At 31.4% G+C, this 70,939-nt stretch overlaps 6 protein-coding genes across 63 annotated transcripts; 2 read left to right on the top strand and 4 right to left on the bottom strand.

The window, feature by feature from the left end:
• Window positions 1–11,241: 11,241 nt before the first annotated feature.
• On the bottom strand, window positions 11,242–13,438 carry LOC146949822 (NAC transcription factor 56-like). The gene is made up of 3 exons (XM_085745849.1): window positions 13,115–13,438; window positions 12,534–12,841; window positions 11,242–12,356 (listed from the first exon to the last, which is right to left on the bottom strand). Exons 1-3 carry the CDS (start codon window positions 13,296–13,298, stop codon window positions 11,784–11,786), a joined length of 1,065 nt encoding a protein of 354 aa, XP_085601975.1. The 5' UTR covers window positions 13,299–13,438; the 3' UTR covers window positions 11,242–11,783.
• A 15,348-nt stretch (window positions 13,439–28,786) lies between these two features.
• LOC146949821 (G2/mitotic-specific cyclin S13-6-like) lies at window positions 28,787–35,674 on the bottom strand. 45 transcript variants are annotated; one of them, XM_085745798.1, is made up of 19 exons: window positions 35,448–35,674; window positions 35,210–35,274; window positions 35,091–35,132; window positions 34,907–35,005; window positions 34,744–34,812; window positions 34,391–34,467; window positions 33,885–34,011; window positions 33,740–33,785; window positions 33,422–33,625; window positions 32,978–33,328; window positions 32,792–32,903; window positions 32,545–32,673; window positions 32,379–32,450; window positions 32,121–32,226; window positions 31,235–31,306; window positions 31,038–31,103; window positions 30,638–30,706; window positions 29,845–30,029; window positions 28,787–29,246 (listed from the first exon to the last, which is right to left on the bottom strand). In XM_085745798.1, exons 7-10 carry the CDS (start codon window positions 33,989–33,991, stop codon window positions 33,104–33,106), a joined length of 582 nt encoding a protein of 193 aa, XP_085601924.1. In that variant the 5' UTR covers window positions 33,992–34,011; window positions 34,391–34,467; window positions 34,744–34,812; window positions 34,907–35,005; window positions 35,091–35,132; window positions 35,210–35,274; window positions 35,448–35,674; the 3' UTR covers window positions 28,787–29,246; window positions 29,845–30,029; window positions 30,638–30,706; window positions 31,038–31,103; window positions 31,235–31,306; window positions 32,121–32,226; window positions 32,379–32,450; window positions 32,545–32,673; window positions 32,792–32,903; window positions 32,978–33,103. The 45 variants fall into 45 exon arrangements, with proteins under 45 accessions (XP_085601924.1, XP_085601927.1, XP_085601944.1 ...); XM_085745801.1 differs by having other exon boundaries at window positions 28,787–29,207; XM_085745818.1 differs by having other exon boundaries at window positions 29,845–29,977.
• Window positions 35,675–38,763: 3,089 nt separating this feature from the next.
• On the bottom strand, window positions 38,764–41,856 carry LOC146949820 (uncharacterized). Of its 5 annotated transcripts, XR_015027384.1 has the most exons (4): window positions 41,228–41,856; window positions 40,986–41,046; window positions 40,486–40,571; window positions 38,764–40,082 (listed from the first exon to the last, which is right to left on the bottom strand). XR_015027384.1 is itself a non-coding variant. In XM_085745791.1 (3 exons), the coding sequence occupies exons 1-3, from the start codon at window positions 41,327–41,329 to the stop codon at window positions 39,201–39,203; spliced, it is 330 nt and encodes a 109-aa protein (XP_085601917.1). In that variant the 5' UTR covers window positions 41,330–41,856; the 3' UTR covers window positions 38,764–39,200. The 5 variants fall into 5 exon arrangements, 1 of the variants encoding a protein (XP_085601917.1); XR_015027383.1 differs by having other exon boundaries at window positions 40,986–41,856; XR_015027386.1 differs by having other exon boundaries at window positions 40,507–40,571; window positions 40,986–41,856.
• Window positions 41,857–41,935: 79 nt separating this feature from the next.
• LOC146949819 (transcription factor MYB1R1-like) lies at window positions 41,936–46,586 on the top strand. 7 transcript variants are annotated; one of them, XM_085745846.1, is made up of 9 exons: window positions 41,938–42,359; window positions 42,465–42,567; window positions 42,701–42,833; window positions 42,918–42,971; window positions 43,535–43,739; window positions 44,149–44,255; window positions 44,480–44,688; window positions 45,987–46,050; window positions 46,317–46,586. In XM_085745846.1, the coding sequence occupies exons 6-9, from the start codon at window positions 44,219–44,221 to the stop codon at window positions 46,361–46,363; spliced, it is 357 nt and encodes a 118-aa protein (XP_085601972.1). In that variant the 5' UTR covers window positions 41,938–42,359; window positions 42,465–42,567; window positions 42,701–42,833; window positions 42,918–42,971; window positions 43,535–43,739; window positions 44,149–44,218; the 3' UTR covers window positions 46,364–46,586. The 7 variants fall into 7 exon arrangements, 6 of the variants coding, with proteins under 6 accessions (XP_085601974.1, XP_085601969.1, XP_085601970.1 ...); XM_085745843.1 differs by having other exon boundaries at window positions 41,937–42,567; XM_085745844.1 differs by having other exon boundaries at window positions 41,937–42,567; window positions 42,918–42,982.
• A 12,229-nt stretch (window positions 46,587–58,815) lies between these two features.
• On the top strand, window positions 58,816–63,606 carry LOC146949818 (uncharacterized). Of its 4 annotated transcripts, none has more exons than XM_085745842.1 (12): window positions 58,816–59,088; window positions 59,564–59,597; window positions 59,683–59,839; window positions 59,927–60,027; window positions 60,300–60,435; window positions 60,534–60,586; window positions 60,890–60,927; window positions 61,033–61,348; window positions 61,583–61,755; window positions 61,864–61,968; window positions 62,141–62,252; window positions 62,576–63,606. In XM_085745842.1, the coding sequence occupies exons 8-12, from the start codon at window positions 61,336–61,338 to the stop codon at window positions 63,007–63,009; spliced, it is 837 nt and encodes a 278-aa protein (XP_085601968.1). In that variant the 5' UTR covers window positions 58,816–59,088; window positions 59,564–59,597; window positions 59,683–59,839; window positions 59,927–60,027; window positions 60,300–60,435; window positions 60,534–60,586; window positions 60,890–60,927; window positions 61,033–61,335; the 3' UTR covers window positions 63,010–63,606. The 4 variants fall into 4 exon arrangements, with proteins under 4 accessions (XP_085601968.1, XP_085601966.1, XP_085601967.1 ...); XM_085745840.1 differs by having other exon boundaries at window positions 60,534–60,596; XM_085745841.1 differs by having other exon boundaries at window positions 60,271–60,435.
• A 4,714-nt stretch (window positions 63,607–68,320) lies between these two features.
• Window positions 68,321–70,721, bottom strand: LOC146949817 (NAC domain-containing protein 72-like). Its single transcript, XM_085745838.1, has 3 exons — window positions 70,393–70,721; window positions 69,974–70,242; window positions 68,321–69,420 (listed from the first exon to the last, which is right to left on the bottom strand). Exons 1-3 carry the CDS (start codon window positions 70,577–70,579, stop codon window positions 68,794–68,796), a joined length of 1,083 nt encoding a protein of 360 aa, XP_085601964.1. The 5' UTR covers window positions 70,580–70,721; the 3' UTR covers window positions 68,321–68,793.
• Window positions 70,722–70,939: the final 218 nt, after the last annotated feature.

Raw genomic sequence — 70,939 nt, 5'->3', positions numbered from 1 at the left:
AAGGTTCTTGATCGTCACTCCTTAAGAGAATTCCGTCAAATTTCCCATCTTGGGAGTTTAAATAACTTGGTTGTCAAAGTTATTGTCAGTCGTTTAACACCAATGATGGAATCTATTATTTCAACAAACCATTCAACTTTTATCAAAGGAAGATATCTCATGGATGTGTTGTTGGTCGTTAATGAAGTGATGGACTTGGCAAAGAGATCAAAGAAAGATTATTTGATTATCAAGGTTAACTATGAAAAGACATATGACTCAATATGATTGTAAGCTTTGGTTTTGCTTCAAAATGCATGATTGGTTGAAAGCTTGTGTGTTCTTATATATCCTAGTGAAGCTTGTGTAGTACATATCAAGTGGACATTCGAAAAGCCTAAAACAATGTGATCCTTCAAATTCTATCTTATTCCTTTTGGTTGTACAGGGGTTAGTGGATCTCATGAAAAAGACGATCTCAATAAGGTATTTTGAATGTTACAAGGTGGGTAGGGTAGAAATGTGCAAAAAACTTCAATTTATCAGGGAGGTATGTGCCAAAAACTTGTGGCATATGAAGGAAATACTAAGATGGTTTGAACTAATATGTGGGCTAAAGGTCAATGTTTATCCTCCCTTCATTGTAAGAGTGTCTAGGTTCCTCTCAAAAGTAAATTGTTTGGTATTAATATTTACCATGCCTTCATTGTAACAATGTCTAAGCTCCTTAAATACAAAGATGAAAGTCTCTCATTTATTTATCCTGGTGTGTCGGTGGGAGCTGATCTGAGGAGTCTCTCTTTGTGGAAACCAATTGTCTATGTTTTAGAGAAGAGGTTCAATGATTTGCGAACAAGTTTTTTTTTAACTAAGAGGAGGATGAGTGGTCCTCATTAATTCCTTCTTGGCGTCTATCCCAATTTTCTTAAAAACGCCGAACAAAGTTTGGAAGGTATTCGTTAGGATCATAAGGCGTTTTTTATGGGGTGGTTCATCTGCATATAAAAAATCACAAGTACCCTAAAGTGAAAGGATGGTTGGGGTTAAAGATTTGAAAATCTTCCATTTGACTCTCCTTGCTAAATAGAGGTGGTAGTTGGTGAGTAGCGAACATGCATCTTGAAAGGAAATATCAGAGGCCAAATATGAGGTCTTATTAACTCACCTTGGTCCCTATTTATGAGGGTAGTGCATAATTATCATTCTGTTTGGTAAAAGTACATTTGGAATATAAGGAAGGAAAAATGGGAAAGTCATGACAATTGATTCTTGTTGTTTTTGGATTTCCAAACTGTTAAATTTGGATTTCCAAATTCTGTTATCTACCGAAGTTGTTACTAGGTTGAGTCACGACCAGGTCGCTCTCTTTAAGACGTTTCGTGGTACTACCCAAAGTTGTGCAAGGTAGACTATCAACCACGCCGCCTCCAGGATAAAACAAGCCCAGCTACAACTGTTCGATTAACTACTGCACTGTAGAAAATCGTTCGAGATTTACACCTTCAAATATGGTACTAAGACCACTCTTTAATATTGAAACCACTGAAATTAATATGGTATTATTACCATTCTATTATGGTGCTGAGACCACTCAAATATGGTGTTACCACCATTCTAATTTTAACTTCTCCAAAACATCAATATGGCACTACGACCACTCAAATATGGTGATACCACCATTTCTCATCAAATAGAAAATTATTGAAATAATTTATATACTGTTAAGATCATTCTTAATTCCGACGGGACATTAGTATTACGAAAAGGGACTATGATCTTAATAGTACTCTATATTCCGAAGGGACTATGAACTTAAGACCACTCTTAATTCTGAAGGGACATTAAACCGAAAAAGGGACTATGGTCTTAAGAACATTCTTAAAATATGGTTCAATCGATTGATCGAAGCCACTCGATACGGTACGTAACCCCTCTATTTGAAACCGAAAGGGACAGAAAGGAGTAGAAGCAGAAGAAACTTGTTAACACAAGTTGGAGGGAGAAGAGAAGAAAAGAATTCCCGACAACTCAATGAAATTCTTTTCGGTGTGAAGAATGAGTGGGGCGAACTTCTCCTTTTATAGGGAGAGTTTGTAACAAAAAACGAGTGACTTGGGGATTAAGTCTGCTTAATCCTTAAGCAAACGCGTTTTGTTTTTTAATTGGATATATCCGAAAGTTTCTGGATACGCGATTTGGATCGGGTTAGATCGTAACAAATTTATTTGTTACGCGTAGCGCTTACGGATAATGATTAAATTAATTAATTTAACATTTTCAAGTAACAAAAAATATATATATATAATTTTTTAACCCACGACCCAAGCCCGGCCCGACGGCGGCGTCGCGCGTGATATAGATATATATATTTTGTAAGCGTTCACCCGTTCACAAAATTGGGTACCCCAAGGGCACACCCTTGGAGGTCACTTTGCCCATATATAAACACTTACTAGTTGGGGTGACCCTCCAATGTGGGACATTTTTAAGTCACACCCACACACTAGTTCTTTCATAGTTTTTTTTCTTTCCAATTTTCTTCACTAGAATTAACTAGTGTTCCAACAATTCTTGGATTATGTGAAGAAAATTCTAGGCAACGGTGAAACAAACCTTCTTTTTGCATGATACTTTGTTAGAACCGGCACCACTTCCTGAAGTGTTCCCTAGGTTGTACACCATGTCTCTCTAAAAAATATGTGATATTTATAAGACGGGCTCTTGGATTGATGGGGTTTGGATTTGGGCACTTTCGTGGAGGAGGTGATTGTTCGCATGAGAGGATAAAATTAATCTTGAATTATGGAATTTTATTTGTGGAGCTCCCGTTTAACTAGGCCGTGATAGGTGGAAATAGGAACTCGAGACGTTCGACATATTCACTATAAATTCCTTTATTTGACAATATGTGAAAAAATTCGCCCTCCTTGTGTGGTGGATGTGGCTACTCAGAGGGGTTTGTAGGGTGTTGGGCTAACTATACACCATCAAAGGTTTCTACTCGTGGGAATCTCTCAATAAGGGGGAGTGTTGAGTGAATGGGTGGTCTCTTAGTGTATTTAGTGCCTGAGATTTATTGAGGTGAGTGATCATTTATTTTAGGCCAAATACATCTTTTGATCCTTTAAATTTGACAAAAATATCGAATTAATCCTTTAAGTTTTTTAAGTTTCAAATTGGTCCTTTAAGTTGTTAATTTAATACACCGATACCCTTTTAAGAACCTTTTTGAAACTTAAAAACTTTAAATACGTGTATCAAATTAACAACTTAAAAGACCTATTTGAAACTTAAAAAACTTAAAGGACTAATATGATATTTTGCAAGTTTGGTCTGGTATAATTTTTTCAATTGGATCGGAATGGTGACAATTTTGCCAGACAATCCTCTTACTCTCCTTGATTATTCACGACATCTACTTGAAATAAAAATCATTGGAAGAGTCTTATTCTTATTTTGTACATAACTGTTTGGAAGATTTGAGAAGTTAGGAACAAAGTAATTTTCTCTTCAAAGGGTCCGGTGGTAGAGAAAATTGTTGAAGCTATTACATACATCTCTTGAAAATGCTTTCTTGCTAAAAAGAATGAGGGATTTTGTATGTTTTATGAGTGGTTTACTAATCATCTTCTTTGCATTACTAGCTAGGTTCCTTATTTTTTTTCCAGTTCTGTGTGGATCGAGTACTTCTTATACTTTCCTCCGTTTAAGTGGACTTAGTGCTCATTGTACTACTCTCATTATCATGCATTAAAATTCTTCTTTGATGTCAACAAAAATTCAATAAATCTGACTTTTTTTTGTTGAAAAAACCAAAATAATATTAACACACTATCTAATCATAAAAAATAAAAAATAAAATCATCACACTAACTAAGCACAACCCTAAAAAAAAAACTAAGCACAAGATGTGCCAAAAATATGAGAAAAAACAAAATTACAATCAAACAAGAAACAAAGGAAGAACCCGAACAACTAAAGTAAATGAGAGACCACCCTTACCAAAAACAAAATCCCACATCAAAACCTGATAAAACTAAAAACACCCTAAATCAAAATAGAAATAAATATGACTGAAATTAACCACACTTTAAAGGATTAGTTCATTATTGATCGAGTTTAAAACCAAAATTTAAAGACTTTACTTTGAATCACCACTAAGTATGTAATTTCACCTCATCAACATGTACCATGGCAAATTCCCTTCACCCAAACAAACAATTATTCCTTTCTCCCTACAATAGCCAAACACAAAAAAACCAAATTACATGCAACCTCTCGTTTGAAAGCTAAAGATTCGAAAAAGTTCACAAAATTGATTGACACGATAAGAAGCATTATTTGTTAGAGTGTTAGAAAATGTCTAACCAATTTAGAATTTCAATCCAAACACTAAAAAAAAAAAACCCCACAATAAAAAAAAATAAGTGTTAGAAGTTTTCAACATCACCATAACCTTCCACGCAAGCAAGAGAGTCGTTTAAAGATTCCACGCCTAATCGAGCTATCTTTCCTAACCAACTCACTTGATTGTAAGATGTCTAACTACAATGAGGTTCGCAGCCACTATAATCAGCTGATCAAATGCTCATGAAAAACCAAAATTATTGAATCAAATCCATTTTCATTTGAGGACATGCTGGCTGCAGCTTGTTTTATCCATTTTTTTTTTTGACAAATTTTTATAATATATCTGTTTAATATCTTTTGCAAATAATTGGACGGCACAGTACAAATTCAATGATTGACACACTCTATTATACATTTCCCAAAGTGGAATGTGATTATCATACTTTCTAGTTAATTTATTTTTCCTTCCTTTTCATTCCATTGATGCCATGCTACATGAGTACATGTTACCAAAGGCAGGTGAAGCCTAACATAAACAGTGTTTTTATAAGGAGTAGGGGACTTATAACGGACACAGTGCCAATTTTGACTTTATGCTAATTGACTACTTTTATTTTTATTATCCATATATTAACATCTTTGCATAGTTTTTTTTGTTGGCTAGCTTCAAAGTCATCAATCAAGATATTGAAGACATTTCCAATATTCTTTTCTTTAGCAAGTTCCATCCATGAAGATTGAAAAGGAATACACCGATTGATGCCACTATATGTTCTATATCAAATTAAATGCATCAAGTCAAAAATTGTATGGATCTTTTTCCTCATTATCAAAACCACTCCACCACTCAAAATTTTTTCTCCACTTTTCTTTTGTTTTACAGTTAAATATTGGTATATAATTTATTTATATGATAAAGACAATATTATATATGTCCTATGTGTATATTAATGTTGCGTGAATCCTTGAATTTGTCACCACGTACAATTAATTTTTTGACAATTTTATTTAGTTTCTTAAAAAAAGAATAAAACGACATTTAATTAATTTGATGTAACTTGAAATTAATATGGAGTCGTACTTAATTTGACTATTTTCGTTTTTAAAAAGTTATGGTAATTTGATTAATTTATAGGGTCATACGTTTTTTTAATTAATTATTTAATCATTCAAATAATATCATATTAACTCGTTTTTTTAATCTTACAATCAATTTTTCTTTCTAATAAGGTTTTCTTTTTGCATGCATAAGTGTTAGAATTTCAACTCTAATAACTTGTTTAAGGTGACTAGTCTCTCATTGTTCAGAGTCAGACCAACCATATTTTGATATGATAGAAGAAAAAATTCATTGAAAAATTATTTAGAGGAGAAAGTGATAGCACTAATTATCTAATAAGTAAGGGTTTATTCTCATTTAGAAGAAAAGCACTTTTTAATTAGCTAAATAGCTAGGTGTAAATAGGTCATAGTTATTTTTCCTCCCTCTCTCCTTTAGTTTATACACACACACATATCATACTCTTTATTTTTTATTTTTTGGTTGAACATAATTACACTTCAAGAGTCCATATTCACTTTGGTGGGAGAGCGGGAGTGGAATTCTAGTATTTGGATCAAATATAGGATTTCGATCAAATATAGGATATGGGAGACTCATACTTGATGGAGAGATTGTTGGATTCAAGTGTGAGTGGATAGTCTACTTACAATATATAAAAACAAGACACTACCAAAATTACTTAACTACCCATACCTAATTTTCTTTCAAACTTTTTCCTTTACAACTTTAAGGTTATTTTTTTGCTCAAAAAAAAAAAAAACTTTAAGGTTATTTTTGTCAAATCCACTGTCAAAACCCACTTTACTAAAACCCACTTTCTCACATTTATTTATTTAATAATAATAAACTTTTCTCTCTCATCCCACTTTCTCACATTTCTTTATTTAATAATAAACTTTTCTCTCTCATCTTTCTTTATTTATAATAATAATCTTTTCTCTCTCATCTTTATTTATTTAATAACAAATTTTTCTCTCACTTTTATTTTTTAATAATAAACTTTTCTCTCTCAATCTCACTCTCCTCTCTTATCTTTTTCTTACCAACTTTCTTCATTTTTTCATTTTCTCTCTTTATTTACAACTCCATTTTCTCTACTAATTTTCAATTAGGTTTTACTAACAAGTTTTTTTTAGAGGAAACTAACTCTCTTTATTTACAACTCCATTTTCTCTACTAATTTTCAATTAGGTTTTACTAACAAGTTTTTTTTTAGAGGAAACTAACAAGTGTTGTTGTTATAGCAGAATATGATTTTGTATTTTACGATAACACTATTATTTAATGCGTTAATTATGTTTTTTCACAGGACGCATATTAATATTTTCACACTCAAACATATTAGTAAATAAAATCTATGATTATTTTTATTTATTAGCTTTTTTTATATCATCAATACTAAAACAAGAAAAATATTATAATATACTATGATTAATTATACTTCAATTTTTTCTGTTTTTTTTAAATGTATCACTAAAAAACCAGTTGGAGTGTATCATTGTAACACGAGACCCATTTTAGTAACACAACGAGTGATCAGTTTTAATTAGTATTTTTTAATATATCTAATTAAACACCGCGATTGTCTAAGTTTTATTAATATATTAATAAAATATATGTGGGTGTATGGACCATATATTAATAAAAATATATATGAGTATATGTTTGTTTTATGGGAATATATAAATATATTCTTATTTCTGAAATTTAATGGGAACTATACATTGATGAAATACAAATGAGTATATATTAACAGAAATATATCTCACTATCTTTTTTTTACGGGAATATGTTAGTATATATTTATTTAATACAAATGAGTATATACTAAAAAAAATATATCTCACAATATGTTTTTTTACGGGAATATTTTTTTTTTTGACAAATTTTTTACGGGAATATGTTAGTATATATTTATTTATGAAATGTATTTTCATTTATTAGTTTTTTTAATATCGTCAATACTAAAACAAGCACAATATTATAATATACTATGATTAATCATACTTCAATTTTTTCCGTTGTTTTTTTTTTTCGAAAATGTATCACTAAAAAAGTCATCGGAGTGTACAATTGTAACACGGGACCCATTTTAGTAACTACAACGAGTGATCAGTTTTAATTAGTATTTTTTTAATATCTCTATTTAAACACCGCGACTGCCTAATTTTTATTAATATATTCAAAAAATATATGTGGGTGTATGAACTATATATTAATAAAAATATATATGTGAGTATATGTTTGTTTTACGGGAATATATTAGTATATTCTTATTTCTGAAATCTAATGGGAACTATATATTGATAAATATATATATGAGCGTATGGACTATATATTAATAAAAACATATCTCACTATATGTTTTTATACGGGAATATGTTAGTATATGTTTATTTGTGAAATGTATTTTCATTTTTTTAATATCGTCAATACTAAAAAAAACAAAAAAATTATAATATACTATGATTAATCATACTTCAATTTTTTCCATTGTTTTTAAATGTATCAATAAAAAACCCGTTGGAGTGTACAATTGTAACACGGGACCCATTTTAGTAACTATAATGAGTGATCAGTTTTAATTAGTATTTTTAATCTTTCAAAACATAATAATATTTTTTTTAATATCTTTGTTTAAACACCGCGACTGCCTAAGTTTTATTAATATATTAATAAAGTATATGTGGGTGTATGGACTATAAATTATTAAAAATATATATGAGTATATGTTTGTTTTACAGGAATATATTAGTATATTCTTATTTATGAAATCTAATGAGAACTATATATATTGATAAAATATATATGAGTGTATGGACTATATATTAACAAAAATATATCTCACTGTATTTTTTTACGGGAATATGTTAGCATATGCTTATTTATGAAATATATTTTACGATAACAATATTATATAATACATTAATTATGATTTTTCACGGGATGCTTATTAGTATTTTTCACACTAAAACATATTAGTAAATAAAAACTATGATTATTTTTATTTATTAGCTTTTTTAATATCGTCAATACTAAAATTTAATATATATTTGTTCATATTAAAATTTAATTATTTTACAATTTTTCATTACTACCGATCAATATATACATTATTATGCTTTAAATACTTTACATATTTTCACCATGGACCAAAAAAAATCACTATGTCAATCGCAGCCGAGACGCGACACACGGCGGAGCCGCGGCCATATAGCGCGGCGAAGCCGCGCTACCCGTGCTGTAGCACGGGTATCTCGACTAGTACTTTAAAAAAAAGTGTGAGAGGATAGTCCCTCATCAATATTAAGTGAAAAAAAAGTTGAACTAAATATAAGACTAATCACTCATATACATAATGCCTTAAATTTTTGCTGGTTTGTTATCATTTTTTTTTATTTTTATGATCCTCAAATATTGATTCATTGTTGCTCCCGACGCTACACGGATGACGGAACTCCCCATCAAGTTTAAACATTTAGGCCGTGTGAACGCGTGATGCACAAGAAGATACCAATAGCAATAATAGTGCAATTCATCGATCCATATATGATATCTATTCCAAAACAAAGCACAAATGATGCTAAATTTAATAAAGTTGATTTGTATTCTTTCCTCGGAATGGAAATGTAATTAAAAGGGGTATTAATTTTTGTGTGGTTATTAGGATAATGATTCCTCTAGATGGTAGTAAGAAATGGTCCCTTTTCTTCCTTAGTCTCAAGCCACAAAGAAAGCTTAGCTGCTAGTGAGGTCGATTTTTGTTGTCCATTTGCGTGACCCTCTTAGTGCTCAAATATACTTAAGTACATCATTATAAAATGTGTTGCGATTATGCTGCAAACCTTTATATTGTGAATAAATGTAAAGAAAAATGACCATCGAAATTGCAACGCCGTTGTAGAGACCCTAAAATCATTTATATTTCAGTCTCGATTGTAGAACATGATTACATATATAAACATACGTCTGTCCTTTTGAGTTTAACTTAGTTGGTAAAGACAGTATATATGTAAGGTCTGAGGTTCAAACCCCGACCACCACAAAAAAAAAAAAACACACACACGTCTTATCGGTCCCACGAAATAAAGAAAATGACATCCATTCCATGGTATACTCTTTTCTGATTAAATCAAAGCCAGTGTGGGCACAAAACTATAAAGTATAAAGGTCAAGAATATTTTATCTATATATTCAACTTAACTATTAATATATTTTCTGACCAAACTCTCCTTGAGTATATAATTTTCTTCCTCATGAGTCATGTACTCAATTATCATGTCCAGCAGCTTACTTCTGTATTGATGAGCAAGTTTGAAAAAAAATAAAAAATAATATTCCAGCTATCTGGGTATCTGTCAAGAAAGAGATGTATGTATCCAAAAACATGATTGATTTGCTGATGTGAAATTGTCTGTTAATTAGTAGCTTGAATCTCAATGCTTGAAAATAAATTAAGTGCATGTTTAGATGAACGGTGAATTTCACCCTAGTCGCCTAGGATGGATCCGACGATTTGTAATGTAAATTTACCAATTTGCATTAACCAACATAGTATTATGATAGATGGTCAAGATTTGTCCCAGTAAACTTAGTTCAGTTGGTATGGACAATGCATAATACATGGAAGGTCCGCAAAAAAAAAAGATGGTCAAGATTTATATAGATTCACTTTCTGATTGTATGATTTTTTTTTTTTTTTTTTTTATGAGACTAGACTTTACTTATAGACCAAATTCCTTAGTATGATAACTCATTTCCTACGAGAATTGGAAGGTTTAGGCAGAAAGAAAATAAAAAACAGTTTTAACTGCAGCAAATCCATTTCCTTGTAACTGTTTGACCTGTGGCCTATGATTATGACCTCTTCTTGAGTGGTCCTATTATGTTATAATCATTATCTTGTAGGATCGATAGTAATTGAAGTTGAGAGTTTTTAATTATTCTCTTTCTAGGACTATCCAGTTGTTGCTCAAGATTCTCAAAATTTATTTACTGACAACATATATGTCATATAGAAAAATTTGATTTGCTCATGAGAAATTGATTTTAAATGAAATATATGTGTGAATTTAAATGTATTGTATATAGTTGTGAAAAAATATAAATTAGGGTAAGTTATCATATGAGATTTGGTGCTGTACGAGCCAATGTCATTTTTAGAAGGTAGAAAATTGGGAAACAAAAATTGATAGCAAGAAAAACTAGCTATCTCATGATAAATAGCCATAAATCTTTAATAACATTGTCACAAACCATAAATCCTTGATTAATTCATGGGCAGCTAGTGCATCAACATCCAATTTCACTAATTAAGATCATAGCTCCTATATTTATAAGATAGTATTTTCATCATATACTAAAGCAAACTTCTTTTTGACAAAATATATTTTATTCAAACTTAAAAATAGTGAAGTATCACTTTATAAATATTATTCAATTTATTAATTTTGTAAACTGGATTATTGGTGTATCAAAATCAGAAAAGTTTGTTACATATAGCTCATGTAGATCTTCCTTTCTTACAACTCATATGGAGAGATGAAAATTATCTCATAACAAACAAATTTAATATTGTATACTTTATATGTGTTTATTAATTGATACACATGTACCAACTAATTTATTAGATTCAATAGGAATGATTCTGAGAAAAAGGATAAGACATGACTAAGACTAATAACCTTCTAGCTATAGATTACATGCAGAGACGTGACAAAGAATTGATTCTATATATCATTACACATTAACAAATAAAATTCTGTTACTACTATGCTAACTTATGAACTTTTCATTCAAGAACATAGTAATTTAACTTGTAATTAAAATCAATCAAGAACAAATCAATATTTACAAAATACATTGACTACAAACCATAGTCACCATTTGCAATTTAATTAATTCTTGCATCATTCAGTAGATCTTGTTCTACAAGTATATGATCTATATATACAAATGTATCCTAAATCAATGTATATATAATAAAAAATATATAAAATATAACTACTAATTCTCTCTCTCTGAATCTGTTTCCCTCCCTTTTAATCAATTTTTACATGAAAGAGCTACCAACATTTTATTTTTTATTTTTATACCAATAAAAATAAAAAACAAGCAAATATATCTATATCTATATATGTATAAAGCTATATTAAATTTTAACTAAAAATATCCATGGCCTCACCTGCATGCTGCAACTGCTTCCATGGCTGAAGATCAAGTTTGAGACCATCTAGCTAATTGATTAAAACTCTAACTTGCTTCCAAATTCCTAATTAACAACCAAAATCTCAATACCCTTCTTTACAATCTAGTCGGCACGATATTCGAGAGAGTAGTGTGTAAGGTTATGGTACCACTAAATCTTGATGGATTCACCTAAGTTTAGTGATTAACCATACCAATTCATCCCTTGAATTTGATATGGTATTGATCCCAACATTGTTTGTGGTTGATGCAATGAAGATGTTTGAGGGAGATTATTAAGAAGAGAAGCAAAAGAAGTAGCAACAGTTCCATTCTCATGATCATTCCTCGCAACATTTTCCAAACTAAATCTTTTGTTAGATGATGAAGTACCAACATGAGCTGCAACATCTTCATCATTCCAATTATAAAGAGAAGAGAGTGTTCTTTTGGAAGGTGAATTAGCATTTGAAGATGTTGTCATAGTTGGTACAAAAGATAGCTCTGCCTTTGAATTTGAACCTCCTAAATTATTGTTGTTATTCATCATCATTCCTTCTAGTAAATTTTGGTCATTTTCCAACAATGCATTGCTGTAGTTATTTGATGACAACCTTGGAAAATTATGAAACCTTGAAGCAGCACTCATTTGGCCCACGTTGATTGATGGTGGTACACCTCCAATCATATCATCCATTGAATCTTCCCTTTCATGTTCCACTGGTGACCTATGTGTGTTGCTTTTCTTGTAGATCCGGCACAACACCCAATCATCAAGCTACAAATATACACACACAAAAAAGTTAAACTAAAATATTCAAAACAAATCATAAAAAAAGTTGAATCAGCGACAAAAAATCACAGACGTACATCACTTTTTGTACGTTTTGTAATTTTTCGTCGCTGATTTAACTGTGTGTGATAAAAAAAGAGAGTTTGGATTAGTTGAGCTTACCCTTAGAGAGTTTTTCTTGTTACCCAAGTCACAACCAGGAGGCCTATTATTAGGCTTATTATCAGCAAGCCTATACTCATGCATGATCCAATTGGTTTTGATACCTCTTGGTGGTTTCCCACCATAGAAAACCAAAGCTTTCTTCACACCAACTTTTTGTGTCCCACCAGAAGTTAAAACAGGCTTATCAGTACCAGTTGCCTTCCAATAACCAGAAGTTGCAGCCCTGTTTGGCCTAGCTCCATTCGGATACTTCCTGTCCCTTGGACTAAAGAAATACCACTCTTGCTCTCCAAACGTTGCCTTAGCTACAAAAAACCAAAAGGGTGCCCAAAAAAAAAACTTATAATCACAATAAAAAACAAAAATAATCAAATCAATAAAAAAAAAAAAAAACTAGTAAAAAACCCGTGCAAGAAAAAATGATCGAAAAATATGTGTGAAATTCTAACACGTATCATCTGAGTAAAAGACTTTTCCCAGAATAGATAGATAGACAAATAGAAGAAAAAGTACAAAACAAAAGAAACTCATTTTGAATTTGAACGTAAAGTTTGAAAATATGTAATCTTTGGAAGTACCTGGTAGCTCCCATGGATCAAATTTGTAGAGATCAACTTCAGCTATGATGGCTACTGGTAAAGGAGCTGAAGCTGCTTTTTTCTTGAGGTAATGAACAACAAGCTCTTCATCTGTAGGGTGAAATCGGAATCCAGGCGGGAGATTCGGTTGTTGCGAACCGGTTGATGAATCGGTACTTTCCATGGTTGAAGAGGTATATTTTTTTTTTATTTTTTACTGAGATTTTTTTGAATGGTTATGGCTATGGTTTCTTTTCAAAGAAGAAGAAGGACATGCTATGATAGTAACAACAACGAAAGAAAGTTGGGTTTGTAGTTTTTGTTACCCCACAAAGAGTGAAGCTTGTGTTTTATATTGGTACGGCAAGGTAATGAGGAAAAATCACCTAGGTGAATGTTCATGTTTAGGTTGAGTAGACATGCAACGTGTTGTAATATTAGGGGTATAATTGTCTTTTCATTATGGGATCAGTGACGTGGATGAGGGTGCATGGGGAGGAAGTGGGTACCTGATGATGACGTTAACTAGAATTCAGGCCGTTGAGAGGCTGACACGTGGGATTCCAAATCATAGAAGGGTTGACACGTGGGTGGGACCAAGAATGAAAGTGCCATATCTTTTTTTCTCTCTTTTTTCAATTTTTTATAATTTTTAATTTATATAGTTTTTTTTCACTGATTATGATTTTAATTATGGGTTTGTGAAAAGATAAAGGGGTCAATGGAAGGATAAGTGTGAGGTTTGTGGAAGTGGAGATTTGAGAGATGATAAGATTTTTGGTCTCCCTCTCTCCTCTTCTATAGCTTTTGTTTGAACAAATATCACTACTACAACAAATAAACACAAGAAAATTACCTTGCCAAGTGGGACCCATGCTATAATCCCACTTTCAATTTTCATCAATGAGAATGGTTGGAATAATGCATCATTATTAGTCATGACATATGGTTCATCTTAGTGATAAGTGTATATTAATTGTATTGTTTATTCATTTTTGAGCTTATCTTCCATCCTTCATTGTTTTGTATATGCAATAGGTAAGTAGAGACAAAAAAGAATAAATGGGATTTGGCTGTTTTTACATTGAAAGAGTAAGAAAATATATGCGACAAAAATTAAAAGGAAAAATAATATACTTTATTTGTTCTACTTATCTAACTTTTTTATTTGTTGATTAAATAAATAGAAGGTGATCATTTAAATTAATGTACAATATTATAAATTAAAAAAATGTAAAGAGATAGGACACCACTAAGTTAACTTAAAATCACTGGGATCGTTCATCCGTCTGACGTGAAATCTCTCATTATGATAAGTATGTTTGTAATTTAATTTTTATTTTGCTTTTTTCATTTTGTTTTACCTCGTTACTTTGTAATAGAAAAAAATTATCCTAATCTTTCTAGAGTTTAATGATAATGTCAAAAAGTTTTATACAATTATCTATTATATATATCTTTCTAGATATTTGTTAATTTAAAAAGTTTCTTAAAAAGAGATTAATTGTCATATTGCGAGTACAAAGGCTTAACCACAATCGCTTATATTTTAAAATCAAATATTTTTGATATACAATGATTATCTTGATCAACAGTGAATCCATATTATAATGTTAGTAGTTGGTTGTTAGATTGAATATTTATTCATTGCTCATGTTTAAACTCAAGACCTCAAACTCCTTTACAATTAGCTCAATCAAACCGATTGAACTACCTAGATTTGAATCCATCCTTGCCAACCACGCAAGTCACTACCGACATCGGCAGAAGACTAGTTCCACCATCCACTCATAATAAAAGCAGAAATTACCAGTAGATTGATTATCAAATTAGCGCATAATATCCATGTTCAACTGTAAAGACTATTTTCTTATGGTGACTTGAAATGCATCTAGGAACTGCCTTTTTCAAATAGTGAATTTGATCATAAACATGAGATTTGAATCAAACATTCGACACATATTTAAGAGAATCAAACTACTTAATATGATAATAACAAAAAAGGCATCATCATAGTGAAATATAGTTAAATGATTTGGTACAAACAAATCAGATTATATTTTTATGAGAAACAAAAATGATGAATGAGAGCTACTAAAGACATATACCATATCGCTTTTGACACATGGAAAATATTAATTGCTTTTCCTTTTCATCTATAGGCTAATCTCTATTTATATTACTATAAAAGAATATATACCACTTATACTAATTCCGATACTCCTTACTCTATCGGGTAAAAGAAATCCAAGTGCAATTTTAAGGAAGTTGAGCAAAAAAAATTTACAATTTTTTTGTATTTCTTATTTAATATAGATAGGATTGAACTGATCTGTAATTGAAATGCATTTTTGTACGTAAAAAATGTTGCTGCATTATAATTTAATTTATTAGTAATCTGAAGTGCTGCAATTGCCAAGGATTGGTGGTTTGATGAGTGCCAATATAATTGAGTAATATTGAATCATAATGATCCAATTAATAACACTATCAATTTTTTGCTTCTTCAAAAAACACTACCAATTTTTCTTAATTTTGTATATTAATGAATATACTACAGGAGCTCAGCCAGGGACATTTTTTATAGTGCAATATTTTTATTAAATAAAGTTAAGGACCACTCTTTTATAAAAACAGCCTAAAAACTTCAACTTGCATAATGAATATGATACTGTTTTTTTGTTTGTTGTTGTTGACAAACTATGATATATAGTGATTAATTGCAGTCGATCACAATACATTATAGAGTTGTGAGATTCAATGCATATAATTAAAAGGATAATGATTTTTAGTGCGAACGGCGTGCAACGAAATTCAACCAAAATCTTAATTAATTAGTTTTGTTTTCAACCACCCATGTATTCCTTTACATAGGACTATTTTTTGAAGGGACTTTACATAGGACTATTATAGCATGATCTTTGATTAAAAAATTAATTTTGATTGTAATCATCCCATGTATTCCGTAAATGGAGTAGTAATGTTATTAGCTTTTCCATTATCAACATGCAACTAGTGCATCAGTTACGCTTGTTCGTCAATTTTCGCACTAAAATTTTCGTACCATATAGCATTGTCCTAATTAAAAACTACATTATCTCTAGTTTACAAAACAAATTTTTTTTTTGGTACAAGAAGAGGGCTGAGCCCAAGAAAAAAAAACTTAGTGATTAAACGAACATTTCGAGGCATGCAAGCGGCAGAAATGTCATCAAAAAGGAGACATCAAAGCTCTCTAAAGGGAGTCTCAATAACATGTAAATCAAAGGAGTTTAAAGATAGACTAAAATTTGCTAGCCAATCCGCTGATCTGTTTCCTTCACGCCATATATGGTTGATTTGAACTTGCCAACTCATATTTTTTAGATCACGAATGCGCCGAATCAAGGTAGGAACATTGTCGTTGATGTTACATTTCCCAGTTACCATGTCGACCAAAACTTTGGAGTCGCTCTTCACTTGAAGGTGTGTGATCCCCTGTCTTTGAGCCATATCCATACCAATTTACATACCCCACATCTCTGCATACAGTGAGTCGCATGATCCTATCTTCATCAATGAAATCGGACATGTGATTATCTCTTCATCAATGAAGGCAAGGTTTCAAATTTCAATATATTACTACATATGAATAAAAAAAATTAAGATTTTTTTTTTATTAAGGAGGGTAAGAAGAGTCAAGAGTTAGGTTCTATTATTCCAATTAGGTTCCAATCCATTTTGTTGTGCTTATAATCATCTACTTAATCATCTAGTTTTTTTTTTTTATGAGCATTTGACATCTTGTTGATTTTGTAACGAGTTGGGGTATCCTTTGTATTTCCCAAATAATATTTTTGCTAATACAAAAGCGTATTAAATTTCTTTAAATAAAGGAATGTATAGTATCTATTTATTTAAGATAATAAATTTAAAAATGATCATGGGAGCAAACTACTGGTCTTTTAGAAATCACCACCAATCAATTAGTTTTTTTTTTTTGTTGACAAAGTTGATATACCAAATTTTTGAAAAATAATACATCATGTCTTTGATCAAATGTGGGGCGAGGGGGTGAAGGTGATGTACATGGCGACACATGCAAAGATAGCATAAAGACAAAAAAAATGCCATTTCTTACAATGACTCATGGTCCAATCAAAACCCATGGAGGCTGCAAAAATCTTCAAAGAGTAGATGCATACACTATGATGGATGGGGTCCAAATGCTGATTTCATGAGCGACCAAAGGGTCCCATTGAGAATCCTTTATTATATTGCCCATGACCTCACACCATGTGGATATATGTAATAACACAAGTGAAAAAGAAAACCTAGTTCTTTCAGAAAAAAATAAAAATAACCTAGTTGTCACCAAACTATTGTTGGTATCATAATCCACATGCACCTTAATGCATTTAGACTATTGTTTTTTCTTTAGCAAAAGTCGTATATGAGTATAAGGAATAGGAAAAAAATTCTTGGATATCCACCTTGAGAGAGGTAAAGAGAGAATTGATAAAAGAGAAAAGAGTGATGAATATGATATGTAGGTGAGTGTTAGAATGTAGATTTTTGGAGGAGTGTTCTGAAATCAACACTCTAAGGAATAATATTGTAACATACATGGTCTTTTCCTTCTTCTTTTCAAAGCCACTTAGGGTTTCCTTCTTCTTTTCAAAGCCACTTAGGGTAAAGTTAGAATGATTTATTAAAATTTAAAACCTAATCCCACATTTGTACTAGTGAGATGCAGAGAGCTTGTAGAAATAACTGTTATGAGATGAGATGTCTATAAATTATTTTTAGTTTATTTTTTATAAATTCATCATAATAGCTTATCAAAATAACTTTATAGTTTATATCAAAATAATTTGACTTTATTTTATATTTTGTTTATAGAAATAACTTACACATAAATGCATCTTTGGTATGAAAATTATAATATGAGAGCTTAATTAATTCGAATTTTTAAATTGGCTTATAGAGAGAGAGAGAGAGAGAGAGAGAGTCTAAAATACACATTTTCTTGGGAGATATTTGGATTACACTTTCTTCTCCTCTTAAGTTGAAATATGTACTCTTCCCTCTTAAAAATTAAATACATAGAGTAAATTGTATTCTTTTCTCATAAGAGATGCTTAAACTACTTCTTTCTTTCTTAAGAATCAAATATACACTACAATTTAATCTATTTTTAAGAAAAGAATCACTTTATATTTTTTTTTTTAATGCATGCCCATATCCACTACAACACCAAATCCAATAATTATACTATTGTGTATAGGGAATTGTTGGAAGTTTGTGGAGTTTATGATCTAATTATCTCAAAGAATCCATGCTAGGATCCATGCTTATTCACCCCCAACAACTGATTAGACTATTATGCTTTTGGATCACAAAGCAATCAAGCGCATGCATCCCTCTTTTTTCTTTAATTTTGTCTTTTTCTTTAAAATCTTCTAAATTATTTGAAGAAAAAATCTAAATAAGAATGTAGAAGCTATTTTAGAAGAGATATCATCACATTTTGTGAAAGAGAGGACACAAGGCATGACAGTGTTGTTTGTTTGTCAAGTAGTATAGTAACTAAAACTCACACATTTTAAATGTGGAGAAGTGGAATGTCTTTGATTCGAACCCCGACATATTTTATGCAATATTCTTACCATTTTAATTAAGCTCAAGAGGACATTATACACAAAATTAAGAAAAAGTCTTCGGTATTTTTAGTTAATGAATTTCTGCAATATAAGTCAAAGTTGATTATGAAATCTAATTTAATTTAAGATGGGATATTCATTTAAAGAAAATATGAGACTTTTAATTGGTACATGCATGTGGATTGCTTTGACAGCTCCTACTAACCGTAAAGCCATCCAACTTTTCTGTTAAAGCTGCATTCAAATCTCATTCTTTGAATAAATAAGTTCATAAGAAGAGACATGGCTTAGCAAGAGCAAAGATTAATTCCTTTCTATTTCTTTAGAACTTCAATTTTTCAATAAGTAATAATTAATTTTAGGAAACAAAGTATATCATGGATTTCTCCGAAAGTAAAAGAAGCAAATATTTATTTTCATTCAGTCAACAAAAAGTTGAAACATGATGATGATTGACTTGATACCATATATTTTTAACTTGCACCAACAAATATATTCGTCCAAGATTCCCCTGCATGAGCATGACCTTATTTATCTCTTTGTCTATTTGTATGTACATAGATATACATTTTTTAACAGTAAAACAAAGATATATTAGGTTCAGTTTTTTTTTTTTTTTTTTTTACTTTCTATTGGTGATGCTGCTGTGATGTATCTAATTGTGCTACAACGACATGTAGTATAAATAAACGGTGAAGTAGTATGAGACAGAAAAAACAAGAAGTTATCTCTAAGATCACAAGAAGATGTAGAAATTTGGAAAAATAGAAGATGGAGTAAAAGGGAGTGTTTTTCACGTTAACATAAAAGTGAGTCAAGTTCACAAATAAGTAGGGAAAGTGGTATACTAAAGAGATAATGAGGAGTAGTGTAGTGGAGTTAACCTAAATAAAACATATATAAGATTTGACCTAAAAGATTGGACATAGTCAAATATTATCACAATAAAGAATAATAAAATTATTTTTAATTAATAAAATTATATATGGGAGTCGGAGTTCGAACCCAAAATACCCCACTTATTCACCTTAAGAAAATGAACTTTCTAGTGAATATATTACTTTACTAATTTTCTTTTGAGACAACTTTTTTAAAACTTTTTAAATTTACAACAATGTCTCACATATTTCAAATGTTTTAATAATGATTTTGTAAAAAAAAATAATAATCCTGGGATAACATCATGAATAAAAGGGGTTAGACTTGGTGTAGCAAACTATTTGAACCATGCTTAGACCGATAAAACATAACACACAATGAATTAGTTTAACAAGCTATATGAATGAACCCGAGACATTTTATGTTTGTTAGAGGTCTACCAATTACATTACACCCTCACAATTCTCGTTGTTGTGCATTAATAGACCATGCACATGTCTGGTTTTTCACGAGTGCGCTAAAGTATCACCAATATCTCATGCAAAGGGCCCAATTTGGTACTTACACAGGTGATTTCATCAAGTGTAAGTCTATACTAAAAATCATACATCACCCATAAGCGATATAAAAATCACTAAAATCTTATCCTCCTTGTAATGCACTCTATATCACTTTCTCACTCACACCATAAAAAGGAATGCAGACAAATTAATTAATTTTCATGTGCTAACAGAACTAACAAGTAATTTATTTTTATCCATATGAACATTTTTCATGGGATCTCCAATCACAAAGGTCTATTTTCTCTCACTTGTTAATTTCATTTGGTTTTTTTTGTTGTTGTTAGGAAGTTAAACTAGCCCACCCATATTGGCACCAGGAAGAATTGAACCTGAGACATTCCAAGATCCCAAACTAACACCACTAAACCAACCCAAATGGGTTTTCACAAATTTATTTACTATGTAGGCTTAATTTTGTTAGATGATAAACTAGGATCACTTTCGATCCAACTTTATAAAAATTGAGGATATAACCTCATAATTCGGTACGTAATTTACACACAAATGTAGAAGACACAATTTTTTTTCTTCATAAAATATTTACTAAGATGTATCTAAGTCAACCAATATCATATTTACCCAAGTTTATAACAATAAACTCAATCTCCGCGATAAATTTATACAAGTATGCTTAGATGGCCACTAAAAGACAACATTTCCTTTAAATATCAAATCAATCAACTTATAAATTTATTCCTATTGAAATCATATTCAACTAACATCATTGTATTATTCTAATACAATGACTTCCACTCAATAATAATATCAAGTTTCACATTATTCTTCAAATTCATTTGACTAAAAATCATCATAAAATATTTTCACAATACTCATAAGTACCCATTTCAAGAAGTGATATCAAATATGTCGACAAAGGAAATTCATTTCAACTCCTTCATTGCATATAAGACAAATGGCAGCATATATAATATTGTTGGATTTATTTTGATGAATAATTTTAAAATATCATTTTTTTTATAATTTTTGTGAATAGGTAATTAAAGATATTAAATGTCAAATTATGTATTTACATATGTTAAATAATCAACTAGATCAATCATTTTGGGATGGGGGAATATATGCTAAAAAAATTGTGTGGAGCAAAATTAGCTGCAACCAAAACTAAAGTGATCGCAAACAATAAAAAAAAGATAAAAGAGGAGATGAAAAATACAACGATATTTGTTCGCTCAATTTGAACCAAATTTAACTTACGTCTGGAGGAGAGAGATCTCTCCAATTCACTATCAAAGAGTTTCTTACATATAGATACAAGGGTTACAAAAAAATTTGCCTTCAACAAGTTCTCTAAGAACAGACCCTAATTTCTACCATTTTTCTGAATCTCTTTCTGTTACCAAGCGACTCAATAATGATTTATCACCAATGTGTTTTACCAAGTGTTTTCCAACCCTAGTTTCTGTCCCAAAAATAACCAACCCTTAGCCTTTGATTTCCTAAGCCCCACTATTTTGGTAAACCTTAGTTTGCCTCACTTTCATCTCTTGCTTAAAAATAAAAGAAGAACTCTATATATAACCTTGGCATTCTTCTTTCTTTTTAATTATAAGAAATATATGACTTCTTAAATATGTATACTGCACCTTACCTTTAAATTGATTGTGATGCCACTTTAACTATCAACCACCTTGTTGCTTGACTTTGCATCGACCCAACAAAACTTTGTAGTCCCACGATATTTCACCTCTACCTCTTCAAACCTCGGAGCATCTCCCCTCTCTTGAAGATCCCTGCACCCAGCTACATTAGGCCTTTAAGGTAGTTCCACATTTTTTCACCATAACCTTTTCGGCCCCTGAAGTGATCATGATCATCCTCCTGAAGATCTCATTGCCTCAAATTACTCTTAGTATTTTAGGTAACCTCACAAGTCATTTCATACCTTCTTCAAACCCTATAATTTGCATCTCTATCCTCTTGTAGAATTCATCGATCTCCTTTAAAGAATGACACACAAGGTCTCTGTAGCTGTACCATTTCGTTGTCACCATTTGTCTGCACCTAGTCCCACTAGTAGAAGACTCCACCTTAAGTTGAACTTTCTTTTCAAATCACTATGTCTTTCACCTTGTAACCTCCACCTTCAAGGCTGATCATGAATGTTCTTACCTCTGCGTCTCCAGACTGACCTTGAGTATTCTTAACACCGCCTCTCCAGGTTGATCTTGAGTGTTTAACATCTCTCAAGACGAACACCACTTCTACTTAAAGGATAACTTGCAAGTGTCTCATTTTCAAGGTGAAATACTCCATCTTCTTCTTGCTCCCAACATACACCACCAGAGCACCCACATCCTCTTTGTCATCTGAGGCAATTACAAATTGCACTTAGTTATCATAGCCCCCCCACTCGTGACAATCCTTCTTGAAGTTACCGGTCACCAAGAAAAATTATAACTTGAAACAAAGCGCAATAATAATTAGACCATCAAAATTACATATTGTACTTAGTCGTCATTTCCCTCCACTTGGGACAATCATGCGTGATGAAAAATCATATAGATGACCATGTTTTTAAAACATTAGTCAATATAAATACACATATTTATTTATTTTTAAAACTAGGTATTCAGTTAAGGGTCGATTAATCTGAAGAGTCCAATCTTATCATTGATTTGTGGACCCCATTTAAAATTAAAGTAAAATTCTGTATAAATTAGTCTATCGAAATTAATACTCCCTCCGTCTCACAATATTAGTCGTTTAAGGTTTGTGCATGATTATTAAGGAAATGATTAATTGTGTTGATTTCAATGGTAAAATTAGTAGCATTTACTAAAATATCCTTATTAATTGTAGTTAGTGGAGTAGTTAAGTTGGATAAAATTCAATAAATAAGGGTATAATAGTGGAAAAAAGTAATAAATGCTGCATCGATATTGTAAAGTGACAATTATTTTGAGAAAAAGAAAAAATGCTAAAGTGACAATTATTGTGAGACGGAGGGAGTATCTGAAGAATCGAACTTACGATATTGAGAGGAACACATATAGATATAGATATACGTGAAAAAAATACTTTTTATTCTTTCTTTCAAGTACAATTTATTTTTCTTCTTTAGAGTAAAAGACTAATGAGTTCTTTTAATTAATTTCAAGATTTTCTTCAACCTCTGGCAGAGAAGTTTATTTGATCCCACAAGTACGACGAAATGTTAGGTAAGACCGTAAGAGTAATATGCTCGTTATTATTCATTAATTTCCATTATTCTCTGTCTTTTATTATAAACTGTCACATAGCTATGTGTTAGACTCACTACACTAGTAGGACTTCATTCTTCAAATTCCCAATAAAATTTTGCACTATGGTTTTTGGAGATCGATAGCATTACTGTATATCATATGGACCACATTTATGTCTATGTTATCCTAAAATGTAACTCGAAGTAAAAAGAAACCTTGACAGTACCCAAAACAACATACACAAGAGTCCAGTTTTGCAGCACTGCAGAGTTCCCATTTATACAGGATACTTCATCCAAACTACTCACATCTCACATCATCATTTTGTACTTGTAAAATCCTTTCATTATATCTGTTTGGATTATTCAATTGGAAATTATGTCTCATTTTGATTATTCAATTTAATTTATTTAGTAAAGAAAATCGGATGCTAGTTATATGGTTTTTTCTCCTTTTCTCTTACAAAGTCATAGCTAGAGCTAGACCCTTTAGAAGAATTGAATTTCTTTTTTAATAAGCTTTATAATTTGAATTCAAGTCTTATCCTATTTGTCAAAAAAAAGTCTTATCCTATATGTATGTATCCAAATTAATACCCTTCTTACTATAGGTATTTATTTTTTTAAAACAAGAGTAGATCAAAGAGCTCTACCCACTATAGGTATAACCACATATACGATTAAGTTAATTACCACAAGTAAAAACAGGCAAAAAAATTATAACCATCAAACCCTCTTTCTTAATATCAACAATGCAACTTACAAATTTATATACAATTGGCTTAATGATGTCTTTAGTCCCTGCAAATAGGCGGCGTTTAAAAATTAGTCCCTGTAATCGCTAATCCTGGCATTTTACCCCTGCAATTGTTAATCATTTAAAATTTGGTCCTTTGACCAACTTAATCACTGCCACGTCACCAGATTGGCAAAAATGGCATGGGAATTGACCAAAATACCCATGGGCTAATTTTTTTTTTCCTTCAAAAAAAAAAATTTCAAAATTTTGAAAATTCTTTTTTAAATTAAAAAAATCTGAAAAAATAATTAAAAGTCAAAAAAAATTTCGGAAAAAAATTGTTAAAATTAAAACTGAAAAATTTTCAGGAAAAAATCGTAAAAAAAATTCGGGAAAAAACTGAATTTTTTTTTAAGGAAAAAAAAACAAAAAAAAAATAAGCCAGGGGTAATTTCGTCATTTCCCATGCCATTTTTGCTAATCTGGTGACGTGGCAGTGATTAAGTTGGTCAAAGGACCAAATTTTAAATGATTAACAATTGCAGGGGTAAAATGCCAGGATTAGCGATTACAGGGACCAATTTTTAAACGCCGCCTATTTGCAGGGGCGAAACACACCATTAAGCCTATACAATTTATACAAAACATCATGCAAATTTACATATATATTTTTATTTAAATCGACCAACCAAACATAGAAATCATACACTTTTCTTAAATCTTTTATTTCCCTAACATTTTTTTTTCAATTTTATTTACCTAACACTTTTCTTGTCATATGTTTTGCTTGAATGTTCTCCAAGCTAGTATGTATACTTAGGTAGTCACGGATCGCTACTACTATGGACTGAACAATAACATGTAATAAATTCATCTAACCGTCAAAGAATTTATTAGAAATAGATAGTAGATTTATGTCATTACGTACCATCCCCGTATTTAATTTGATGCTTAATTTATATTGTTAAACCTTACAGATACCCCTAAACAATTATAACTATTTTAAGAGATACCACATGGAAGTTATTCAACCATATAGAGAGGGAGCTAAAAAAGAATTCTTTGAGGGGTTCATGCAACAGAATGCACATACATGCACAATAGTAAAATAGATATAATTGTGATATTTATTGAGTAAATAATTAATAGCATCAAATTATCACACTTAGGTAAGGAGAGGTCACCAATGTGGACTTGGATTCCCTGTTGTTATTTGTGACGTTGTAACATATTATGATTGTCCGATCTGATTCGATGGTTAAGATCATAAAGTTGATGTGTAATCTGAATCGTTTGATGTCACATCAATGACTGTGATTGGAAACAGTGTGTTTTTTTACAGCACCAAATCCAGATCTTCACCAATGTTTATAAATCATACCAATGTTACATTGTTTTGAGTGAAATTGAATTTAGATTCCTTAAACAATTTGATTCAGTCTTGTAGATAAAAAATATAATTGTGAAATAGACTTCACTAAAAATGACCGGTCAGATTCTTCGATAGAGATCCGTCATTGATAAAAATAAAATAAAAACTAGTAGATATTTTTCACAAATAATATGGATATAAAAATATCATGCAGTACACTACCTTGTCATTAATGACCTTTCTCTCCTTAGTACACCGAAAGATATTTATAAGGTCACTCCTCTATTAATTGCAAGGTGCCTTTAACACGTTACTTTACTATTTTGAATGTCATATATTTACTAACTTTCTTGTAGAAAACATTATTCTATACCCTTTTTGTAACTTTTTTCCAATAATTTGTTTTGATGCAAATCAACTGTATAAGACAAAGGCTCCCCTGAAGAATGCCACCAAAAAATGCCTAATTCCCTCCTCAATTCGTTGTAACTGATTTTAAGAGGGGTCTCAATTGCATGACCCTTTCACATGTGATTGAGACCTTTTCATTCAGTTGGCTTGCGGCGTTATCCATCCTTCTCAAAGTAACCATCAGTTTGGAATTTTATATACTTGATTCTCTACCATACCAATTCCTTTTACAAACTACCTAAATAAATAAATAATCGTAAAAAGAAATAAGAAAAGAACTCTTGAGAAAGAAAATATAGCGTGTTTGGACTTTATATAGTGTATTTGAAAATTCTAGGGAAATTATAATTTTAGGTAATCAAATGTTTTAAAAAACTTATTCAAAAAAAATGTTTTAATTGAAATCCCTTCATTACTAATTATTTTTAGTTTGGATAGAGAAATGAAGTTCTTCATTCTTAAATTTGGTTTGGTTATTTTAATGAAATTTTAAAACGGTGAGGAGACAATTTTAAAATATGATAAAATGATAAATTTTTAAATGCAATCTTAATATGTCATCTTGTTGCGGTCTTATCGACTCAATAGATTAGTCTTTGTATTTGTGTGTATATATTGGGGAAAAAACTAATTTGTTCACTTAATTGATGATCTTATGACCAAAAAAATGTTAAAATTAGGGTAGAATAAGTTTTTGTCCCTGAAAATATAGAATTTTTTTATTTTACTCCCTAAAAAATAAAACAAGATGTTTTCGTCCTCCCAAAAAATTTCGTCTCATTTTTTGTCCCTAACGGACATACTTTTGATATGTTCTTGATATTTTCTTAAACATAATATGGACATATAAAGGTTGAACATCATAGATTTTCAAAACTTTTGTAAAAACAAAAGATTTTTAAAACTTGGACATATCATAAACATAAAATGGTCATAACTTTGACATTAAAATCATTAAGGTCCAGTAATGAAAGAGAAAACTTTGGAAAGACGAAAACATTTTGTTTTATTTTTTAGGACAAAAATCAGAATTCTTTATATTTTTATGGATAAAAAAATTATTTAACCCTAAAATTTAATTTTGGATTTCATTACACAAAATAATATTGAATGTAAAGTTATCACTTTAATTTCTTGTTCACCAAGGTTCCTCGACACACACACACATACACACACATATATCAATGGCCTAAAATAGAAATTGTGGTGATCTTTTGCGTTTTACCATGTGAAACTTGTTTACCAAGGTTCGTTTAATTTTCACATGTTATCCGTTTTTCTCATTTTGATTTTCCTATTCAAAGCTACACCTACTTGTATATAATGTTTGTTGCACCAAAAATAAAAAATAATGCTTTTTTCGCAATAAAATAAATATAATTAAAAACCTAAAGTTGTGAAAGTACAATCAAATTGCTTAGTGTTATTCTCTATTCACATCCTAAAGGTCAAAAACATTATATCAATACACTTAAAATTTCAAAAAGATAAAATACATTAAAAAAAACCAAACTCTTAATCTTAATAGATCAACTAAATTCTTCGATGTATGACTAATGACCATGACGCATGAACGATCCACATTCTTTAATTGCATCTGTTTTCAGAAGAACAAAAATGTTGTTGGTTTTCGGCTTTTCCCTTATTTTAGAAGATCTAATGGTTTTTTTAGGGGGAAGATCTAATGGTTAAAAACATGTTGTCCGTGGATGAAATATAATCACCAAATCAAAAAGAATTAATCTCTTTCTGACTTATCTCTAATGAACAAAAATTAAAGTTGATGTGGATCTTTTTCCGAACGTGGATTGAGATATAAAGCCGCAAAGTGATGCTTGCACGCACGTATAAGAGGATATATATGGCATATGACATTAAGGTTATATAAGTATAAATTATTTATTTTGGATGTAAAAATAAAATTTTTGAAAGCTTGTAATTTTAATCTATTTTGAAAAATGCTTACCAACAAAAAATCATGCTTATCTTCGGGTGATATTTCATATTTATTTTCCTTATCATATCTTTGTCAAACTCAAATTTATATCTACATTACTATCATATTTATTTGTCTTGTATGTTTTCGATGTATAATAGATTACCACTCCCAAAAGATATCAAACTTGGAGTTTACAAGCATTACTACTTATCACTTCAAATTAATTTTCATTTTTGCTTCCTGAATTTGTCTAGTTGTTGATGATTGCCAACCAAGTAAAAGCCATACTTTGTTTCAAAAAAATAATAATATAGAGAAGTAAAAGCCAGACGTAGCAAAGCAAAGACCACATGCAAAGCTAATGGTGAAACGAAGTAGGATTGGAGATGCAACTATTATTCATTTGTCATTTGGAAAGTTTAATAAAAAAAGAAGTAAATCAAAATTTGGGTCAAATATTAAGTAAAGTTTGATAAAAAATTGCTTTAGTCGAACACAAATCCATTTAAACAATTTGTATTTAAGTCAAACCTTTCTATTAACATAGCCTATCCACTTGGTTCAACATTTTCCTTCTTTATATCACTCTATTCCTCATCCTATAACTAATAAGTCAACCTTATATCTCTTTCTAAAATTTGAAATTTATTTAACACCAGTTCTTTTCTTTTGAGATCATGTAACATGCATATTTTCTCTAATTTAACTAGTTACAAACCCGTGCTTCGCACGGGGTGAATTGCCTTTTTTCGAAAAAATTTGTTATAAAGGAATAGATTATTACAGGCAAACACAAATTTCTTAATATACTTAAAAGTAAACTGATTTGAAACATAGATATTACAGGCATATAAGAATATTGCATTTGCCTTCAAATTGTTTATTTATCAGAATTTTATGGTTTTATATGATACAAAGAGTAATCTGGTATGAAGAGTAGATACTAATATAAACACAGAGTTTAGTAGATACTAATATAAACAGAGTTATTTATAAGTACAACAAAGTGGATATTTACATGCATCATATTTGAGCACAACACACTTATTGTAGTAAGTTTTGATGTCAAACTTAATATATTACACCTAACCAAAAGCAGCCATGGCTGATGCAAAATCAAAAGCCATTATGCGAAGGATATAACAATATAGACCGCAGATCAAATAACTTCGCAAGATACAATGGCATATCTTCCAAAAAATACCCAAGGATGAAACTGGTCACTTCGTTTTAATTTCTTTGCCCAACTTGGCGGAAGAAAACTGTGTCAGGTTACAATCGGTAGATGCGATACTGTTACGATATTTTTCATCAGAAGAACGCTTTGCGGGAGTGCAGCTTCCAAACTGTTTCGAATCATTATCAGCACAGACAAAGAAAGATTGCTGTTGCAATGGGAATAAGGAAAAATCATACACAAAATAATTTCTAAGTGTCATTGAAGTAATAGTTTTCATATAGTGGTGTTGCTAAGATCATCAACAATGTGAATAATTAGTATCGAACATATAGGTGTAGGATAGGTTAGCAAACTTGTATTCTTAACATGACCACAGTAGAATTTTGACAAAAGTGAATAACTGCAATTTAGAAACTTTTGTAAATATAACTTGTATCCTCTATTATTGCTAATACGCAATATCCTTTAAGAATATAATGAAAACATCAATAAAATTGCAACCAAGATGATTGATGTTATGAAAGTTGGATCTAATGTTAATTGAACAATTTCCAGATAATAAGTTGCATCTTTTTCTAAAGTGTATAATTTTCTTTGGAAGATAAAGTAAGTAATGCCAACAGTCGATGAGAAGATCCATGAGACCATGACTGATATTCGGACACATTTATGATTTGGCATAAGCATATCAGTACATCAATAGCTAAATTTCTCATCAACAATTTAGATCATTTACTTTACCCTCCAAAGTGAATAGTTCACTTCCAAGGAGTTAAATCTGTATGATTAAGATCCTCACTTACATCCTTGGATAAGAGCCGCTCTGGTCCATGGCAGTTCAACTATCAAACTGCTTACATTCTTAACGTCACTAAATAAATCACATCCATTCACAACATGAGGAGATAATATTTAAATCTCATTTGAGAGAGATATCTGCATTATGTGTGTGGCATGTCTCGAGTAAGATTACATTCAGCAAGGAAACCTATGGAAGGCAAAATTAAAATAACATTAACTTTATTTCAATAATAACATGCATATCCTTAATTTGATTGGGGTCATACTTTATTTGTATAATTTATTTCAAAAATAAAAATATTCCATTAACTAAATTGAAGTATTTATCTATCCAAAAAATAAATAAATTGAAGTATTTATGAGAATGTGAATCGCCCTAGGAGGTTGAGGGTTGAGAAAGAAAGATCAATATTACATCTGATAGAAAAGGAAGCAAAAAAGTCCCCATGAGCTTAGCTCATTTGGTATGGGATAATGCACAATATGTGCAGGGGCCGGGGTTCGAACCCCGGACACCCCACATATTCATCTTACTGCAAAATAAGATGCATAGCCACAAAAAAAAAAAAAAACAAAATATAATGGAATTGAAGTCATGTAGTTATCATAAAACAATCTCTTAATATTCATTATTAAGTGAAATGATTAAATCCTTTATATTATTTTATAGAAGTATTTCCCTTTTTCATTTCCGTTGGTGTTAAGCATGTGCACAGTGCAAAACAGGTCAAGTTTGAACCTTGAATAGTAGTAATAAATTAATACTTTAAAGATTGCAAGGCACTGCTGTCTTACCTCAACCTGTTGTTGCAGTGATTGCACATAGTTTATTATCTCATCTAGCATTACTGCTTTGCCATTTATCTAATAAGAAAAGAAACCGAAGACATCAGAAAAATTAACAAATAAAGACAAAACTAAAAGAGATAGCAAATTAAGGAATCCTGGAAATGAGTCGGTATTTTGGGTTTTAAAAACACATCAAGAAGGAGTATATGCTATATCTGCGCCAAGGCCGCAAAAATATCTTGCACATTAACAAACCTCACTCCAAAAAAAAAAAAACCAGAAATAAATATGTTGAAAATGTTGTAGGAGAATGCCACTAAACAGATTTTCCTGAATGTTGCTGGAAGAAAAAAAAATTAGCAAATAATGGTAGTGTAAACGTGAGAAATGCGTAGAGATAACATACAAATCAATGAGTGGAAGCTCAGTCAGGTATGTGACTGGTCGAATAAATATGTTATGCTGCAGGAACCTGCAATAAGTACCACATTATAGATCAAATCAACATGACCCGTAATTTAGTAAAATCTTTTCTTAGTATAAGACGGAATGAAAATCAAATAAAGGAAACAGAATGAGGGGCGTATGAAAGAAGATACTTACAATCTACCAAGGTTTATCAAGGAACCAAATGAACTTGGCAGATCTCCAGCAAAATTATTATAAGAAAGGTCCCTGATGAAAAGAATAAATCATCCTATGTGAGTTGAAAGACTAAGATCTGTAAACAATAATTGAACACCTAAACTTTGATGCCTCACTTTTTCCTGATTCAGTCTAATTTCATTATGTAGTCTAATTGGAGTGCTTCACACCAGCTGACAGAGCATTTCTTTTCTTATCCAAAACAACATCCTTTTTTGGCTTCTGAATTCTAAACTATCCCATGTATTTCCGACAAAAAATGACGATTATGTGGGCTATTCTATCTGGCTATTCTAAGGATTCTTAACACAAACACAGTTAATGAATTAACCTTCAGAATCCTATCACTTGAAAGAAGCCAACAACGTTGACACAACGAAATACATAAAAGTATGAACCACAATTGTGCTACCAGGTGTAACCATCTAGAACAATAGTGTGTGTGTGTGTGTGTGTGTGTGTGTGTGTGTGTGTGTGTGTGTGTATATCACAGTTTCTAAAGCTAAATTAAAAATCTGCATAGTAAACTAACATAAGCAAAGAGCTGCTATATTGTTTGATTCTAATTAGCAACAGTTCTTATTTTGAAAAATTGAAAAGCACATCCCTTATGCTTAATTAGGATAACAATGAAACTAATTGAATATAAGTTCTATGATTGCTCAGAAAGTGATTGAGCACACAGATTTGACAGAGGCCACTTGAATGAAATATCATCAAAGTGGAATTACTAAGACCGATGAGAGGTAGTTTTAGTCAAACTCATAATTCTTTTCAAAAAATATAAACAAAGTTGTTGTATTCTTTATAATTCATTTCATAATCAAAACCTATAATTGTTTACCTGCAGATGACATTGGGTAATATGAAGGAATGACATGGATCATGAAACTCTCATTCTGGAGCAAACTCCCTGACACGAACATATTTTAACAAATCTTTCTCATAACCTGCCAAGTGAAAGACACAACCAGAACTATCACTTGGTTCACCAAGAAGAAATATAGGAGACCAACAGCCAATAAATATAAATCCTTCACTCAGACTACTAAGGCAATGCATGCAAGCTAGGTTTGATTCTGATAATAAAAATTGTGCTTACCTGACCAGTAAGAAGAGGAGTATCGGCTGCAAGTTTTGATGCAACAGGCCTCGGTGTACGTACAGGCCAACTCTGAAAATTGGTACACCATGTATATTAAGTTATAATGAAGGATAAGGAAGACCAATACTTCAATCAAGCAACTAAAAAAGGGGTGGCCATAAACCTGAGGCATGGTGAACTTCTTTTTGACACCTTGAAACTCAAGTTCCAACACAATGCAAAACTTTCCTCTCTTACCATGCTCAAGGCCACCAAGAAAAGCCACAATTTTTTTCATTAAAACGGGAAATATCTAAAGAAAATGATTAACAAAGTAAGATATATTGACATTTGAAGTATGAGAAAAATATAAAAAGTTACTTTACAAAAAGAAAGAAAGTGGCTCAAGAGTGTTAGCACAAGCACTAAACCTTTCAATGAGAACTGTTATTACTCAAAAAAAGTTGATGTCATGGCTGAAAAAGCATCTGCTTCAAGTCTTCCCACAACAGAGAGGTAATCGTTTTTTCCCTTTAATATTTTCTACAAATCCAAAAGTATAACTTAGACCTGAACATGTGATATAATAAATTCGTGAAGGATAATTGACAGTTAACCTTAAAAATTTCATAAGCAAAGAGCTGGATGACTCTATAAGTTATGGCCCTAATACGTAGCGATGCAAACCTATGGTACGTTACCCTTCAAGTAACCTCGAATGCCTTCTTCATTCCCTATCATTGTTATTGCCTGCATATCTTTTTTGACAAAATATATATGTAATGTTTTGACAAATCATCAGATCCAAATCCATCTAATATGGGCAATAAATATCGAGTCAGATAGAAAGTTTCCAGCATGAGTTCAAATTTCCTGTACACTTCAATCAACCAGTCAATAAGAATTGATCTCATCTTAGCATTTATATCTGGCTGTGAAACCATGTAATCATGCACACGAACATCATCCTGTGTCATTCATCAAAGTCAAAATATTAGAGAATGTTAAAAAAGTAGAGATATATATAGAGAAGAAACACAAAACAAAGCATAGAACATTACTTCAGAGAGTTTGTAATACTTGTAGATGTCATCAATATACTCAGTTGCAGTCAATTCATTATCCTTATAAGATGAATCAATGTTCTCAACCAAATCCTTGGGCACAACTCTACAAGCAGTCTGTGTTTGACAAATTATGTCCATTCTTATTATTAGTCTACATTGCTGCTGAGCATGTTCCACCCTTGCTGCAGGAACAATGTTCTACAACAACAAAAAGAGTTCCATCAAAACAAATTTAGTGATACAATGTATTAAGGAAACACAACCTTTGAAAATGGAACAAAGTAAACATGATAACAGCAACAACAAATGTACCTTGTTCTTCTCGGTTGCGGCTTGAGCAAGAGCCTCTAACTGAGCCCTGCAACAACAATAAAAACAAATAAAATCAGGCAAATTATAAAGATATACAACATGTGGTAATGATTTAATTTCAATTGTAAAGTTATGGAATCAGCACCTTGTGAGGCATTTGGTGACATTAGCATTAGCACCAAGATCTGCCGGGTTGATCACAAGATTTTGGATATCTTGAAGTACCTTTCTGTTTCTTCCTTCAACCCCCATATTCCTTTTCTTATTCTCACCTAATTCCATTAACAAAAAGCATAAATCAGACATTATTTCACTGATCAAAAATTATAAATCACACCATAGCAGAAAAATGTACAACAAAGGTACCACCCGTGGATTCACTAAACATTTTCCAGATTATTACATAAACCCTAATACTTAACTAAACCACCCTCAGATTTCATTTCAAAATCTATGAAAATTTGATAGACCCATATACACAGAACAAATTAATCACAAAAAATTCAACGTGAGATGGAACTATACTTGTATACAATTCTTTATACAATTCTTGTATAAGGAACTATACTGTATTTGTGTAATAACCAGAAAATCAAATAAGCTCAAACTCTTATAGTTTTTGGATTCAGTGCACGAAAAAAATTATGATACCTGTAAATGGCTTTTAAGATGTTCCAAAGTGAGTCCTGGAATCTCCATCACCCTCATCAAACGCTTTGGTGTTGCCTCTGCCACATATGCATAGTATGAAAAATACATTAAAAATTTAGATTCATCAACCAAATTCATTAAAAATCAATCAAACTTTCAAGTCTACACAAAGAAAACTTATCATCAACAAACCCAGGAAATCACTAATTTAAACCTGACCAACATACACATAAAACTTATCACCTGTTCAGCCCACAAATAAAAAACTTTTCATATCATAAATTGGTAACACAAAGTAATTTATAGCTGAAAAATTGATTTATTATATGCTTACATAGAAAAAAGTAATTTACCTTCAATTATGATTCTGCTAGCAGAAACTTTTACCCTTGCCAATTCCCACTCTAGTGTCCTCTCTCCTCCTGAAAATTTATGCTAAAACCATGTTACTGTATAGATAAACCAGTAGATACAAAAGTCATGCAAAAGTTAGTCCAAAATGCAAGTGGTCATAACATTATTAGCATATGCCTACTTGCAACTCAGAAATCTGTCACTGGATAACACCTCTTTTCTTTTTCACTGTGCATTTCAACATTTCTTTATCAAGACAATCTATTGAAATAAACAATTACAACATCAATATTTTGAGCCTACAATTTTTACATTCAATTTAAATATAAATTTACATAGAACATACCTTATGGGATGAAATTATCATAGATTAAAATCTAGAAGTGTCCTGGAAAAAAAATCAGTAAACAACTTAAAAACTAAAACTAATTAACTGAAAATAAATTAAAAAAATTGTAGCTAAACCTGTTTTTGATCAAAGATTAACAACAATTAAAATCAACAACTATCTTCTCCAGCCCTCTTCATACCTACACAATCAAAATCACAAGATCAAATAAAAAACATCAATTAAATCAACATAATTAACAATTTCATTAACAATAACAAAAACACAGAAACCCAATTAAACAAAACTCACCATAAATCAGAATTGAGTGTGTGAAATAACAAAAACACAAAAACCCAATCAAACAAAACTCACCATAAATCAGAATTCAGTGGGTGAAATGAAGAATTAGAACTTGTTAGATCATTAGATTAGGCTGAAGATTACAAAATCATATTTGCATGTGTGAAATTTGATGGAAAGGAGAGAAGAGAAGTGAGGCCGTGTTTGAGAAGAGAGAAGGAGAAGAACACGTTTTTGTTTTTTTAGAGAGAGAAGGGAAAGAAATCTGTTTTGTAGTGAGAGAAAGTTGGTGGAGAAATGAGAGAAAGAAGGAAATTTAGCATATATATGGGAACACTCACCCAATTACTAAATGACGAAAATACCCCTTCTGAGGGCAAAATTGTAAAATCAACGGACATTTATTTTCTTATTTAGTTTAGTAGATATCATATGTATTATTGTAGTTTGTAGTTTTTATTTGGGATTGTGATCATCTAAGTATTTCTTTAGAGGTGATCAATCCATTTAGATATTTGTGTTGCAATAAATTAATCTTTAGTGTCTTAAAAGTATATACAGTTAAAACTCTATAAATTAATAATGTCAGGACCGGAGAAATTTACAGTTAAAACTCTATAAATTAATAATGTCAGGACCGGAGAAATTTATTATTTTAGAGAGTTATTAATTTATCGATAAATTAATAATTATTAATTTAAAGAGTTTTTAAGTAATTATACTGTACTTACCAAAAAAAAAAGAATTACGTTGCAGCGAACCTTGGGACTCAACGTAAATTAGTAACTACTGTGTTCATATGCATTGGAAATCAATAATGACTTTTGAAGTATAGTAAATGTAAACAAGAGGAACAAATGTGTTCAATGTATTCTTCATATATTTTTTTCAATTTCTATGAATTATTAATTTATGATTTTCTTGGGACCAAAAATTATAAAGGGATCTCCCGAAAAATTATTATCTTATTATTTTATCGAGTTTTTCAATTTTTTACATTGGCCCAAGTCGGGACCGGACAAATTTATTATTTTAGAGAGTTTATTAATTTACCGAGTATTAATTTAAAGAGTTTCTACTGTAGTTTGAGTGTGCATAAAAAAAGAGTAATGATATCCACACATCTATTTTTTTCTACACATGTGATCCCTATTTAATCACGTGAAAAAACATGTTAATTTAGTTTACTAAATGATTAATTCAATTCACGGTTAAAATTATGCTTAATTCATCTATATGATTAACCTTAGTTTCACAATTTTAAACGTGATCAAAATTAATTATTTACTCAACCGAATTAATCATCGAATTAACCACAATTTTACATGTGATTAAGTGACGCAAGTATATGCAAAATTGAATGTCCATTAAACATTTTTTACCAAAAAATTTCATCTTTATTTTTTTTTTCTTCTTTCTAATCCTTTAGTACGGTGTGATTTGGTTGACAAAAGTTCCTCTCAGAGAGAAAATGGAATCCCACTGTCTTCTATCGTAAAATTAATGCTCTTAAAATTCCATGCCATGTAATTATAAATTGCAAATCACTTTCATATCCGAAAGATACACTTGAACAAAAACAAAGAGGTGATTAGTGACTCATCAAGTATAGAGCTTAACAAAGGCAATCAGGGTTATATTAGCCATTTGGTTTTGCTTAACCTTATATAGAATGTGAGAGAAAATTCAAGTTTAATGGTTGCTTTCACTAATAGCTGTTTTTAAGTCAAATTTGATGACATTGTTGATCACTTTCTTCTTTATGAAAGGTGACAAATTTCTAAATAGGACTCAAAAGCAAATTACTCCACCACAAATTAAGCCCACTAAGTCCTGACCATGAAAATTGATCCAAATATCATGTGTATTCAAAGCTTAATTTCCTTTTCTTCCTCTTTCCTTTAGCATGTTTAGGGTATGTAGGTCCTTAAATATATTTAATTTAATATATATATTTGCTAGCAACTAGATACATATTGGTCATGCATGATGCATGCATCAAGTTATTACTAAAAATAAATTAAAAGGTTAAGTATGTTTTTATCCTTATAAATATTCAAATTTTTTGTTTTAATAAAGGATGCATTATATATAATTTTTTTTTGTTTTTGGTGTCTAAAAATTTATATTTAATTCATGTTTTGTTAAGCTATTTGATTTTTTTAGGAGATATTCTTATAATATCCAAAACATTCCTCCAAACAAACTCTTTCAAAAAAGTGAAGGATACACATGACCTGACTTAAAAGAAGTGACTAAAATTGTGAACGAAATTTTTTTGAATGACTAAAAGCCAATGAAAATATTTCAGAGGGACTAAAACATAAAAGTTGGAATATTTAAGGGATCAAAAACATATCTAACATAAATTATACTAACCATTTCATCGTATGTGAAAGTTGTTGACAATATCAAGAATCAGAGAGAATAACAAATGAGGTTAATAAAGGCGAAAACTTGAAGCTTTGGTGACAGATTGATGAGACCAATACACATTTTATCTCATGTCGAGTTTAGCCAGAGGCAATGCAATGGAGTCGCTCAAGCTTTAGCAAACGTAGCCCCATTTTATCATAACTCCCACTTATTTACTGGTATATCAACATGTATTTGTACCTTGATTTCTAATGAAATGCATTAAGTTTGTTCCCCTAAAAAATGTTGTTAGGGTTTCATTTGAGTGAAAAAAACCATAACATTTAGAAATAAGGGTTACAAGATCATATATATATATATATATATATATATATATATATATATATATATATATATACTAGACTTTTCACCCGTGCTATCGCACGGGTCTGATATAGATGAAGATTATTTTTGAACAAATGATTTTTAAATTGCTAGTTGCGACTAACATGTATGACATTTATATTATATTCGCAATAAGACAATCGAATATAATGACATGAAACAAAATAAATTTATCACAACTTTACACTAATATAAGATTTTATCTTACAAAAGTAGTCTAAGTTATAAGTTTTTGCTGGATGGGGTAATAGGAACGTGATTACTACTTGATATTTTTTAGACAACTTGATCACAACTTAATCATATTAATGTCCTCCACATGTTTGATTGTTTCCTCTGTGATCCAATTCAATTCACTCTCTATACATCCAATAGCTTATTTTGTTGTTTCAAAAAAAAAAAAAACCAATAGCTTGTCGCAAAAGTGTGTCTAAGAAGCTTATTAATGCATTGTTCAATATCAGTGATTTATGATTTTTAAGATTGAATTAGTAATGTGACATAAACACACTTCAGTGGAATACAATTGTATTTTACTCTTTATTCTCTTTCAATTTTACTAAAAGTGTGCCAATTGATTAGGAACATACCTAATATGCAAAACCTGTAGTTTTTGAAAACTTGGAAATAAATTGATACTTCACTTGCTGTTAAAAAATAAATAATTTGATACATCAGACAACAATAGAACCCTTATAAGAGTGTGAAAGCCACTGATCCAAGATGACATCACTTCACTATAAAAAATCACGTGGGAGTGCTCTTGGCTTAAAACAATATGACTTTTTTAGGAGAATTGATGGTTGTTCTTTATATAGTTAGTAAAATTAATGTATTAGAATATTTCAGCATAACTATAACTATAGTTTACATAAGTATTCAACACCAATAAGTTGGTCACAGACTTACACCATTACAATGTGGGAAAAAGAGTGTTATAACACCAAAGCCACTAAAAAATTCATCAAGACACATTATTTGCCTCAATTGAAAGAAACTTGATCACTTATACTCAGCAAACTATACAGAGGCAACTTCTGCCATAGAGAAGCATGAGTTGCACAGTTATAAGGCACCACTCACAAAATACAACAGTCTAAATGAATTCGGCAAGCTGAAAAACAGTGATATGGATAGTCTGCTAGCTACGTCTCTCTTGATTGATACATCAACTCCCCACTGAAGATACAATACAGCAACCAAAATCCTGAAACAGTATGCATATATCAACACTGCAAAAACTACAACACACTACTCAGACAGAGCAACTCCAACTCGAAGACAGGCTAAATCAAAGGCAAAATGACCAAACTATCATGACTTGACTTCCCCTTTTTTGTATAAGAAAACATGTCAAAAACAATAAGATTAAAGAAAACATGTAGAGCATCTCATCAAATATAGCTTTAGTTGACCACATTATGCCAGGTTTTGGTTGTGATATGTCAGGGTAAAAACAACATACTCTATTATCATATATTTTTTTCTCTATCGAGACATGAAAAACTCAGGGCATGTGAAAAAGTAAAATACATCAAAACAACTTCCAAAATTCCTACAGGAACCAAAAAACATGATAAGTAATAAGCCTCCAAATTATTCATCAATGTATATCTAAAGACTAAAGAAAGCAAAATATAATCAAGCATCATTCTCATATTACGACAATGACTTCAACATAAAGAGATGCAAAACTGGAGTAGCAAAGCTAAAAAAAAAATACATAATTGTGCCATAACATCTGAAACCAAATTGAAGAAAACAAAACCGACCTTAACAATTCTACGAACCTGCTAATGGGCAACCACAAAACTCCAAGCAGAAAAATCACTAAGGCCACAAAACCAGTTGCTTGTCCCACTTAATATCAAGAGTAGAGTTTTATATTCTTAGGTTACCTCTAGAAGACAGTAGTGAAGTTTACAATCTTTCATGTCACAATGAAGCCTGCTTAATCAAAGGTTTATCCCAACAAACCGGGTGAAATGGAAATTGTGTAGGAGTTTATTCAATGGATAGAAACATAACAACATAAGACCAACTAAAGCTTCATTCCAATGAGATAGAAAAAATAAATAAAAAATTAACATAATTACATAAATAATAAAACTTATATACAACTGCATTATGTAGAATAACTTCCTTTTTTATAACTATGCACGAAATCTTATGATAAGATCCACCGCAGGTATTGACACAAAAACTAATCCAATTGAATTTAGTAATAGTTGATAGCAATCATACCAAATATCAAATCCGTTGAATCATCATAGTGTTTTAGGAGCTTGGAGCACTAAACATATGTACAATTAAATAAGAGTAATTTCAATGGAAAGAACTTCAGTAGTACCTGGTTCCCTACAGTACTCACCTACCGGTTGTTGTAGCACTGCCACAATGTTCCCATCTCCCAAATACATATCCGTTGCCAAGAATCTAAAAAAATCACCACATAATTAGGGTCCAATTCTTTACAACTAATTCAATAACTAAGAAGCATCTTAAAAAAAATCAAGAAATAAGAAGAAAATTAATGAAACTAAATATGACTTAGTCATGGACATAGCAAATTAACATCAAATTAATGTCATATCATAGTAAATTCACATTATATTTTTTATCAGTACAAAATCTGTGAAGGAAGAGACTTCTAGTCTAAGTGGTGTAGTCGCATAAATAGAGAACAAAAGAGAGATAATTTAGAACAAAAGAAAAAATGAAAACAGCCAAACTTGTTGTGGGATAAAGAAAATCAAAGGATCCCCAATTTAAAGAGTTGGAATTGAAAAATTGAAGAAACATTATGCTAAAAGAAATCCATGTAAAATCAATAGCAGTGGCCAAACCTACCTTCTCTACTGAGACGGAAAGGAATTTCAGTTCCACCATTAATCTCAACAAAAACAACCAGCTGCGATAAAATGAAAAATAACGTCAACCAAAAATTAAAAAAGATGTGATTTCAGATCTACCAAAAAAACATATACACCGCATTTCATTAAAGGGAAAAAAGAGGGAAATCATAAGCCAATTGGGTTGGCTATGGTGAGGGCAACATATCGTGTAGAGAGAGATATAGAGAAAGAACTGACCGTGGCGGTAGCAACTGATGTTATGAGTTTGCTGTGATGATCTGAAGCCATAGACGGTGGCGATGGAGTTGACGGCAAGGGTGGTGCCGGAACCGAGAGCATTGGCGAAGGGAAGTGATGAGAGGAGAAAGACAACAATGAAAGTGGAAAAGACACAGATGTGGCAAAGGAGCGATTTAGCTTTGCATGAGAATAGGTAGGAAACGATTTTGATATCTGTTTATCTGTTTAGGAAAATCAGGAGCGATTGGTATGAGAGAAGGTAGGAAAATAGGAGATTTTGTTAAGCAAAGGAGCGATTTTGCTATGCATAAGAATAGGTAGGAAACAATTTTTATATCTGTTTACGAAAATTAGGAGCGATTTGTTATTTCTTTATTTTATTTTATTTTATGTTTATCTGTTTAGTAGGAGATTAGGTGTGATCTGGCCGATTTGTTTCAACAAAAAAATAGGGTTAATAGGGTTAAACAAATTGGAATTAAGCATTAGGGTTAAAACAGTAAATTTAAGCATTAGGGTTTAGGTTAAAATTAGGGCTAAAATAAGCTTTCGGATTAACTTTTATAGATAAATAGATTAACGATTTAGTTAGGGTAAAACAGTAATTGTAGCCATTAGGGTTTTGGAAAAATCTATCTATATATAAAAGTTAACCCATAAGCTAATGTTAGCCCTAATTTTAACCTAAAACTTAAGCTTACTATTACTAAATTACCCCTGACCTATTTAATTAAGAGATAAACATAAGAAGAAGAAAGAAAAACGCCCTGACCTGTTTTGTTGCTCGCAAAAACGCCCTGACCTGATTTTTTGTAGCGGTTTATAGATAACAAAAATTCACTTTCGTTCATTGACAGAAACTCCTTTGTGTCATCGCCGATATCAAGTTTGGCTCTTTCGTTCAACATCCGAATCAAGCCGAGACTCCGAATCATCGCCGAACGTATCATCGCCGAGACTCCCAATCAAGCCGAACGTATCATCGCCGACATCCGAATCAGCGCCGATCTTCTCCTCGAAGCTTTAGTCATCGCCGCCGTTCAACCTCATCAAGGCAATAAGCCTCTTCAAGTTTTCGTCAATGAGAATGCTTCCATGCAACATCATTTTCAAGACCTTCGATCCCTCGGTATGCGTTTTTAGTTTCGTTACGTTTTGATCGATTTTGATATCGCAATTAGGGTTTTTGTATCGCCGGTGTTGTTTTGATTGATTTTTTCCTTTTTGATTGGAGATATTTGTTGGTTTCGTGAGAAGAATATGGTGCGCACCAGTATGAAGTGGAACCTGATGCTGAGGTTTTGGACATACTTGATACTGCTTCTAGACAGAAACAGGTTTTTTTTTTAATTATCGATTAGTGGGTTGTTTTTTTTTAATGTTTTGATTAATTAATGTTTGAATTTGGTTAAGTTAACATTTTTTTATAAGATGTTTGTTGAGGTTTCACTTAAGTTGAATTGTGTATAGGTGACTGTGGTAGCGAAGGTATACTAGGGTGATGCAAGAGAGAAGATTGTTGATTCTGCTGGGGATTTGAAGCTTGATGCTTTGGTTATGGGTAGCAGAGGTTTGGGTGCCATACAAAGCTACTACTACTTTGGTTTGTTTTCCTTTGTGTTTGTGTGATTTTTTCTTTATTGAAATATGATTTCGTTACAAAATAAAATATCGGAATTGCTTGCAGAACTATCCCTGTACGGTTGCATTACTCTTTTCTAAGCCATAATTTCATATCTAGGTAATCAACAGGTTGTTTGATTTAATTGTAACTGCATTTTATTCTTTTTTTTCTTCATATTTGACGAGGCTAACTAACCTAATCTGAACTTTGTGCCAAATACTCATTTATATGATTACTCAAAAAAAAATTGACTTTAAAACTTCATATATGTGTAATCAAGCCATTATTATACATTGGAATTATGTGTAATCAAGCCATTATTATACACACTGCTCAAACACGACTTTATTTTGAGACTTGAATTCCTGTATTTTTTTCTTTTTAGTTCATGCGCAGTGTATATTTGAAAGTTGTAAATTGATCAGTTTTTGACAGCTTAGATTTAGATTGAGACTTCCATCTCTGCGTCAACTTTCTTCTCCACATTCAATTATGTATTTTCCGGCGACAATATGTTGTTGTTAAGCAACATTAATCCAATATATCTGGCGCACCAGCAACAATGTGTCCATCCTCTATTCAAGATCATTCTTTTCTATGACTAATTCACATTGTTTTCTAACTTATAGATGAAATTTTATATATTTATTCTGAATTTCATATAAAATTGTTATTAACAGCATAAAGTGGAATCAAATGAAGTTGAATGGTGGGATCAAATGAAGTTGAATGGTGGGGCTGAGCAGCAAAAAAGAGTTATGGGGTTCAAAGCCAGGAAGCGGTTGTGCTGCCATCTCACTGCAGCCCCAAAAGAATCAATAGACCACCGTGATCGATTCTGATGACATGGAATGGTGTTGCTTGGTCCATCAATCCCCCGATCATGTAAGCCACACTCCCCTTAAACTATTATATTCTTTTCAATTTTCAACATTTTATATCAGATATCACAACACTTATGAATAGAGTAATTATATTTAACATATGAAATTATAGACCATGAATATTTTTGCTTCAATATTAATTGTGTCTGGCCTTTGTTTCAATTTGCTCCATCCAATTTTTATTATTTTTGCCAGCTTTTCTTTATAAGTTTAATCTTTCATCTCTAGCAGGCAATGTCTATCATGAAGATTCAAAACCAAAAAATGTTTGTTGCTGAGTTTTTGAGAGCTGTTTTTTGTGTGCCCCCTATCCTGTGTGTTTTTTGTGAATTTGCTCCTGGTTTGTAAGGTAGCAGGTTTGTTACTTACAAGGATGTCCAATTTTGAATTGTGCTGCATTATTCATTTAGGGGCTGAGAAGAGACTGCTATTGGAGTTAACATACATGTGCACAACCTTTAATTGGAATAACTACATCTTATGCAAGAGGAACTTTCACTTGGATTGAGCATTAAAGGTTGTTTACCTCAGGATTTTAAGTAGATATTTGACTACATTCTCTCTGAGCAAACAATGGCTACATGTCTCACGTTTAAATGGTTTTTGGCTATTGTTTAAAAGAGATTCTATAAATTAACTAAAACTTGAAATTAACTTGATAATTTTTGTGTTTCTTCCTTTGTTTGAATTGATTGAAATTGAAAAGTAATTATTGTCATTGATTTTCTTTGAATGGATCAGGGATTCCGTGGACTGAGGAAGAGCACAAGATGTTTTTGGTTGGATTGGAGAAAGTGGGAAAAGGTGATTGGAGAGGAATCTCAAGGAACTATGTGAAAACAAGAACGCCTATGCATGTTGCAAGTCATGTTCGGAAGTACTTTCTCTGCCGAAGTAATCTCAATCGTCGTCGCCGTAGATCCAGTCTCTTTGATATCACCACCGACACGGTAATTTTTTCGGCAATCTCTTAATAGAAACAATAGAACACTTTTTTGCCTAAATTTGTATTCAATTAGTTACTAATCAATAGAGTAGTATTATGGTATTGCAAAAATGATATTTAATTTTCTCTGTTATTTTTTTGGTTTTCTAATTTTGATTCAATCAAGTTCAATGCTATTAAGACTTTTGCCATTTAGGAATTTGAACTATTGTAAAGGAAACAAAAAAAAACATAGCAGAAGTGCAACTTTTGCTTCTTTTTTTTTTGTGTGGAAATCCTTTGGTAGTTGTAAAGAAATCTAACAAAACTAGAATCGTTTACTCTATCAAATTCATGGATACTTTCTATTTTTTGGCAAATATCTTCTAATTATGCAAACTAGGACTATGTATGAACCTTGAATGTATACATTGGTGTTATATGTTAAGTGATTCATTTGTTTAAATGGTTCGTTATGTTAGTCCTTTAGGTTTATAATACAAATTTGTGCCTAATGAAAGTCCCTAGCTACATTGAATTTGTAAGTTGAATTCATTTGTTAAGTCATTCATTTTTAAATGGTTCTTTCAATTGAGAACTCCCACTTTACGGTAAGTTGAATTTGTAGCTTTTCTCGCTTTACGGTAAGTTGAATTTGTACCTTTTACTACTGTTGGTTCGTATATATTATTAGTGCCGTTATTTTTCATGGTATCAATAATCTTGAACATAGATCACAAAAAAATGTGAAACTAAGTAAAGCCTTAAATCATTTGGTGTACTGCTTTAATTCCATTAATGACATGTAGCATGGATTATGTATACTTTGAATGGAGAGATTAATCACTATTTAAAGAATGAAGATCCTGCAAACTTGGTTGGATTTGACATCCTTATGCACCAAATAGTACCTTTGATAGCTCATTAGTACATATTGTTGGCTTTCTTATTTGAATTTTATTCATGGCATCCTTCGCACACTTTTGATAACAGTCCAAACATTATTTCTTTCTTATTTTGTTTTCAAAGCATTCATATTCTTAAAGTATTTATTTGCTGTTGTTCATTTTATAGTTTATTTGACTTCAAATCTAGCTGCATGGTTGGGACTTATGATCTCAAAGCATGTATGAGTTTTCTTTCTATTCTACTGCTAGATTTTTTTTGAAGAACATTGGTGATTATAACATTGCAATTTGTCTGAGAACTAAGAATTTCTGTTTAGAAAGCTATTTGTGGTTGTGCTCTTTTGATCTGTTCTTTAAACACCTTATGCTTAATTTAGAGTATTTCTTATAATATGTATGGTTTTTTTAATTGCAGGATTGCATGAAAAAAATGTGTAACAGCCCGCAAGTTGTGTTAGTATGGACAGAAATAACCAACAGTGATTTAAAAACACTAGAATATATCTTATAAGATTATAAGGTTTATGTTTGTTCTCTGCATGCATTTCAAGAGTTTACTCGGCAAACGTTGATATATATCTTATAATATTTGATGTATCTGGACATCTCTCTGAGTAATAAAAGTTGATGTATTTGGTACACATTTTGAAGCGAATACATTAACTTTCTTTGACTTATTTTTGTTAATATTTTGTTAAGTAAGTGTATGATTTACATGATTTGAACAACTTTGTGTTTATGTTAGGTATCTGCAATTCCAGTGGAGGCAGAACAGGTCAAGAATCAAGATAGGCCTTGAGTTGCCAAAGATATATTTTTGTGAATATTAAATTGGGACTGTACGATATAATCTTGCTTTTGTCTACTACTTTTACATGACCCGTGCGGCAGCACGGGTGACATCTACTTAACGACTCACAACTGTAAACGACTCATGCTATTTCAATATTATGTTATATTCGCAGAGTAGATGTTTCATTATAAAATGAACTATGCCATTGCACTTTTATATTAATTTTTTATTTCATTGTCAATTATTACTATTGATATGACCAGTGCGTCAGCACGGGTCGATGGTCTAGTTAGGGTTAATAGGGTTAAACAAATTGGAATTAAGCATTAGGGTTAAAACAGTAAATTTAAGCATTAGGGTTTAGGTTAAAATTAGGGCTAAAATAAGCTTTCGGATTAACTTTTATAGATAAATAGATTAACGATTTAGTTAGGGTAAAACAGTAATTGTAGCCATTAGGCTTTTGGAAAAATTAGGGCTTCAAAATTGGCTTGGGACAACTGTTATATATAGATAGATTATTTTATTTTATGTTTATGTGTTTAGTAGGAGATTAGGTGTGATCTGGCCGATTTGTTTCAACAAAAAAATAGGGTTAATAGGGTTAAACAAATTGGAATTAAGCATTAGGGTTAAAACAGTAAATTTAAGCATTAGGGTTTAGGTTAAAATTAGGGCTAAAATAAGCTTTCGGATTAACTTTTATAGATAAATAGATTAACGATTTAGTTAGGGTAAAACAGTAATTGTAGCCATTGGGGTTTTGGAAAAATTAGGGTTAATAGGGTTAAACAAATTGGAATTAAGCATTAGGGTTAAAACAGTAAATTTAAGCATTAGGGTTTAGGTTAAAATTAGGGCTAAAATAAGCTTTCGGATTAACTTTTATAGATAAATAGATTAACGATTTAGTTAGGGTAAAACAGTAATTGTAGCCATTAGGGTTTTGGAAAAATTAGGGCTTCAAAATTGGCTTGGGACAACTTTTATATATAGATAGATTATTTTATTTTATGTTTATCTGTTTAGTAGGAGATTAGGTGTGATCTGGCCGATTTGTTTCAACAAAAAAATAGGGTTAATAGGGTTAAACAAATTGGAATTAAGCATTAGGGTTAAAACAGTAAATTTAAGCATTAGGGTTTAGGTTAAAATTAGGGCTAAAATAAGCTTTCGGATTAACTTTTATAGATAAATAGATTAACGATTTAGTTAGGGTAAAACAGTAATTGTAGCCATTAGGGTTTTGGAAAAATTAGGGTTAATAGGGTTAAACAAATTGGAATTAAGCATTAGGGTTAAAACAGTAAATTTAAGCATTAGGGTTTAGGTTAAAATTAGGGCTAAAATAAGCTTTCGGATTAACTTTTATAGATAAATAGATTAACGATTTAGTTAGGGTAAAACAGTAATTGTAGCTATTAGGGTTTTGGAAAAATTAGGGCTTCAAAATTGGCTTGGGACAACTTTTATATATAGATAGATTATTTTATTTTATGTTTATCTGTTTAGTAGGAGATTAGGTGTGATCTGGCCGATTTGTTTCAACAAAAAAATAGGGTTAATAGGGTTAAACAAATTGGAATTAAGCATTAGGGTTAAAACAGTAAATTTAAGCATTAGGGTTTAGGTTAAAATTAGGGCTAAAATAAGCTTTCGGATTAACTTTTATAGATAAATAGATTAACGATTTAGTTAGGGTAAAACAGTAATTGTAGCCATTAGGGTTTTGGAAAAATTAGGGTTAAAATAGGGTTAAACAAATTGGAATTAAGCATTAGGGTTAAAACAGTAAATTTAAGCATTAGGGTTTAGGTTAAAATTAGGGCTAAAATAAGCTTTCGGATTAACTTTTATAGATAAATAGATTAACGATTTAGTTAGGGTAAAACAGTAATTGTAGCCATTAGGGTTTTGGAAAAATTAGGGCTTCAAAATTGGCTTGGGACAACTTTTATATATATATATATATATATATATATATATATATATATATATATATATATATATATATATATATATATATATATATATATAGGGCATATCAAGTGAAAGGAGTTGTTATAGTGATAGATGAGAGGAGTAATTAACAACCATCCGATTAAATCCGACGGCTAAGATGCTTTCAGCTTTAAAATATACTAAACCATGTGATTAATCTCTCATTCTTCTCAAGCGTGGCTTCCTTTTCTCCTTCTTCTTCGTCCTGTTTGGGTTTCTTTTGCCTCCTATGAATTTCCTCAACAATTTCCTCTTCTTCTTCTTCAGATTTCCAGATTTGAAAACTTTTTATTTTACATTTGGATTCTAATTTTTCAACCTACTTTCTAAGAAATTTAATTTATGAAATTACAAAGAAAAAAAAAAATTATGAAAGAACAGAATTTAATGTTATTTCAAGAAGAGATCTGTTCCATTGAAAAGCATGAATAGCAAGCCCCCATTGTTGAATATCTAAGCTTTGCGGTTGATTTTTGAAAAAAGTTTATGTCTTTATTTGATTTTTGTTTGGGAAGAGATTGACGACAGCAACAACGATTCTTATAGCTGCATAAATGGTACAAAACTGGAAATCATAATTCTTGGGAAGTAAGAACAGCAACACTCATAGGTGGCAAATCGTTGTTCAGAAATATAACCCATTATCTTGTTCAAAAGAATAATAATAACCCATTTTTGGTGTTTTAGGTTAAAGAAGAATTGGTATTTTAGGTCAATTACACATGATTTGGTTTTGCAAAATTGAATGGAACATGAAAAGGTTATCCATGCTATTGATCTAGATTCAGAAGGTTGAGAAATGTAAAAAAGAAAATGTCGTATGAACAAAGAGATGAAGAGATGGGGAAGTTTAGAGATCATTGCAGGAAAGAGATGAAGAGGCCGTTTGAGAGAAAGGGGAAAGGAAATAGAATCATGTGCAATTACTCTTGTGTTAAGCTTTTGAATCTGCACCGTGCGATTTAATCCAATAGTCAATATTAATTCCTCTCACCTCTCATTATAAGACCATTTACAATGGTCACCAACATTAAACACCCTTCAACACCCACTTTTTCAATTCCCAACACTCCACATCATCTTCTCTCTCTTAATTCAACACTCATTCAACTTTAACCTCTCCAATGGTTTTTTTTCATTCAACACTCTACCCCACCACCTTTTATTTCTTATTCTTATTTAATTTTATATTTTTGTTTTTATAATTACATAAAATTACAATTATCGATTATAATTAAATTAAAATAAAGAAACACTTAACATTTTTTTTTGTAAAAACAAAATTTATTTAAATAATTTATTTTTATTTTCTTAACTTAAAATGCAATACAACAAACTAAGCACGCAACACACAAATAACTTAAAATGCAAGAAAAGAAAAGCACACAACACACAAGCAATTTATTTAGTACGATACAAATCATCTTCAATCACGAAACATTCCAAACTTTTGTGTGTGTTTGTAATTTTATTTGGCGAGCATGTATATTTAAGTATTTAATTTTTTTTTTCCATGTTTAACATATCAAATGGCGCCATTTGTTGTTTTTTTTTTACTATTTTTTTTTGTTTGCCATGTGAAATGGAGAGCATAATATTTATTTATTTATTTTTTTTTTTTTTTTGCATGCCATGTGAAATGGCGAGCATCCTATTTGTTTTTTTTTTTTAATTTTTTTTTGCATGCCATGTGAAATGGCGAGCATCCTATTTGCACGCCAATTGCACGCCGCCACGTGGCATCCTGTGTCAGATTAATTGGTGTTGAATCCGTTAATCCTCTCTCTCGTCCAGCAGTTCATTCAACACAGTTTCAACATGCCATTGCAGTGCTTTTGCTTGTTTAATGTCAGGTTCAACAGCACCATTGCACATAGTCTAAGTAGTGCTCTCATTTGATACACCCTCTCTCTCTCTCTCTCTCTCTCTCTCTCTCTCTCTCTCTCTCTATATATATATATATATATATATATATATATATATATATATATATATATATATATATAGGGGGCATATCTAGTGAGAATAGGTTTTATATGTGTGAATGATGAGAATAACTAATAGCCATTGGATTAAAATCAATGGCCAAGATTAAAGAGGTACATCAAAACACTCTCATGTGCATCTTCCTCTCTTATCTAATTGTTCTGCTTAAACAAGTCACCTGTTCATCTTCTTCAACCTAATCTACCAAGTACCAACATCTGCGGTGTCTCTTTCTTCTGTTAAATCACCGTTAGAATCCCCAAATTTGTTTAATTTAGAAAAGAAAAAAAAACAAGTTGAAGAAAATAAGAAGCCATCTTCTTCTTCTCTTCCGCGCCCTCTATCAATAGCGATTGGCAACGGCGATCTGCGGACGACGACCAGATCTCCTATCTCTCTCTTTTCGACCGTCGTCCTTCACTCTCTGCCTCGTCTCTATCACATTCTCTGGCGATGATGACCAGATCGGTTTCCCCCGTTTCTTTTTTCTTCTTCAGAATCCTTAAGAATGGAATCCACTTTCTTTGAGCTAATTTTCTATATTTTAAAATAAAACAGCATTGTTTTTTGTCTATATATTGAAACCGATAGAAAATTGGTAGTGAAGGCAGTTAGCAAGGTCAATTTCGGTGACACCATAGATGTGTTGGTAGATTGATAGGTTGAAAGAAGATGAATAGCTGGATTGGTAACGTAGAACAATTAGATAAGAGAGGGAGATGCACATGAGAGTGTTTTGATGTACCTCTTTAATCTTGGCCATTGATTTTAATCCAATGGCTATTAGTTATTCTCATCATTCTCACATATAAAACTTATTCTCACTAGATATGCCTTATATATATATATATATATATATATATATATATATATATATATATATATATATAGTAGTACCTATTGAACTTTACTAATTTAAAAAAGCAAATGAGTAATTAAAAAAAAGGACTCAATAGCATAAACACAATAACTTGTTATCTAACACTTGTTCTTAAATTCAGGATGCACCAACATGAAGCATCAAGAATTTGTCAAACCAAAAACAAACAAACAAACAAAAAATCATCAATAATATAAACTCGTAATATCTAACATTCTAACACTACTCTCAAGCTAAAACTTACTAAATTTTAAGCTTGTTACAAAATTAACTCTGAAAATAAACCAAACCAACTGAGTTGAGCAAGCACCCAATGTTTGTAACCATCAAAAGAGAGTGACCATATCAAATCATATCAGAATCGAACAGAAGAGCCAATAGAGGGAGAAACAATCAATATAGAAGAACCAATAGAGATATAAGCAACCAAAAGAGGGAGAATCACCCGAAGAGAGGAAACAAAATACCAACAAAGGGAGCTTAAAGAAGAAACAATCAAACATACGAGCACTATATTGACTCACCAAATTATCCAAAGGGTGATTTAATAACTCAATAAATTATAATATTTTTAGTTATATTTTATTTAAGTCTTATTTAAATTTTACTAAATTTTCTTTTATTTTGAATAAATAGGTAAATAAAAGAGATATATGAAATAATGGTGTAAATATGTGATAAAATTTACAATTTGCGAAGCCTTGTTGACCAAGTCAAGACCAAAGTCAATCAAGATCACTTTCAATTATCAAGAGGTGGATTTTAACTCAAGAACACTTCAGATTTTGTAACATTTAGTTCCAAAACCGTCGTCAAATGATGAAGGAAAACAATTGATCAAGCCATAAAAGTTGAGGCTGTTACAACCAGCCGTAGTGGGTGGCTACGATTTTAATATATTGGTGATTTGAATTTTGTGGTTTTTATTTTGGCCCTTAAATGATCATTGTATGAATGACAGTCTTAAGTTTGTAACTGATGAGATGTACACGAATTCAATAGTTCCTAGCCTATAAATAAGCTCAATCTTGGTTTGGTTTGACACCACTTACCGCCAAAGAACTCTTGTACTTGCATTTTTATTTTAATAAAATTTTCTTGTTTTTACTTTGTTTTGTTTCCTTTATGTTGTTTAGGTAGCTCATCCTTATGATGAGTGGGTAGTTTTCTTTAGTCTTAGAATCATGGAAAGTATTTTTATTACAAGCTTTCCTTAATCTCAATTTCTGTTAATGAAATGCATTCACCTAATTTACCTTTATCGTGCTTAATGAAAACTTAGACAATCTTATGATTTGATGAATTAGCACACTCTAAATTTTTCGAAAGCAAATAGCCTCATAAATTCATGATTCCTCATACTCTTGTTTTATAAATCTATTAAACTTTATTTTCATCTTGTGAAACTAGCATGAGAAATGATTGAAAATAATCTTTCAAAAAAAAAAATGATTGAAAACAATGGACTATAGAAGTGTTTTACATTTGGGCCTTATCTTGGGCCAAACTTTACTTAACTGTATGTGAGGAGAGGAGAGAATGATATTAATAAATTGAGAGGGTGTGGTTAGTATTGGTTCAGTTGACATGTTCTTTGGATATCAAAATCAAAAACCGAGAACCGAACAAAATAAGGTTGGATAAATTTTTGAATTATGCTCTTCTCCAAGCACAAAACACCCGCGCCCAACTGATTTAACTATTATACCCCTGCGTGAGTTAACTCACGCTAGTTCATATTTCCAAAAGCATAATCCACAGTTGTTCCATCACGCTAAAACGGTGGTCCATCACACATGTTTCTCTTGATCCCGTTGTTCCATCAAGTGGAATTATATTAAAAAAAACTTCAAATAAAATTAATGCTTTTGGAATTATTATCAGAAGCTAAAACGGTGGTCAATCAAGTGGCTTGCAAGTGACCTTGCATGGATTTGTTAACAATGTTCCATCAACACGTGTTTCTCTTGATACAGTTGTTGGAATATGATGATATTTGTGGAATATGATGAGCAACAACCTGGTTAGATATCTATTGCAAAAAGGCTTTATTTAATCTATGAAGTTAATACAAAACAATGAAGGATAAGGCACTACACGCTGATGTTCGAAGATTTTAAAACAGTCACGCCGCTTCACTTAACTAACGCAGAAATTTACACATGCGTTAGTTAACTAACGCATGGGTATTTTGGCCAGTTTGATTGGGTGGGAACAAAACTTGTTGGGAGAAGAGCAGAATTCTAAATTTTTGGTGTGGTTCGGTTTGAATGTTTGGTTTCGTTGATTTTTTCCAAAGCACTCACCCCTCAAGTGTAGGTATTGAAGTTGTTTGTATTTTGTTTGAAATTCTATATTGTTCAAATTTTTAGACCGTTAGATGTATAAATGTATTTGGACACTCTGAAAGTCTTCCAATTAGTTTATATTGCTTCAAGCATCCAAGTTAGATTTGTTGTAAAATATTGACATAAAATTATCTACAAATAATAATCAACATATAAAATTGAGCAACAAATTAAATTAAAGAAAATAAACAAGAGAGATAACGAGTAAACTTATCTGTACTATATATTATTGTATGGACTTGGCCATCAACACAGTTCCATCAATATCATCCACTGACAATTCATATGAAACCTACAAAATAGTAAATCAATATATAACCTGAGGCGTGCTGATCGCACTGTCCTTAAGGATTTATCCGTCTCATAAGCGCAAATCCCCCAGGATTCAGCAGGCTCTTCTTGATTTGAAACCAAGGATGCAGAACTATCAAGAATAAATATTTTCAGGAGGATGTAACCCATAATTATATGTCAAACTCATGAAAATCTATTTATGTATAGCTTGAAGCATAAAAAGTAAAGAGAGATTTTTGTTTAGCATGCGTATAAGTTTTTATGTCAAAAGAAAAATGGTGTTCCTCATTTTTATATTGATAGCACGTACAAGGAAGGAACATAAAACTCTCTTAAAATTGGCAGTTAGCTTGTGAGCATAAATAGGCACAATCTCCTCAAAACCAACAACATCTAAAACGTGCCTTATCAATTCTATTTCGGTTACAACATAAAAAACATGAGCCTCAATTACTCTTTAAGATGAAACTAAATGTCCTTAGACTAAATCAATTTAAAATAATGTGGCTAAAAGAATTAGACTATGTCAACTATTAGTATTAATTATAACTAAAATAATAATAATTTTCTATAAAAATATTTTTCTATATTTCTCTCAATTAAAAATTATGAGACACAAAATATTTGAAACTTTTGAAATATACTCAAAATTTACAACAAGATTATCACCATATAAACCACAATTTATATTGTATCATCAAAATATCATTTAAACTCCTTCAAGAAATAAAACATTTAAACTACGACCGAAAAATTCTAAAAAATGATTGAAAACAAATAGCATTCATGATTCTTCGTACTCTTATTTTATAAATCTATTAAACTTTATTTTCATCTTGTGAAACTAGCATGAGAAATGATTGAAAATAATCTTTCAAAAAAAGATGATTGAAAACAATGTACTGTAGAAGTGTTTTACATTTGAGCCTTATCTTGGGCCAAACTTTACTTAAATGTATGTGAGATGAGGAGGGAATGATATTAATAAATTGAGAGGGTGTGGTTAGCATTGGTTCAGTTCACATGCTCTTTGGATATCGAAATCGAAAACCGAGAACCGAACAAAACAAGGTTGGATAACTTTTTGGTGTGGTTCGGTTTGAATGTTTGGTTTCGTTGATTTTATCCAAACTACTCACCCCTCAAGTGTAGGTATTGAAGTTGTTTGTATTTTGTTTGAAATTCTATATTGTTCAAATTTTTAGACCGCTAAATGTATAAATGTATTTGAACACTCTGAAAGTCTGCCCAATTAGTTTATATTACTTCAAGCATCCAAGTTAGATTATCGCAATTTATATTGTATCATCAAATTGTCATTTAAACTCCTTCAAGAAATAAAACATTTAAACTACGACCGAAAAATTCTAAAAATTCAAACTCAGGTCAAATTTGATATGAGTACTGAGCGGAAAGTTCCAGCCGTAGTTAGTCTAATTAACGTGGTTATACTTACCTTATACCTGAACACCTAATATCATTGTGAAAATAATGATTTTTTTGTGTTACTTTTTTTTTTTGAAGTGATTTTTTTTCTGTGTTACTAATAATGAAAATAATAATAATTTGAGAGAGGATAGAATGTTCCTAGCTATGTAAATTTTAAAAAAAAAAAATGATAAAACGAAAAAGAAGCTACTCACTACATCCACATATTTTAGGGTTTTTTTTTTAAAACATTTTTACATGTATTTGATGAGGTATACTATAGCAATACGTTTTTTATTGTTGACCAAAGGAATCTAACGAACTTGGCCAAAACAACTGAGCTTTTTTTTTTCTTTCAAAAGATTTCCAACGTGACCGTAAAAATTCGGCCTCAAACACGAGATCTTGGACCCGCGATGATTCGAACCAACAAGAATTAAAAATTGCTCTTTTAACTTCAAAAATGATTCTTCAACACCCTAAAAATAGTAAAATGCATCCAACGACGGTCTACTGCCGTTTCTTTCCAACAGCAGTTGCCGTTGTATTTTGAACTTGAAGGAAAAAAAAATACAAAAAAAAACTTCCAAGGGCAGCTAAGGTCGTTGGAGTCTGCACTTTCAACAAAACACTTTTGTCATCACCAGAAGGTGTTTTTTCATACATATTGAAGTCCAACTACCAACCAAGCATAATTCTCCAAAATCATATGATTAATATGTATGGAAATTCATTTACGTTGTGAAAATAGGTCTTGGTAAGGAAGTAACCATGTGCAACTCACTTCTAACAAAGCATAAGTTTATTCGTACATTTATTTAATGACAACTTTTTTGAAAACAGGTTTCGTTTCTTCAGGTCCAGATGCAACAGTAATTAACTACTATTGAAAGTTAAATGACGTTAGAGGTGTTTGGTATTTTTAGGGTGTTAAAAGAGCAAGTTTTGAAGTTAGAAGAGCAATTTTCACAAGATTTCATGGTGCCAATATGCACTCATGAGTTTTTTTTTTTTTTTAAAAAAAAACTATTACTTTTTTCACCCTATGTTATTCTTGTGTGCCTTATTTTTTTAGGAAAATGCCCATGAGATTTTCGAATTTTAAAATCCGAAATGAATTTTCACTAATTCGGATTTTATAATCTGAAATATGCTTATGTATAATCAACAATCAGAATTTTTTCCATTTCAGCAGTTTTGAATTTTGCTTTCAAAAACAACAAAAAAACAAAGGAAAAAAGGTTAAAAACCTGTCAAATAAAATCATAAAAATATAAAAATACAAACAAAAAAATGCTAAAAATCAAATAAAACTAATGCATTTTTTTCGGATTTTTTTCTGAGAATATGAAAAAAAAAATTTAAAAAATGAAAAAGGGGTCTAAAGATGGATTTTTTAAAAGGGATCATTTTAATAAATTTTGTTCATTTCTTAATTTTTTTTAAATTTAGCTCTTGCATTAGGGATGATCCTTTTGAGAAGATTTCTTGAGTACTTCCTATATCAATCATTTAAAAATCTGTTTGTCCTTGTGATTTTTTAAATTAGCTCTTGCATTATTTTTTTTAGCTTCATATTTTTTAAAAAATGAAAAAGGGGTCTAAAGATGGATTTTTAGTCTAAAAATGAATTTTTTTAGACTATTACTTTTCCCAATCTATCACCTTCTCATGCGCCTATGTTTTTTTACAAAAATGTCCATGTGATTTTCCAATTTTAGAATCCGAACTGAGTTTTTCTTTTGTTATAGGTGAAAAAAATGAGTTTTTCAAAAATTCAAATTTTATAATCCGAAAACCATAAAAAAATAGGGTGTGTTCTTTACTTTTTTTTGGATTATAGAATCCGAACTCCCCATAAACACCTTTTTTCAGAGGAAAAATAGTTCGGATTATATAATTCAAATTGTATCAGCACAAATTCTGAGTCAGTTTGTAACATGGGTAACCAGTTTAAGAACAATATTAATCTTCCGAACTCTCATCCTTCTATTTTAGGTCATAGTTAGCTGTTCTTAGTCAAAAATCTGGTTTTCAGGCTACTTGATCAGATTGCTCCAAAAATTTCACATAAAATCAGGAACAAAAAAGATGGAATTTTGGATCATTTCTATGTGAAAAGGGGTCTAATAGATTTTCGATCATTTTAATAAATTTTGTTCATTTCTTAATTTTTTTTAAATTTAGCTCTTGCATTAGGGATGATCCTTTTGAGAAGATTTCTTGAGTACTTCCTATATCAATCATTTAAAAATCTGTTTGTCCTTGTGATTTTTTAAATTAGCTCTTGCATTATTTTTTTTAGCTTCATATTTTTAAATTCCCGGTGTCTATTGAGTTAAGTTTCTTTTACCTATTTCTCTTTATATTTTGTAGGTTTTGAGATTGATGAACAAGAATTAATACAGAACAAAACAACTTTGAGGAAGAGTACATTCGATGGGTGAGTTAAGGCGAGCTAGAAGCAAGAAATTTGATAGTATTAGGAAAAATTGCAAGAGCGCCATTGTTAAAAGGCCTAATAGCAGTTTTTGCCCCCTAACTTTCACGAAGTTGCGATTTTGACCCCTTAAGAAAAAAACTACAAAACCGCCTCCTAAGTTTTGCAACTGTAGCAGTTTTGGTCCCCAAGGCAAAAAAAAATAAAAAAAATAACACGTGGCACCTCACTTAGGGTGCCACGTCAGCGTAGACCAAGTCAAAATTGGTCTTGGAGGCCAAAACTGCTATAGTTGCAAAACTTAGGGGACGGTTTTGTAGTTTTTTTTCTTAGGGGCCAAAATCGCAACTTTGGGAAAGTTTGGGGGCTAAAACTGCTATTAAGCCTTGTTAAAATGCATATGCAGAAAAAAGTTTTTCGAACATAAAATTATTGAAAAACTAAATCACCATATGTCGTCAATTTCATTATGCATGCATCTAATAATCTAATAATGTGTTGCCACATCAATTAATGATATATGATGCTCACTCCGTCTCAAAATAGATGTCATCTTTGCTAGTATTTTTCTATTTATAATACCAATACAACATTTATTGCATTTTAATCATCTAAGTACTCCACTGACTATAATTAATAATGGTGTTTTAGTAAATGAATATATTTTATCATTGAAATCAACACTACTATCCATTTACTTCATAACCGTGTAAAATTCAAAAGGGACGCCTAATTTAAGAAGAAGGGAGTAAGTGATGTGTTTTTAACTCATTAAATGATGTAACAATACATTCTTAGATGTATGTGTAAAATCTTTTTACATCAAGGATCATAATCAATTAGAGGTGGTTTCCTTATTCCCTCATCCCTCATGCATAAACTATATTAGTAATTTTGGGGTTTATGGGAAATTAACCTATAAAAGAAAGGGATGAGAATGCATGCATATCTATAAACTAAATTAGAAAAATAATGTCCGTGGAAATTACCATTTTGCCCTTCTGAGGGGTATTTTGGTAAATTACAAATTGGACTCCCCTTGCCTATATATGTGAAAAGAAAAAGAAAAAAAAGAAAAGGGAGAGAGAAACGGGAACGGGAGAAAGAAGGGGGACGAAAGAAAGAACGGGAGAGGACGGGAACGAGAGAAAGAGGGGGTTGAGGGGGAGTGGGAGAGAGAGAGGGATGGAGTACCGGAGAAGAAGTCGCCGGCGGTGGAAGGGAGTACCGGAGAAGAAGTAGCCGGCGGTGGGAGGGAGTACCGGAGAAGAATTCGCCGGTGGTGGGATTGGATTGAAGATGTGGTGTTAAAGAAATGTTTGTTCTTCTTCTTCTTCTTCATCAAAGGTGATATATTTATGATTTCTTCAATCTAAAATCATGCATGTCTTACACTGAATCAGTTTTATGCATTTTGTGTTTTATTTTTGGTTTTGTCATCCGATTGCGTATTAAGGGTTTGTTCTTTCCCGTTTTTTTTTTTTGGATTCTGATGGGGTTTTTGTTGCATGTGTGTAGAAATCTGTTAGTTTGATCTTAAGGTTTTAATTTTTCAGTTTTGGTTTGTTTCTTTGCAATTTTGTATTTAATTCATCTATGTGTGCAAAATTTTGGTTTTTGCTTTTGTTGTTTGGTAATTCTGGGTGGATTGGTTTGTTTGGTGATTTTGGGTGCAAAATTTTTCAGGAAAGATGTTATTTATTCCCTAAGGTTATCATCTTGGCATGTTTTTTTGGTTATACTTTATATAATTTAAAGCCTACTCTTTTTGAAGTTAATTAAACTAATTATGTTTATTTGCAATCGCTTTGTTTCATTTCAGGAGTTTTTTTGGGATTGCTTCTGAGAATCGACAGGTAATTTGAATTGTTGTTTTATTACTAGCTGATGATGTCAACACCTTTTATTGTGTTAACTAATTGTTGTTTGTTTTAATTTCAGACTTCCAACTTCCAGTTTGAATATCTGAGCTTTTATCTTGCGGAAATTCAAAGCTGTGGTGGAGACGCCGGTGGTTTTGGCTAACGTGGAGAGGGATTTCTTATCGGAATTCAAGGCTGATTGCATGAAATTTTTTGAGAATCGACGATTTGATAAGGTTTTTTCAATTTTCACTATGTTTTTGTCCTTGTGTTTATTTATGGTGATTTGAATGTGAATTGAGATTGTGTTTGTTTTGGTTTAGGTGAAATTAGTTCGTGAAGTTATGAATCAGATGTTGGAAGCATGTCCCTGATGTTTCTGATGATTTTTCGCCACCTCTGAAATCGCAATCTTCTTTTAAAGGTAGCATTAAATTTTGGTATCTGGTGTATGATTGATTTTGCAGTTGAGAATCTGATGTGAATAAGTATTAGATCTCTTTTACAGAAATATAAATCTAGATTGTGTTTGTTTCGTGTCGACTATTAAAATAGAAATTATGATAAATAGAGGGTGAAGACAAAAACAAATGTTTGATCTTAAATAAATTTATGATCTCCAATGTGTCTGTTTGTGATCTATTGCATTGATTGTCTATGATTGTAGATTTTTCTGGGTTTGTGTTTTTGGCTCAGAGAATGCAAGTGATGGATGGTATCCTCCGGTGTCTCAAAATTCATGTAATCCTGGTTCAGTAATGGCGAATCTAAGGACGAGATCAGCTCCTGTTCGCACATTACTTGGAAGCAATGAGAATTTGGCCTAATAATGGTACAACAGGGATGCCAGAATTATTGATTCGCCATTATTCTATGTCCAAGTTTGCCATTCTACCTCTAATCTAATAATACTTTTTCCTATTTCACCAGAAAGTTTGTAGAAGATGAAGGAAAGAACACGTCTCGCTATGCAGAATCCAAAGGTGATGTCATGTAAGCATATTTTATTAACTATCTATTCTTAAATCTTAAAAGGATGAGGACATGGAACAATGATTCCTCCTGTTTTCATCTTTTACTCATACACTTTCATTAACTGATTTATGTTTAAGATTCAAACAAAGAAAAGTGTCAGTTAGACAATAAGTACCAAATAGTTTGAGTTTGAGTTTGAGGGGGGTATCATGCATGATATATAGGAAAAATAAAATAGAGGGAATCATCCAACACAGCTGATACATTCTTCTTTTCTTTTCATTCCTAACAAATCCTTTCCTATCATGCAGGTCAAAATGAAGTTGACTAATCTTGGACATGCTCAAACGTAACTATAAGCCTTTCCATCACCATTTTTCTTACTTTTAAATCTTGCTTCTTTCTTTATTATTCCTTTTACCCCATACAATCTCCTTCTTTATGGATTGTACAGTACAGAAACAAAAATGAAGATTAGTGCTGGAGTGAGAAAGCTATGGGAAATGAGGCGTGGAAGGAAGATGGTGCAGGAGAGTTGCTGCTTTGAGTGGAATTCAATTGCAGGAGCATCTAGGCCAGGCTTTTTTGGTCAGTAAGAGCTGCAATGGAATTCCTATGAAACCTTGGATCAACAACTTAAGCATGAGTGGTTGGCCAGTGTTGAAGAAAGGAAACAAATGGCCAGGGCACCAATTAGCAACAGAGCACCCAAGTCCCCTGAACAGAGAAGGAAAATTGCAGAAGCTATCGCTGCAAAATGGGCTTATCCCGTAAGTGTATATGTTAACATCTTGAGTGTTTGGTAGATCTTTTGCTCAGTTAGCATGCTATTAGAGTCTCATAAATTAGTTGTCTGTCATTGACTTTAAAGAAGGTAACATTTTTTTAAAATAATTTTGATGCTTTGAATACTCAACATTTATCCGTGATTGTAGTAATGTCATAAGTGTGTAAATTGTGGTAAAGCAGTATCAAATGTCATATTTAGCAATTTTCTTTGACAGGAGGCTTGCAGATTTTACATGATAGAAAGTGCCTTTGCTCTTATGGTGGCTTCCTCATAAATGTTTCTGTTATTTCTGTAAGTGGTGCCATTTGCAATTCTTCGAATATAAATGAAGAAGATCAAAGGAGCTGTCAGGATTTACATCTCAACAAAGCTTCCTTCCTACTTAGAGTATGTGAAACCTGTTACTTGTGTATATTGTAAACTTTATTTACAGTTGTTATTCGCAAGGGGATTATAAAATTTTAGATAATAATTTCTGACACGTGCCATTACTAGGATTTCTTGGGGAAATGGAGTTCGAAATTGTTTGGATTTGCTTTGCTTGCATCAGGTCAAAGTTATACGATAACAGGAACCTATGCAGGGAAGTATGTTATGCAGGTAGACTGTTTCATGTTTTTTTACCGTATTTTGTGTACACTTTGAAGCATTGACAATCTTTTGATGTTTCATTTGCCGGATGATCGAACAGAGGTGTGTGGTGCTTGTGAGAACTCTGTTGATTATTCCTTTCATGTTCAGTTTTCATTTTTCACATATAATTTTGATCCAGGAAGAGAAGTTAGAGCCTCTGAAAAATACAACTGATGACCCGAGGATAAGGCTCTTGAACCTGTTGTATGCAAAAAAAAAGGAAAGAGCTAAAAGAACGTGGGAGGTTAAAGGTACTACAATGTTCTCTCTTTATTTAATATTACAGCATACACCATTGTCCAATGTTGTCTTTATTTCCAAATGCTGAGAGATTTTGCTTGCATATTTTTATTATGTTCTAAACTGTCGACTGTTGACTTTAATAAGAATTGGTCTCTCGCATGTTTCAGAATGTTGAATTAGAAGATTCAAAGTTTTAAACTTAGGTAGGAACTAACAATGCCATATTAATATACAAACCTCATAAACATTTAATCTTTTAATTTTCTGAGTGTGGCATCTTAATCTTCTAACTATGGTATATGACAATGTTTTATTTTCTATATGTATATAGTGAGGGAAGACATCAAATCTACCACTGTGCCTCTATTGGCAGAAGGGGATGATATAAACGACGGTTCAAGCAAATTAACCCCAACATTTACAAGAGGCAATAAGTTCTTTGGAATTCCACTCTCAGATTCAACAAACAACAGTCCTAGATGGTCTTACAAGTTTAACAAGAAATCACCATTAGAAAAGACAAAATTTGCCTCTGACTCCAACGAGGTAATGAATTCTGTTCAAATTGATTTTGATGATGCCATTGTAAACAATTTGAAGAGACAAGTTCGTTTGGACCGAAAATCACTCATGGCTTTGTACATGGAGTTGGACGAAGAAAGAAGTGCTTCAGCTGTTGCTGCAAACAACGCAATGGCAATGATCACACGGTTACAGGCTGAGAAAGCAGCAGTGCAGTGGAAGCATTGCAGTATCGGAGAATGATGGAAGAACAGGCGGAGTATGATGAGGAAGCATTAGAGGAAACTAATGACATGCTTCTCAAAAGAGAGGAAGAGATTAGAGCTTTAGAAGCTAAATTGGAGTTTTATAGAAACAAATATGGATGTTTAATAGAAGAAAGTGGTGGTAATAATAGTCCTTCATTCAGGTTCAATGAAGCAAGAGGAGAGGATTTTAAAGATATTAAAGCAGACAAAACATATTTGCTTGGTCGCATGAAGAAGATAGAAAATAGATCACACTTTTCAGAAAATGGAGCTTACTCCTTACACTCTGACTTTGACAGTGTTAATAATATAGACAATGAGACAGATAATTAACTAAATATGTTTTCACTTAGTTTATTTTAATACAAACTATTCATTGTTTGTTGTGTACTATGAAGCACGGATACGAACACGGACACCAGACACGACACAGACACGCCGACACTGTTAATAATTTGAGAAAATCACATAAGTCGGTATAATTATATGTGTCGGTGTCAGACACCTAATCCGAGGAGTATTCGTGCTTCATAGGTTGTGTACAGTGGTGGTTTTTTTAATATAAATTTTACATGGATAGTATTTATTATGAGTGATGAAATTGTGAGAGAGAACTTGCAAACAAGATAGAACGATTCATTGATTTTCCCTACTTTATTGAATAAAGACTACAAAGTATGTATACAAGATGTAAGTTGCACCATAAGCTAGGCAATGTCTAACAAAGAGTACAACTGTCATTAACTTCCTCTGATTGTCATCAACAACTTTGGAGTCTTCTCTTCACTTGAATTAAGTTCATATAATGGTATTGAAATTTGAAAATATGACCTTATACATGTAACTTTAAAATTTGGATCATCCAGCAGGTGCACTAATAGATCAAAATTAGTACATAATATTTACTTTGTTACTTGAATTCAAAGGAGGAGTGAACATAGATTTTGCTGCTTGAATGTGCGAGGTATTATCATTATAGTTTCTAAATGTATCAAAATTATAAAATCATTTCTAAATGTGTTTTTTCTTTCAGTAGTAAGTTTAGTCATCGTATATATATTTCGTTAGTTTCTTCTTTAAATGTGTTTTTTGTTAGTCAGTTTTATCTTTGAATGGAAATGATGCACAAGACAAAAATCTTTTATTCCTACTTTTCACCAAATTACTTCCTGTGTTCTGCCTTTAGATTGGTGAACCGTGTAGCAGCCCATCCCTGATTGAAGTCTTATTATCATTAATATTACTTACAGTTTTGTTCTAAACCCACGTGATGAGCCAACCAGTTGATTTTTGGCCGTGACCATATAATCAAAATTTGAATTGCTCATTTACTTTGACCTTCTCATTTAGTAGACAGCACTAACCAAATTGGTCATTTCCAAAAGGTATTTAACTCTTACTCTTCTGACTTCAATAATGTTGCAAAATTTGTTCATTAATATATGCTGATCACTACTAAAAGCAACGAAATTTGTGTAGCTGTGTCAAAACTTCAAAAAACTTTCTATATCACTACTAAAAGCAACTCTTAAAACTTTTATTGATAGGATAACAAAACTTAAATTGGCATATGCATATGAACCTGGTGACGATGGTAGAAGTCATAAAAAAAAATTACACACGTAGCGCCACGTCAGCATTGACTTGGTCAAAATTGGCCTAGGGGGCCAAAAGTGCAAAGGGTGCAAAACATAGAGGGCCAAAATCGAATTATTTTAGTTAGGGGGTCAAAATCGCAACTTCTTGAAACATAGGGTTTGTAAGTAGCATTTGATTTTATTTTTTCTTACAATTATTCTTTTTTTGTCAATTCTGTTGTGCTTGGTTTTGATAAAAAGTTTAGCTAAATTATGATGCGCGTTAGAAATTTCACTACTCTGTGTGAGGAAAACCATTGACTTTAATCTCTTTTCAAAATTACTTTTAGAAGGCTAGAAATCAGAATGTAACGAGACCTTTGTGCAGAATAATGTTTTGTTCTTTTCACTGGTCAGATATAAGTTTCTTTTCACTGGTCAGATATAAGTTTCTTTTATAGACAAACAGGTATTAGTATGTACTCCCTCCGTCTCTAAATTATAGTCGTTTAAAGTTTGTGCACGATTATTAAGGAAATGATTAATTGTGTTGATTTCAATGGTGAAATTAATATTATTTACTAAAATACCCTTATTAATTGTAGTTAGTGGAGTAGTTAAGTTGGATGAAATTCAAGAAATAAGGGTATAATAATGGAAAAAATAAATAAATGCTGCATTAGTATTGTAAAGTGATAATTATTTTGAGAAAAAGAAAAAAAATGCTAAAAAGACTATTATTGTGAGACGGAGGGAGTATTAGACATATTATATTTCTTAGATTTTAATAATTGGGTTATGATTTGCCAGAAGTTGTGGATCAATAGCACACATTGTTCAATATTTTTCTGCGATCCCTGACTTTACAATACTGTGCAAGTTTAACTTTATATCAAATAAGTCACAATATATAGAAATAACCAGTTCTTAGGTTACAACATCACTTTCCCCTTTATATAATATATTAATATCAATTGATTCTTTCTTTGCAGATCCCACAAAACTCAGCTGGCCTCATTGAGTATAGAGCACATCCTTTATGGCTACAAAAATATTGTCCATCAAACACAATGCGGGTTCGCCACCAAGAAGACTCGATTTAAGAAATGCTATTGAAGTTGGTAAGTTTGTGGATGTTTACAAATTTATCCAAAATGATATGTGCTTCGATCATAGTACAATACTGATATTTTTCAGAACCAGGACTGTTGCTTTAAAGGGCAGTGGGACATTTTGAAAATCAACTAACATGCTCAATGTGATGCAAATTGCAGGTTTTGATGGTGTTGAAATTCATGGAGCTCATGGCTACCTACTTGAACAATTCCCGAAAGATAAAGTGAATGAGAACAGATGAATATGTGTTTTAGCAACATAATTGTTTTTTTTTTCAATTATCTTTCTTTTCGAGAAATTTCATCCCAAGATGTTGAGCATATGAACACATTCACATTTTACCAGCATATATCAACACACAACACATTCACATCCCAGGATGCTGAAACAATAAATCTTCTAAGGTCAATTAGTTTTAAACTGTAAGTGTTCAATTTTTTCTGTGAATGGATCATTTCATTTGGTGAACTTCTAATATTTATTCCTAGGGAGATTGTCTAAGTTCTATAACAAGTTTGGCTAATCTGAAAAGAAATAATGTAACAGTTATAAGTTGATAGCAATGAATTTAAAGAAACCAATTTGAACTTAAATGAAGGAACTGAAAACAAATCATGCAAAATCAATTTGACAAGAACATGTGTACCAATACCACAACTTAAAATATGAAGTGTGTCTTTGGTTGGTAAAGTGACAAACATATTTGGGCAGAGATATTAAAAATTTGGTAAAATGATGCATTGAAAAATAAATAGAATTGGTTGTTGCAACAATTAGGACCAAGAAAGGAGACTGTGCTGATAAAATCAACAAATAGGACTAAATTTATTCCAGTGATTTACATTCTGGTCTGTTTAAGGCATTGTTTATGTTTTAATCAATACTGTTACTCATGCACAAGTAGCTAAGAACATAAGATGAAGAGGGAAGAAGGATCGACTCTCCTTCCAGCACCACATCTACCATGTTTTCCTATGAACTTACTTCTGTCATAACATTACCTTATTCAGTATTGATGGTAAAGCCGCAAAGAGCTTGTGCTGAATCTTTGATAGCCAAAACCAAGAGATTGTGGAATCAATGCTTCTCCTATTGGCAAGATGATATCAATTTCTAATCCTCAATGTGAAATTGAAGTTGAATCATCTCCTACTCACAGTAGTGGCAGAAACTCGATTGTGGGAGACATATATTGTACTAATAATTAAATTATTCAATGTTTGCCACAATCTGACCTACTTCCCGAATATGTTACACCCTCACAATGGCTACTGTAACTGGAGTAAATTGTAGTGAAATAGTTCCAATGAAAACCAAACTTTCATTAATATTTTGATAAAGATTTATAATATTTGTGCAATATTCGTTCATTTGCTCATTTTTTCTTTGGAACAATTTTTTTGCAATGGTTTCATTTTTGGTAGACCTATCTAAGATTTGATATGTTATGGATCATGGTTTTTTATATTTATATGCATGTAATATCTAAATTTCGAATCAGTTTACTTTTAAGCGTATTAACAAATATGTGTTTGCCAACAAAATTATCCGAAAAAAAAAAAGCAATCCACCCCGTGCGAAGCACGGGTTTGTAACTAGTTAATTTTAAAAAGTTGATGTTGTTGCACGTTGAAAGTTGTTAATTTTGGGTTTAATTTTGCAATCCCGTATTTGGATACCCTATTACTATTTTAGTTATACCTTTTAATACATCCATTTTAATTGATTTTGGTTTTTTTTTTCTAGAAAGAAGACTTAATTTCCTTCATTTTTCACTTAAATCTTTTGGTAATTGACTAAAGGTTGGTAGTATAAATTATGTTAAAACAAAAGTTGGTGTCATATTTTATACCTTAGGGTCTCTATCTTGCAAAATCAAACTTATATTTATAATCTACACATTTGAAGCTTTTCCAAAAAGTGTTTGTTTACTCAAATCAGACATCGTTTGATATTTGATATTTTAATTAAATTGTTGAATTTGAGGTCCAACTAGTGAAAAACAAGATTTTGGGACTGTTGGTGTAAAATTACATGCACACAAGTTGTTTGAAGAAATTACTTTCGTAGTATTATGTAATGACGATAACATATGAAAACTTAAACATAAGCCCCTTCACTAGTGATGAGTAAAAGAACGTATGAGCGTTTGTTTAATGTTTACTTATCTAATTGTTAGTATTTTAAAAATAGTTATGACTTGTGAGAGATTAGAATTGAAATAAAATTTTAAAATTGTTAGCATAATTGATACGATGTATGATTAGTTATGAATTGTTTCTTATTAATATGTGTTAGTAAGTATGTCGAATGAGGTTATTGAATTAAGTGTACATGAAATTTAAAAACATACTTTAAGTATGAACGTTATTATGTATTGTGTATGTATATGAGGACATTATTATGCATATGAAATATGGAAATAATGAAATTTACCCTAGTTAGGTGAATTCTCCGTATATGATGGAACATGTAAGAACGGGCACCTAAACTCGTAACAATATTAAATTTTAGTTACTTATTCGATATATAAAAGCATGAAGCAACGTATCAATTCAATTATAACAGTACTCTATTTTTATCATAAAAAAAAAAATAACAGTACTAGATCTCTTTTTATCGAAGTAAAAAAATATAATGAAACTTGAATATATTATTAAATTTGCATTACTTGTGTGTAGCATTGATGTGGTTAGGTAAAAGGATCACATCAAAGATTGAAACCAAAGCCTAACATTGCAAACAAATGCAATTGCTATTTCATTTTTTTAAGTAGAACAAAACGTGATTCATGTGGCTAAAAGCATACGTTGGTGCATCCAAAAACTACATGATTCTAATCAATTAATTTTTCAACACCCCAATGATTCTATTGTTCCTTCATTCACTACTTTTTCTCCTCATGGATAGATTCATAGAATGTTAATTTCTTCCACCTCCATATCTCTAGCCGAAATTGAGGACCAAAATTCAATTTTTTCCACTTTTCTAATTTTGTTAGGCCAAAAGAATCCCCACCTATTTACACCACATGCACATTGACTATTACAAATAACAATTTTTTTCCTTCTAACTTCCTATCCGGTTCATTGTTGGAATCCAAATCCAACTAGTTGAACCGGGTACCTAAACCCAAACGGGTCAACCGGATTAGTGTATCCCATTCCTTGAGTAAAATCATTTAAACCGCGTTGAAAAAACCCAGACGAATTCTCAACTTGGTTTGCTCTCGCCCCACTTTGAACCTCCTCTTCAGTCGGATGCACGGGTATCTTGCTAGTTTTCTCCGTGATAACGGAAGAGTCCAATTGACATAATGTGGGGACAGAAGGGACATAAAGGTCATTGCAACCACTAAAATTCATCATTCCTTGAGTTTGACCGTCTTGAAACCCTGTTACTGTGTTCAAAATCGATGATGAATTAGACCAATCCATGAAATTGTTATTTGCAGCATTTAAATTTTGAAGATTCATCTTCTCTTCTTGTTGGTGATGTTGCGCCGTTCTTAGCGAGTTGACACGTGGCAGCTTGAAGCAATGGTCGTCAATTTGTGGAAGTGATTCTAGAACGTCGTCGAGGTGGGATGATGAAGAAGACGATGAACCGTTGCTATATTGAGTGTATTCTCTACTTGAAACGACGCCATTTGGAATAGGTTTTTGTGCACTTGAATTTTTCTTGTAGATACGACATAGAACCCAATCATCTAGCTGCAATTCAAGAACAAAAATTTCAACAAATTAACGTTGTAATAATAATAATAATCCCATAAAACAATTTGGTAAAACAGTAAAAGGTCAAAAACAGAGGAAGTGAATATTTTAAAATGGAACAAAAGGAAGTGAATTGTGAAATAAATAATGTGGTGACAAGGTTTAAAAAAGAGTTTGATAATTGGCAAAGGGTTTCAAAAAATAAAATTTGTGATCATGATTAGGAATTATTAAAAAAATATTTATTATTTTTTTAAGAAGGAGAAAAAAATTTAATATTAATCCTTTGAAATATCAAATATTGACGTGTATGTATGAGTGCAATTCATTTAAACCATGTATCACCCAATTTTTTTAAAAAATTTGTTGTGATTCTCAATATTTGATTGCCCATTTTCAAATCATCAGCCTAGATAAAATTCTTTGTAATATTGAGAATTGTGATCAATTTAAAATTATTTGTGTATATACTAAGTAAAAATTAGTAATGCTAAATTTAGACATTTGAAATAGTTAAATAGTAACAAAAAAAATGAATGTCATATAATACCTTGGTGCCACCGTTGTTTCGTGAAGAGTCAAGTAGTCGATACTCATGCATAATCCAATTAGTTTTGGTGCCTTTAGGAGCTTTACCAACATAAAAAACAAGTGCTTTTTTTATACCAACTTTTCTACCTTCATTTGTTATAATCTTGTCTGTTCCGGTGGCTTTCCAATACCCAGATCCAGCTACTCTATTTGGCCTAGTCCCATTTGGATACTTCCTATCTCTTGGACTAAAGAAATACCATTCTTTCTCACCAAAAATTGCCTTACCTACACAAATTAATCACACACAACTTTAATATAAATAAACCATAGGTACAATTATTTAAATCACGATGATTCACCGTGATTCTAACAAAAACAAATTCGTTGTGATATCAAACATAAACGTGTACGAAATAGTTGGTGAAGTTAACTCACTTGGAAGAACCCATGGGTCGAATTTGTAGAGATCAATTTCAGCAATGATTTGAAGAGAAAAATGATGACCAGCTACTTTACGACATAGATATTGAACAAGAAGCTCTTCATCAGTGGGGTAAAATCTAAAACCAGGAGGTAAACTCAATTGTGCAAGAGGATCTTTGTCTTGAATTCCCATTATCATCAATCAAAGATCAATCAAAGAATTAATAATAATTGAGTTGAAGATGTTGGTGATATTGATATAGCTAGGTTGTAGAAAGAGGTTTTTTTCTCTAGGAAGAAAAGAAATGTTATCTCTTTGAATTTATTTTCTTTCTTTTTTTCTCAATAAACGGTAGACATGGGGTGATATTTATAGCAACACATGGACCGAAATTGGTACGGTAATCTTTGTCTTAGTGTTGAATGTGGGGTCCACTTGAGTTAATTACCTCTTGGGATTTGCCATGTGTCCTGTACCAAAAAGCATTTGCACTCGATCTTATCTGGATCCGATATGGTCGTGTCATTTCCTAGATTACATGATTAAAGTCTCGGTCAA

Source organism: Medicago sativa, chromosome 2, assembly GCF_051527215.1.
Source record: "Medicago sativa cultivar Bolivia chromosome 2, Bolivia_mono, whole genome shotgun sequence".
Taxonomy (NCBI): Eukaryota; Viridiplantae; Streptophyta; class Magnoliopsida; order Fabales; family Fabaceae; genus Medicago; species Medicago sativa.
The sequence above is the reverse complement of the archived record's forward strand: the minus strand, read 5'-3'. Positions and strand labels throughout refer to the sequence as shown.

Excerpts from the sequence above, each read along its gene's own strand:
- LOC146949822 (XM_085745849.1), bottom strand. The coding sequence starts at position 13,298 with ATGGAAAGTACCGATTCATCAACCGGTTCGCAACAACCGAATCTCCCG. Across the intron at positions 12,842-13,114 it reads TGATCCATGGGAGCTACCAG|CTAAGGCAACGTTTGGAGAG; the intron begins GTACTTCCAAAG and ends GGTTTTTTGTAG. Across the intron at positions 12,357-12,533 it reads ACAAGAAAAACTCTCTAAGG|CTTGATGATTGGGTGTTGTG; the intron begins GTAAGCTCAACT and ends GTATATTTGTAG.
- LOC146949821 (XM_085745798.1), bottom strand. The coding sequence starts at position 33,991 with ATGGGGGTTGAAGGAAGAAACAGAAAGGTACTTCAAGATATCCAAAAT. Across the intron at positions 33,626-33,739 it reads CCGCAACCGAGAAGAACAAG|AACATTGTTCCTGCAGCAAG; the intron begins GTACATTTGTTG and ends TTGTTGTTGTAG. Across the intron at positions 33,329-33,421 it reads AGTATTACAAACTCTCTGAA|GATGATGTTCGTGTGCATGA; the intron begins GTAATGTTCTAT and ends TGAATGACACAG.
- LOC146949820 (XM_085745791.1), bottom strand. The coding sequence starts at position 41,329 with ATGCTCTCGGTTCCGGCACCACCCTTGCCGTCAACTCCATCGCCACCG. Across the intron at positions 41,047-41,227 it reads CATCAGTTGCTACCGCCACG|CTGGTTGTTTTTGTTGAGAT; the intron begins GTCAGTTCTTTC and ends ATTTTATCGCAG. Across the intron at positions 39,368-40,985 it reads TTTCCGTCTCAGTAGAGAAG|TGTTGATATATGCATACTGT; the intron begins GTAGGTTTGGCC and ends TAGTTTTTGCAG.
- LOC146949819 (XM_085745843.1), top strand. The coding sequence starts at position 44,219 with ATGCAAGAGGAACTTTCACTTGGATTGAGCATTAAAG. Across the intron at positions 44,256-44,479 it reads ACTTGGATTGAGCATTAAAG|GGATTCCGTGGACTGAGGAA; the intron begins GTTGTTTACCTC and ends TGAATGGATCAG. Across the intron at positions 46,051-46,316 it reads ATGGACAGAAATAACCAACA|GTATCTGCAATTCCAGTGGA; the intron begins GTGATTTAAAAA and ends TGTTTATGTTAG.
- LOC146949818 (XM_085745842.1), top strand. Across the intron at positions 61,969-62,140 it reads CAGGGAAGTATGTTATGCAG|GAAGAGAAGTTAGAGCCTCT; the intron begins GTAGACTGTTTC and ends ATTTTGATCCAG. Across the intron at positions 62,253-62,575 it reads AAGAACGTGGGAGGTTAAAG|TGAGGGAAGACATCAAATCT; the intron begins GTACTACAATGT and ends ATATGTATATAG.
- LOC146949817 (XM_085745838.1), bottom strand. The coding sequence starts at position 70,579 with ATGATAATGGGAATTCAAGACAAAGATCCTCTTGCACAATTGAGTTTA. Across the intron at positions 70,243-70,392 it reads CGACCCATGGGTTCTTCCAA|GTAAGGCAATTTTTGGTGAG; the intron begins GTGAGTTAACTT and ends TAATTTGTGTAG. Across the intron at positions 69,421-69,973 it reads GAAACAACGGTGGCACCAAG|CTAGATGATTGGGTTCTATG; the intron begins GTATTATATGAC and ends CTTGAATTGCAG.